Source organism: Myodes glareolus, chromosome 14, assembly GCF_982192425.1.
Source record: "Myodes glareolus chromosome 14, mMyoGla1.1, whole genome shotgun sequence".
Lineage (NCBI taxonomy): Eukaryota > Metazoa > Chordata > Mammalia > Rodentia > Cricetidae > Myodes > Myodes glareolus.
Genome location: NC_142039.1, coordinates 72122345 through 72193455, shown reverse-complemented (window position 1 = coordinate 72193455; position 71111 = coordinate 72122345). Strand labels below are relative to the sequence as shown.

At 49.6% G+C, this 71111-nt stretch overlaps 1 protein-coding gene and 1 long non-coding RNA gene across 2 annotated transcripts; both read right to left on the bottom strand.

The window, feature by feature from the left end:
- Positions 1-24517: 24517 nt before the first annotated feature.
- Positions 24518-55162, bottom strand: Tgfbi (transforming growth factor beta induced). The gene is made up of 17 exons (XM_087896631.1): positions 54964-55162; positions 50268-50366; positions 41435-41499; positions 39571-39731; positions 39135-39299; positions 38753-38899; positions 36892-37033; positions 33977-34189; positions 33135-33272; positions 32479-32624; positions 31711-31847; positions 30896-31026; positions 28366-28490; positions 27355-27457; positions 26805-26884; positions 25829-25853; positions 24518-25146 (listed from the first exon to the last, which is right to left on the bottom strand). Exons 1-17 carry the CDS (start codon positions 55095-55097, stop codon positions 25106-25108), a joined length of 2052 nt encoding a protein of 683 aa, XP_087752757.1. The 5' UTR covers positions 55098-55162; the 3' UTR covers positions 24518-25105.
- A 2098-nt stretch (positions 55163-57260) lies between these two features.
- On the bottom strand, positions 57261-70720 carry LOC146892104 (uncharacterized). Its single transcript, XR_015005225.2, has 3 exons — positions 70385-70720; positions 70057-70255; positions 57261-57463 (listed from the first exon to the last, which is right to left on the bottom strand). It is a non-coding gene; the product is annotated as an uncharacterized LOC146892104 (long non-coding RNA).
- Between the last annotated feature and the right edge of the window lie 391 nt (positions 70721-71111).

The window sequence follows — 71111 nt, the reverse complement described above, 5'->3', positions numbered from 1 at the left end:
CAAGGGAGGTCAGTGCTGGGAACTGAAATGGGGTCCTCTGGAAGAGCGGTGAGTGCTTTTAGTCTCTAAGGCGGCTCTCTAGCCCCTCTGCTCCTAGTCTTAAAGCTCAGCTTTTCCCAACTGAAGTCCCAAGTTCATCCCTACTCCTTGTGCAACCCAAGGCTACCCAAGCAACCCTGTGGATGGTAAGTCTTTGCAAGAATATTGCATTGAGTTGGCAGACAATGAACTGCACCTAGCAGATTTTTGGCATTCCTCGAGACAGTGATTTTTAACCTGTGCCCCTTTAATACAGTTCCTCATGCTGTGGTGACCCCCAACCATCAAATCATTCCATTGTTACTTCGTAACTATAATTTTGTTGCTGTTATGAATCATAATGTAGACATTTAATATGCAGGATATCTGATATGTGAACCCCCCAAGGGGTTGCACCCCAGGTGTTAAGAAGAGCTCATCTAGACCCTTGGAAAGATGGCAACCCAGATGGCGAACATTTCTAACACCCTCCTTACCACCCTTTGTAAAACTGTTCTCCTACTTCCAACTCTGCCCTCCCACTCCCAGGCAGCTGTTCTACTCTCTCAAGACAGAGCAGTTTCAGAGTATTTTATGTCAGTGGAACCAGAGAGTAGCACTGTCCTCACTGGGCCTCTTCCTCTCCGCATAATTGTTTTCAGATTCCTTGGTGCGGATGCAAGCCTCTGTTGCTAAAATTTACCGAAGGCCATATGACCCTGGGCATGCTCTTTCTTATCTGTTGCTAAAATTCCTCCCCTGGGAGAGACAATGTTTACAAATCCACATACGATTTCACCAGAGCTCACCCTGGGGAACCCGCGAATTTATTAAGTTTACTTACAGAACAGTGGGTGGGCAGCCCCACAGCAGGATGTAGGTGGCCTTAAAGCAGCCACATGGGAAGGCTTTCACTCAGCAGGGATGATAACTCTCAATTGGTCCCATGCATGTAGCCCCTCCTTAGCTCTCCCAGCAGAGGTACTTCTAACCTCCCACTCTGAGGCCATGCACAATTATGGCAGAATTGGATACAATTGGTTAGGCGAAGAGGCTGGGTACTTCCTGAGGATCCCATGACCCTCCCACGCCTCCTTCTACAAGGAAAAGTCACCGTCAATCAGCCCAGCTGCAATCATCTTCAGCAAGCAGGCCCGGTTGACCTCAAAGATGGCAGCCGTCTGGTTCTGAGGACAGCTCTGCAGAACAGTCTCCATCTGTCATTCCCTTACCCACAGATTGTTTATCAACCTGTTTGTGAACATTCAGCTGTCTTTGGCTCAGGGATTATAATGAATGAAGGTGTGCTTTAGAGTCTTCTCTGTTGGCGTGGAGACACCATGACCAAGGCAACTTATGAAAGGAAGCGTTTAGTAGGGGCTTGCTTACCGTTTCAGACTGTGAGTCTTGGTCATTGTGGCAAGGAGCGTGGCAGCAGGCAGGCTAGAGCAGGAGGTACGAGGTGAGGAGAGGAGGGGAGGTTACACTCTGATCCACAAAGTGGAGGACACACACACACGCACACACACACACACACACACACATACACGCACGCCTGTTGCCAGTGACACACCTCCTCCAAAAGGCCACGCCTCCCAACCAAAGATTTCCCCAACTAGGAGTCAAACATTTGAACACATGAGCCTTTGGGGCCACTCTCATTCAAACCTCCACAGGGCGCTAAGAACATTCCTGTAGGGGATTTTATGTACACTTCTATTTTTTAATGATTTTTTATGAGTGTTTTGGCTTCATATATGTGTACCATGTGCATGTCTGATACCCTCAGAAGAGGGTGCTGGATCCCTTAGAACTGGAGCCACGGATACTTGTGAGCTTAGAACCCAAGCAGGGTCCTCTGCAGGAGCTGCTCTGAACAGCTGAGCACCTCTAAATGCTCTTGAGTTCAGAGCGTTGCTCCAGCCCCACACCCCACCCCTGCCCACCCTGTGCCTTCTTTTCTTTTGCATAAATAGCTTGTAGGGCGTGGCTGGATCACACAGTAGTGTATGTTCATCTTCTTAAGGAAACACCAAACGAAGTGGAGGCGTGTGTACACCCCTGCTGTGTGTGTGTGTGGGGGGGAACGGAAGAGGGGGAGCAGGGAGAGACAGGGTTCCTTATTACCCACAGCCGCCAGAAGCATTCCCATCTCCTGGGGACCTTAACTCAGGCCCAACAGGAATCTGTGGCTTTGGCGACATATTTTAGGACTTGCCAGTGTGAAGGAGAGTTTGGCATTTATTAAAGAGAGAGGAAGAAAGACACACCCCAGACACAGTCTGGGTTCTCAAGCAACAGGGTGTGTGTGCTCCAGAAGCTTCTCTACCATTGTCCCCTTCCCGCTACTCCAGACGCATGTGGGGCAGGGCAGGGAACTGAAACCCTGGAAGAAGTGTGGACCCACAGTGCGCCCTCCACTCCACCGCTGAATCTACGAGTTAAGGCTCTGCATTTGTTCCTTGTTTTCATACCTGTTAGGGCTGCTCACGCCAGGCACCGCGGCAGACCCTGGGGAGGTGTTCTCTGTCCTCGGGACACCTACACTGTACCTGTGATTGCAGCAGAGCATGGGCAGAGGAGAGGGGACCCTGGGACTGCGGGACAAGCAGGCGGGCACCAGCTCCTGCAGCCAGTGGTGTCTGGATTAGTTTGGGAGACTAACAGGAGGATTTCCGGTTCCCAAAGATGGGCGATTTTTCTTGTGGTCCGGGAATATTTGCCCACCAGGGGGAGCATCTGAGATACAGGGCTGGACTCTGTCTTCCTGCCAGCCAATTCTTATTCCTAAAATACCCAGGCTTTCCTTAACCTCGTCCATCCCCAAAGACAAGAACAGAAGAGAGAAGTCGGGGCAGGGGATTGGAGATGGGGGATAGGGAAATAACAATTCTTTCTGTAACTGCTGACAACGGCTACAGTGTGTCTGGCTGCTTGAACTGGGTGATTTAAGATGCCTCCATTAACAAATGCTGTTAATAGCGCCATCTTCCTGTATCCTTGGGAGAGCAATTATAAGGCCTCTTGAGTGCTAGAAATCCCTGGTCAGCTTCCATCTGTTCATCCCATCCTGGGTTTGAGACCTGCCGATATAGTCTGACTGTCTGGCTTCCCTGAGCTCTGTATTCTCATTTTGAAGACTGGCTATGCGATCTTTCTTTTCCTCCCTCCCTCCCTCCCTCCCTCCCTCCCTCCCTCCCTCCCTCCCTCCCTCCCTCCCTCCCTCCCTTCCTCTCTCTCTATTTTCCTCCTCCTTCTTCCTCCTCCTCCTTCTATTTCTCCTCCTCTTCCTCCTTCTTCCTCTTCTTTTCCAAGATGGAGTTTCTCTTTGGAGCCTATCCTGGAACTCACTCTATAGACCAGACTGGCCTTGAACTCACAGAGATCCACCTGTCTCTGCCTTCAGAGTACTGGGATTAAAGGCATGCACCACCACCACTTAGCACAATTTGTTTTTCCTTAATTTGCCTAATCCAATGGTTGCTAATATAATTTTGATGACTTGGAGACCTGCTAAGGTCACTGGTCACTTCTCTGCATGCAATCTCTCTAAAACCTATAGTGAACAGTCATTGGTGCCAGTTCCGTATGCCTGGGGACGCTGTGAAGACAGAGATACTGGGAAAATCACAGCAGTGGCTTCAAGCTTCAGTGTTTGTTTACCTCAGTCAGTGTTCTATTGCTGGGAAGAGACGCCATGACCATGACAAACTGGGGCTTCCTTACATTCAGGGGTTTAGTTCCTTATCATCATGGCGGGAAGCATGGCAGCACACAGCACACATGATGCTGGGGAGGTAGCTGAGGGTTCTGCATTCAGATCTGCAGGCCGCAGGAAGAAAGAGACACTGTACCTTGAGTATTTGAAAGCCCAAAACCCAACCCCAGTGACACACTTCCTCCACAAGGCTACACCTACTACAACAAGGCCACATCTCCTAATAGTGCCATTCCCTTGTGAGCAAGCATTCAAATATATGAGCCTGTGGGGCCATTCCTATACAAACCACACAGTGTTGGTATATCAAGATTTCACTCCAAGTACTCCAGGAAGGCCTTAGAACTTTAAAGCAGCCTCCACTCAACATTTTATTATTAAAAAATCGTGTGTGTGTGTGTGTGTGTGTGTGTGTGTGTGTGTGTGTGTGGTGTATTGCTGGTGGCCATGTCAGAGGAGCAGCAGGTGGCTCTTGACTTTAGGAGTTCAGCCCACCAGAATGCAAGGCACTGATGGGTGAATCTAGGCTAGGCAAGGCTAGATTCTGGGCTTTGGCTCCAGAATGTCTCTTGCTACTGTTGCCTTTACATGTTTGCCACTATTTTCTTTCTCTCGTATCCATCCGGCATGGCGTGAATGGGGGTGGGGGTATCCCCACTGCCTTTATGTAGTATGATTATCTCATGCAAATATCTAGTTCTACTGGGCATTTTTACCTGTGGATAATTATGAAGATGAATTCCTCTTAAGCTGCACTGCTTAGCTGAAGCAATGATTTATACAATAATAGTATTAATCTAAATAGAATTTTGATGGTTAAGGAATTCTAACAAATGTAGTAAGGGATTGTGGTGATATTTCATTTATGCTGTGACAAATGCAGCTTGCCTGAAAATCAGAGATGCAGAGCAGACAGCCACTGGTTCTTACTTTTGTGAAATCCTGAAAGCAAGTGGGGGTATCCTGTCTTATACACTCAGGATCTGAATACACTGAGCCCCTGTCTCCTCCCACCTTATATTCCTCTCTCCGCCCAGCCATATCTGCTCCTGTCTTCACCTCCCTAATGCTGGGATTATAGGCATGAGATCCTGAGTGCTGGGATCAAAAGTGTAATCTCTGTTTCTCTTATAGATTGATTCAATCTTGTGTAGCCCAGGGTGGCCTTGAACTCACAGAGATCCTCTGTCTCCCAAGGACTGGGATTAAAGGTGTGGGTCACCACTGCCTGACTTCTATGGCTAACTAGTGTGACTAACTCTGCACTCTGATCTTCAGGTAAGCTTTATTATATCACAAACAAAATATCACCCCAAAGGATTATGATAAAGATTAGTTTATTGGGAAAATTAATACAGGTAAAGGTAGGCTATAGTGTTGCCCACACCCCTGGTAGCGCAGGGACTGCAGAGGATAGAAAATAAGAACAAGAAAAGTGTCACACAGCTAGGACTTAGTTTCTCTTGAGGAGCCACTGTATAGACTGTGGCTTAGGTTAATGATTAAGGAAAACAACTGAGTCCCAAAATCCAGGCTAGCTCAAGTTCTTTTAATCTTAATGTTGAGAGATGGGTTCACAGGTTTCAGTGTGCATTGTAGCTGAAACAAAGTTTTAAATAATGACTTAAAGTTAGATTAAGATGTTTCTGTTAATGACTTTGAGGTAGAAATTCTTGAGGAACAGTTTAAAGTTTAGAAAGGCACACTTTTAATAATTGAATGAGGGACATACACATCCTGACTGTCGTACCTTTCTTGCTAAGATGGGTCGGTGATCAAAGGCAATGATTAATTCCTTGTACCCATTTCTGCCCCCAGCTTCATGATAAACAGAACTGTTGATTAATAGGTATGCACTCTGAGCATTTAAAGCAGAGCTGACTGTTTCTATATATAAAAATTTAGATTTGTGATTCTTTTAAGATTTTTTATTATAAGATTACTTTTCGAGACCAATAGCAAAGTGATTGATTCTTTCTTTGTAACTGCAAAATGCAGCCTGCCAGTAAAAGGACTGGCTGAGAAAAATACCTTGCTTGCTTGCAATCTGTTAACCTATAACAAGTTGCTAGAACATGAATGTATGTGGGTTCTTGGGGATAATTTGTTTTCCACCTGTAACATATGAAATATTTAATTGTGTAAGGGATATAGAAGACATGCTTTTTACATGTATTCAGCATAATCATTCACTTGAAAAATAGAATGAAATCACATTGTAATTTTTATATTACTTGAAAGATTTTGCTGGGGTATATAAGGTGTAAGGAAAAATTATGAATGTACAGAAGAGATACATCTGGATAGAGGTAAGAAAAGCAATAAAGAGATGAGAGGGACAATAGACCCTGAAGGTGTGTGTGTGTGTGTGTGTGTGTGTGTATGGAAATGCATGTGTCAGTCATGGCTCTTGTGTGCAGGTCTAACGACAACCTCAGATGCAGGCCTTGCTTTTTGTCTTGTTTGGGACAAGTTGTCTTCTGTTGTTTGTTGCTGTGTTGTGCACCAGACTAGCTGACCCCGTGTTTGGGGGCATCCATCTCCTTGTGAAGATGTGCTACAGGATCATGCCACCTGATGTAGTTCTGGAGATTCAAACTCAGGCCCTTGTGCTTGGAAGGTAAGTGCTTCACCCACTGAACTCTTACCCCAACCTTTTATCGTTTTATTTACACGAAGGACCAGTGTGACAATCCCTGGCAGTGTGCCCTTCTTCCAATGCAGCTACCCAGAATTTTTCTATCGGTCTTTAAAAGAACCAAATTCCTTCCTCCCTGCCCTGTGTCTGGGATCCTTGCTTGTTTAAACTTCTCCCTCCCTGTCCAGTGCTGGTCATGTGTGGGACACCAAGTATTCACCCCCACACCTTGCTTTTCTCCTGTCTCTAGTGTTCTGCATACTCTCCAGATACTCCATGAGATTTGTCTTCACTTGTGTAGGATGGATCTGTCACTCAAGGGCAGGGACTTTCTACTTTTTTGGTAGCTTTATCATCTAGGACTTAATAGGCCAGATAAGTGTTGCTAAGATAAATGGTTTAATGCATGTAGACACATCCATGTGTTTTCTCTATTAAATTCTTGTCCCGTACCTGTCTAGCGGAACTTGCCTGTCCCCAGGATCTTAGGTCTGTGTGAGAAAGGCCAAGTTGATATGGAGAGAAGGGTCTTCCTCAGTCCGGCATGCCCCAGTGAGGCAGTACAGAGTGGGGCATGAGGGTGCAGTGCAGGGCTAGGGAGGACCTCTTAAGGCAGTGCCAATTTTTTTCCACCCTTATATTCCAATTACTGGGAAGCTGTTCAACCTTGCTGACAAGCCTTGATCAGGCTGGCCAATGGTTTACCACTTGCCTGTGCATGCCACCTTGTCTCCAGTGTCATAGCAAGTCACATATGGTGGCCCTGTCTGTGCTCTGCTGTGCCACACCTAGATGACTCCATGGTGGACGAGAGATGACTCTCTGCCCTGAGCAGACACTACACCTCAAATGGAACGGGGAGGGAGGAACGGGAGGAACATGAGTTTCAGCTGGAGAAAACAACCCAACACAGAGAGAAGAGCGCCCCCAGCCCAGACCTTGGTCTTTGTAAAGGAAAGAGACTAAGCCACAAGAGACCCTTGGACTGCCTATGGCAGTTTGGGAGAAAAGGGCCTCCAAGTTGAGAGGCCCTACTAGAGGAAGTATGCCACTGTGGGGGCAGGCTTTGAGGTTCCTTATGCTCAGTCGGCTTCCTGTTGTCTACAAGATGTAGGACTCTCAACCATTCCTCCAGCATCACTTCTGCCTGCTCACCGCCGTAATGATAATGGGCTGAACCTCTGACCCTGCTGCTGCTGCTGCTGGAGTGGGTGGGTAGGAGATGCCAGCTTGATATTTTACTCAAATCTTATTTTCCAGTTATTCTTGATGAACACACAGTATCAAACACAGAACAAAATAGACAAGAGTCCTGACTGTCTTGTGGAGGAGAACTCCTACACCCGAGGGCCTCTTAGAGCCAAGCTATGAATCAACATCAATCGTTACAGCTCCCCCTTCGCACAAAAAGAAGGCGCAATCACCCCATTGTCTCCTAATCTGTCTCTTCCTGGCAACAGTCCAATTCTTGGGTCCCCCTTATGGCTCGGCATTGCTTTCCATTCTTATCTCAATCCACTTTCTTTTCTCTTTAGGACTGATTTATTTTATGTATATTGTGCTCTGTCTGCATAGACACCTGCAGGTCAGAAGACAGCATCAGATTCCATTATAGATGGTTGAGAGCCACCATGTGGTTGCTGGGAACTGAACTCAGGACCTCTGGAAAAGCAACCAGAGTTCTTAACCATTAAGCCATCTCTCCAGCCCTGCAACCCACTTTCTTAAAGCACTTTTTTTTTCTCCTCAAATCAATAGTCCATGTCAAAGTGACCTCGAGCCAAATCCAAATTTTCCTTACCTTTCACATAACAACTTCAGCTATGCTTTCTAGTCTAAACTTCCCCCAAAGCATTTTCAAACATAAATCTCTAGCCCAGAGCAAGTTCAGGGATTAAGAACATGCACGGCTCTTGCAGGGGACCTGCGTTCCATTCCCAGCAGTCTCCAGAGGAGGCTCAGAGTCACCTCTACCTGTAGCTCACAGGGATCCAAGACCCTCTTGGGGCCTCCACGGACACCTTCACTCAAGTGTATATTCTCTCTATAGACATACACATACATGCCACTAAAAAAAAAAAAAGCCCTCTATCCCAGGTTTTTCTGGCATTTAGATTCTAGCATCCAATGCTCTACTTGAAGTGTTCCAGTTATGTTTCAAATTGGGGGAACCAGAACCCTTAAGTCCATCCTGCCCACCTTTCCTGGTCTTCCTTGGTTTCCCGACTCAGGAAGTGACAAGACGGCCCACTTGGTTGCTTATGCCAGACCTTTAGACCCTATCTGTGATTCTCCTCTTCCATTGTCCCACCCCCAGTCAATAAGCCCCGCTGGCTCCATTTTTATAACGTGTCCTGAATGAGGTCACTGTTTGTTGCCACTGAACTCTGAGCCACGTGAACCCAGACTCCATCCCCTTTCAGTGGGACCCTGCCAGCCATGTGGCTGACTCCCTGCTTTCCCTTAGCACGAGCCAGCTCATTATGCACCAGAATTGGTCTCTTCTGGTTTTCTGTTACAGAAGAGGCAAGAAATGGTTCAAAGCTCCTGGGGTTATACTAGGATACAGACACTAACTGGCTTGGAGGGATACAGGGATGAATTGACCTAACTTGAACCCTTATATGAGACCTCCCCTGCACACACCCCCAGGATGACTGCAAATGCATTGCATCTCAATGCACAGGCCTTAGGTGTGTATCTGGTGGGAAGTGGCATAGAGGTGGCTCTCCTACTCTGGCACAGCTCTGACTGACTACCTTCTGTGCATAACTCTTTGTGTCCCCTCCATCTCAGACTTGAAACAGAAGCATAGAGTCATTACTGTTGCAAGGAGAGCCAATTGTTCATCCAGGCCACCTGGCTAGCTTAGCCCTGAAATAACCACACAGAAACTATATTAATTGAATCACTGCTTGGCCTAATAGTTCTAATTTCTTATTGGCTAATTCTTACATCTTAATTTAACCCATTTCTATTAATCTGTGTATCACCACATGGCAGTGGCTTACCAGGTAAAATTCAACATGTCTTACTCTGGCGTTGGCTTCATGGTGGCTCTCCCTGACTCTGCCCTTCTTCCTCCCAGCCTTCAGTTCTGTCTTCCCTGCCTACCTAAGTTCTGCCCTATCAAGAGGCCAAGGCAGTTTCTTTATTCATTAGCCAAGACAGAAGGGCCTCCCACATCCCATTACTCCACTGTCTGTGAAGAAGTCACTCTTCCCTTAGGGACCTGTGAGCAGGACAGTGCCCTGCTTCGCAGAGGCTTCCACCGTCACTAGCAGAGCAGTGGGACTTTAAAACTCTTAGACCTAGATCTTAGATCTCTTAGATCTCCTGTGACCTCTTAGATCACAGGAGGGAGGAAGCTGGAGGGCAGGGCTTGCACTCCAGGAAAACCCAAGAGGCCAAGACTTGCAGCCTCCACCCCTGTGGCCCAGGGCCCTTGTTTCCTCTTCAGCACTTTCCACTATAAGGAGAGCCCTGAATTCAGGGCAGAGCTTCAGCTCAGAGAGGCATGGATTTTCTGACGTTTGCATTTTAAAGATCTTTTGGAGGCAGGGTAGAAAACTGGCTCAGTAGTTAAGAGCACTTGTTGCTTTGGCAGAGGATCTGAGTTCTAGTCCCAGCATCACATAGTGGCTCATAGCTATCTGTAACTCCAGTTCCAGGGACCCCAATGCCTTCTGATGCCTGTGGGCACTAGGCATGCATGTGGTGCACATACATACATACATACATACATACATACATACATACTGGCAAAACACTTACATCCATAGACTAAAATGAAATATTTTTTAAAAGGAGATCATTTGAGAACTGTAAATCATCCCCCTCCCAGGTCACAAATGATGACTTTGGACAGGTTGGAATTCTGACCTATGACCTCTGGGGTGGGATTGGTTGGTGGGATGAGGTCTCTTGGGAACCCACTAATCTTGATATCTAGGCCGGAAGTCAAAGTCACCTTCTCCATCCTCCTGTTTGTCTCACCTGCGCTGTGTGCCCAGCGACAAGAACCGTGCCTGTGGTAGCAGGGTCAGTGAAAAGACCACAGCCACTAAATAAATGAAGTACAGATGCTGTACCAAGTTCTCCTAGGTATATGGCAGGATGGAAAGATGGAAAATGAAAGAGACGTGGGGAGGGGAGGAGCCTCTCCCTATGGAATCTGATGGAAGACTCTTTGCTAGCTTGAAGTCAAGAATTTCAGCATAATTAATACTAATTGCTGTAAAGCCCATCAGCACAGAGACATATCATTTTTACAGAGCTATTTCAAATAAGAATGTTAAAATAGCAAGGAACCCTGCTGAGGGCCCAAGGATGTGTGACCTTCGAGTTTAACCTCATTCCTTTTCCAGCTGTCAGTTTGCAAATGCCTTCCGAGAATCTCACAAACAAGATTATGAACTTTGCTCAGAGTCAAACCACATCTTCACTCCCCTTCAGGCGGCGACAGTCAGCCTCCCTTCAGCCTTGTGACCCCTGGCTTTCACCTTCTCAGCAAAATATGAACTAGCAGTGACTGGTCTGCAGAGGAAGCTGACGCAGACTGCCGCTTCAGAGAGGAGGTTTGTGACGATGCTCGGCCATTACAGTCTCATCGTTGTGATTGTTGTGATGAGAAGGCCGTGATTGGACCTTGAGGAGAAAGAGAGAACGGGAGAAAGAAGCAAAAACAACACACAGATCTCAAAACACGATGGGGGTCTCAAAGGAAAGAGAGACTTAATTTTAAGATTGAAGGGGGGCTTAATTAATGAGGAAGGATGTGTGTGTGTGTGTGTGTGTGTAAGAGAGTGAGAGAGAGAGAGAGAGAGAGAGAGTGAGAGAGAGAGAGAGAGGAGAGAGAAATTAGAGGAAGGGAGATAAAAGGAAGGGGTGTGTGTGTGTGTGTGTGTGTGTGTGTGTGTGGTGTGATGTGGGGGGACTGTGGGGGGTGTTATGGGGGTGCCTGATAGAGGTCAGAGGAACCTCTTCAGAGAGCAGCCTTCATTTTTGGAACCAAATCTCTGAGGAGTCTCCAAGGATTTGCTGATCATTCCCCTAAACAGAAGCAAGGTCTAACTCACAATCTTTTCCAGACAGGAGGATGTTTCATGGCATCTGATTTAGTGCAGCCTTGGAGCGTGGAGGAGCCAGGTGCTGTGGAAGACTGGGGGATGTGGTTAGGCCATGATTCTGCAGATGAAATCAGACAGAGCTTCGTGGAGATGTGGTCTGATTCAGGCTATGGGATCAGGCTTAAAGGTATAGGCCCATATTCTAATACCTGTCCAATGCACCTCAGAGATCAACCCATGACTTCATTTACAGAAAAATAAAAACTAAGGTTTTTAGATACCGTTTAAACTATGTAAATTCCAAAGTCACCAAAACCATGTATGGCTATTACCAGGACACTTAAGCTCTCTCCTGGGACACCCATGTTCACACTTCTGTCTGTAATACTCATTCCCTTTGTACCTACAACAGCCATGCTTAAATCTTTTCAAAGCTTTTCTTAAGATAAACAAAAGATTTATTTTATTAATGTATGTGTGTAGGTGTGTGTTTATGTATCTGTGTGTGCATTTGTATGTATGCATGATGCTGATAGAGGCCAGAAGCGGACAATGGATTTCTTGGAGTGGAGTTACAGGCATTTGTGAGCTGGGCGCTGGGATCTAAATTCTGATCCTCTGACAAAATTGTATGTACTCTAAACTGTTAAACCATCTCTCCAGACCCTAAAAATATTTTTTAAATAAATTCCTGCTCCAGTTGGACAGTGGTGGCACAGAACTTTAATCCTAGCACTGGGGAGGCAGAGGTAAGTTGATCTCTGAGTTCAAGGCTAGTCTAGTCTTTACAGAGTGGGTTCCAGGACACCAGGGCTACGAAGAGAAACCCTGTCTCTAACACACACACACACACACACACACACCCCACAAAAATTCCTACTTTGCTTCAGTTTCATACCGACTTGTCTTAAAATTCTTTCCTGTGGTGAAGGTAAGTACACAAATACAGTAATAAAAACTGAATTGGCATAAAGGCAGATAGGTGGATCAATGCAGCTGAAATGGAGACCTAGATATAAGTCCACACACCAATGGATACCAGATTGTTGACAAAGAAGCCAAAATTATACAATGGAGGAAAAAGCATCTTCAACAAATGGTGCTGCTCTAACTAGATGTCAGCATGTAGAAGAATGCAAATAGATCTGCACCTATCACCCTGCACGAAACTCAAGTCTAAGTGGATCAAACACCTTAACATAAAACCAGAAGCACTGAACCTGATAGAAGAGATAGTGACGAACAGCCTTGAATGCATTGGTACAGGAGAAAAAGTCCCGGATAGAACCCAGCACAGATACTAAGATCAACAATTAATAAATGAAACGTCATGAAAGTGAAAAGCTGCTATAAGGCAAAGGACACCATCAATTGGACAGAACAGCAGCCTGCAGAATCAGATCTTCACCAACCCCACATCTAACAGAGGGTTAATTTCCAAAATATATAAAGCACTCAAGAAACCAGACAATAGAAAGAAAAAACTCAAATAAATAATGCAATTAAAAATTGAGGTACAGGTCAAAACAGATAGTTCTCAATAGAGAAATCTTAAATGGAAGAAAAATGCAAAGAAATGTTCAACTTTTGTTGTAGAATATTTAACTATGTCAAGGTGTGTGACTAAGGGAAAGCCTGGTATATTTGGTGCCTAATATGAGGTACAAATGTCTACACAGGTCCTGAGTATTTTCTTTAATTTTGCCAGATACAAATGAACTATATATTGTAAACGAAATTGTTACTTGATAACTGTTCTTATTGTATCTAGTTTTACTATGTTAAAGTTAAAACCTTTCTTTTTATTTAGACAAAAAGGGGGAAATAGGGAATATTTAACTATGTAAAGAAGTGTGACATTTGTTGATGCTGTGGAATATTACTTTAACTGTGTAAAAGTGTGTTACATTTGTTTCCTTGCCTACCTAAGGCACCTGATTGATCTAATAAAAAGCCGAATGGCCAGTAGCTAGGCAGGAGATGGGTAGGCATGACTGGTGGGCAGAGAGAATAAGGAGGAAAAAGCTAGACTCAAGAGAGAAAAGAAGGAGGAAAGAACAAGGGAGAAAGAGAAAGACATGCCTGGGGCCAGAAGCCAAGCAGCTGCTAGCCAGCCAAACATGGAGACAGCAGGAAAATGAGATATACAAAAGTGAAGAAAGGTAAAAAGTCCTGAGGCAAAATGTAAATGAAGAGAAACAGGTTATTAGAACTAGCAAGAAATGAGCATACGTCCAAGCATTCATAACTAATATTAGGTCTTTGTGTCATGATTTGGGAGCTGGTTGGAGGGTAAAAGCAATCTTGGTCAAGGTGTGGTCCCTTCCATCACTGACCCCCACATAGTTCCAGTACCTTCTGCAAGGTGGTGTGATGGAATGTGTGATGCATCTCTTTCTGGAAAACAAGCTTCTCTCCTCTGGTTGCCACCAGGCTTCAGTCTCTCTGTTTTTTCTCTCTCTGCCAACATGAACTCCCTGGGGGCTGGAAAGTTTCTTGGGGTTCATCAATTTAAACTGAGGAACACCAGTGTCTCTTTAGAGTATTTTTCCTTCCTGCCAGGCAAGCTGGTTACAACGGGACAATAATTGTAAAGACATCACTTACTATCAGGAGAAACAGCTCCGTCTCTGATTCTTAGCACAAAGGCTGCCATTTGGCAGGCATTGCGCACATTACGGGAAGACCGTGTGCCTGCGAGTTTGGAATGACAAACCTGTCCCTTCCTTTCAGAGAGATGCTTTCCTGTTTCCTTGTAGGGAAATCCCACAGCTTTCCAGAAATGGGTGTTTAGACTCTAGAAACTGATACATTACATTGAGAAAAACCAAACAAATCAGATGTGTTTTTATCTCTCGGGCAGCTGTTAGTGGAATAGGCTTCTGGCTTGGCCTGAGCCTCAGCTCATTAAAGCCACAGAGTGAAGGACTCCCCCAACCCCTAAGAATGTTGCTTTTTGCATATTTACATAATGATGCCCACGCAGCTGCCCTTGACCTTATCAGGAAGCAGAAACCCAGCTGCGCTGGCAGATCTTAGTCTGCTTCCTGCCCCAGGGACTCGTTCCCTGAGAATGAAGCTGGAAAGGGCCAGGCATCCCCACCAACACAGGCCTTGCTGCTGTTTCCCCAACCCTGGCAGTGCTTTCCAGGCTTCCTGCAACTCTTAGTGGGTTTCCTGAAACTATGGGGAATGTCTGATCCAATAGAGCTGAGCAGGGACCCTAGGGCAGTGGTTCTCAACTTTCCTGATGCTGTAACCTTTTAATACAGTTCCTCAAGTTGTAGTGACCCTTCAACCATAAAATTACTTTGTTACTATGTCATAATTGCAATTTTGCTACTTTTATGAATTGTAATGTAACTATCTGACAAGCAGGATATCTGATATGAGACCCCCAACGGGGTCACGACCCACACGTTGAGGGGATGCTCTCAGTGCCATGACTAGACTTGAGAATGCCCAGTTGTTCTAGGGCAGACCTTCTGAACCTGCTGAGACTTTGGCCTTGACCGTGGCTCCTGGAATCAAAGGCATCAATGTCACCTTGTGTGAGATGCGACAGTCTCTGGCTCCATCCCAAAGTGATGGCATCAGAATCCTCATCTTCATGACTTTTAAGAGACATTGAGCCGGAGAGTTTTAAACATACTGAGGTGGGTGTCATGTCATGAGAAAGTAGAAACTGGTGAGGTAGCTTTAGGGGCAGGGACCGCTTAAGTGATTTAAATAATATAATTTCTGTGTGATTATTTCAGGAGTCTGGGTGGCCGGGAAATGAACAAGCAGCCTCCGTCTGCAGGGACCTCCATTCTTATCCTTGGTCAGAAGCCAGGAAAGTATTGGGGGCTCTGGTTCCTTGTTATACCTTGTTATACTTCTTCTACACAGGTGACTGGAAGCCGAGCATGAAGATTTGACTGAAACTTCTGTCCGTGGACCCGGAATGGAGAGATACACAGACTCCCAGATGTAGTCGGACTTTCTTTGGACCACCAGCTTCCAAATAATAACACAAAGAGTTCTTATTAAATATGAAAGCATGACCTTAGCTTAGGCTTGTTCCTAACTAACTCTTATAACTTAAATTAACCCATTTCTATTAATCTACATTCTACCATGTGGCTTGTTACCTTCTCCTCCATACTGTGCTTCCCACTTCCTCCACATCTCGCTGCCATATTCCTGTCTCTCTGATTTCTTTCCAGAGTTCCTGTCTCTGCCCAGAAGTTTTATCCTCTCCTGCCTAGCTATTGACCATTCAGCTCTTCATTAACCCAATCAGAAGGTGCTTGGCAGAGACACATTTTCACAGTATAAAAAAAAGATTATTCCACAACACCCAGAGGTTGGGCCAACTGGATGACTGGGTCCCCCTGTTGGGTAAAAGGGCATACCCTCACCCTGAAACCAGAGTCAGTGAAAAAAAAAATACATACCCTGGCCCTGAAACCATAGGCAAAAAACACAATCTACCCCTGACCAACTCAGTACAAAAAAACAACCAATCCCTGAGCAGGAAAACCAAGCAATCTATGAGAACGAAATCCAGCCCATCTCTGAGCTTGTCCAAGTTCAGGGACTGAAATTTGACCAATTCCCACCCTGAAAATCTTCACTCTGGAAAAATTCTGCTCTAAAAAGCCCTATGTAAGTCCTGTGCCTGTTCAGTTGGGAGCTCCCTTTTCCACCCTGGTAGAGGCAGCCACTCTCCTGGATTCCTCCCTCCCAGTAAATCTCTTGAATGAGTTTTGGGTGAAGACCTTCTTATGCAGAAGCAGAGCAGGCCAGAGAAGTAACAACTTTTGCCCGAGCAGGAGCGGACTGCTACGTTTCTGTGGGGTTTCTCCCTTAGCAGAGTCAAACAGAGAAGAAACAACACTTTCCCCAGAGCAGAGAAGCAAAGGACATCTCTGCTGGAAATCCCCTCACCTCTGACTACAATACACTTTCTGCAAAGCTCACTGCTCTCAGGTGCCTTTCTGTTACTATGAAAAACATCATGACCAAAAACAACTTGGAGAGGAAAGGGGTTATTTCAGCCTACACTTCTAGGTTATGGTCAGTCACTGAGGGAAATCGGGTCAGAAACCCAAGGCAATAACCTAGAGACAGTGACTGAATCAGAGCAAATGGAGGAACCCTGTTATGGCTTGCTCTCCTGTGACTCACGCTCATTCTTATACTGCCCAGGTACCTGTAACTAGGGATGGTACCACCCACTGTGGGCTGGGCCCTCTCCTGTCAATTGATAGCTAAGACAATGGCATTGAGGTAACTCTTCAATCAAGAGTTCCTCTTCCAAGGCGACTCTAGGTTGTGTCAACTCGACAGTAAAAACTGAGGAGCACATTGATCCTCTGTGAAATTCATTCTTCAACTTAATGAGATAAACGACCCTGACGTAGCTATGGTTTGATGACCATTGACTCTCTAGGACTCCAGCGCCTGAGTTACTGCCCAGCTGAGGCAGGAAAGCTTTAGTTTCTTCTTAGCATCTCCTCATCCTTCCCCCACTTCTCTCCCTGTATCAGTGGTACATGCCTATAATTCCAGAACTTAGGCAATGGAGGCAGGAGGATCAAGAGGAGCTCAAGGCCAGCTTGGCCTAGCTACAGGAAACAGACTCCGGTTCTGTTGTTGTTTGTTTTCGTTTTTTCCCTTTTTTTTCCTTTTTTTTGCTTGTTTGTTTTAATTTCTAGGTTTCTTCATACAAATGAGACAGAAGCATAATCTGACAGAATGAAGTCTAGAAATCTGCACTTGTAAGGAGGCCCCTAAGGTTTCAGGATAGAAAGTCATTGTTCTTCATGGTAAAGCCACCAGGGGGAGGTTGTACCAGGGAAGGGTTATACTGCGGGGGGGGGGGGGGGGGGGGGGAGGGGGTATGTACTACTAGCCTCACAAAAGGCCTGCTCCTCATCTCATGCTCTGTAAAGTGGAAATTCTCCAGGAGAGGGCTGGTTGGAGTCTCTACTTAAGATTTGTCTCTCAGACAGCGGCCGTGGTATCAACAGAGCTCTTACTGGATGCTCAGAGAATGAAAACTTCCTGCCAAGGGTCATTGGCCTTGGTGGTAGAATCTAGTTCCTGGTGGCTTTAGATCAGAGGGGTCAGTGTCCTCAATGGCTGTCAGCTGGGTACTGCTCACTCCCACTCCAGGCTGCCTGTGTCCCTTCTTTCTTGGTCCCCCTTCTATCTGTATTCCAACCAGCAACTTTTCTTGGAGTTCTTTGCAGACTTCATTCTGATGTCCCATTCTGCCACCAACTGGTGCAAACATCTATCTTGAGTGGGCTGTGATATCCATCCAGCCAGATGATCCCCCTGATGCCATCAGGGGAACATCACTAACATCCAAAAATCACCAAAATTGCCTTTGAGTTCTTACTACTTTGATGGGTGTTATTTTTATTTTGAAGTGTAATTGAGCACAGTAACGGAAGATGACGGCTGGGGACACAGCCTGGTGGTAGAGTGTTAGTTTGCTGTGCACAGGTCTGTGTTTTATTTCTACCATGGGGGTGCAATATGTTTTGGATGGACACATTTTCCTCAGAACACAAATTGAGATGGAGAGCTACATGACCACCACTGGTAGAATGAAAAATATTTTCACTTTTTCTTTCTGCGTCCTACATTTTCTAGCATTTTTTTTACAAGAAGAAAGTATAAATTTGGGGGAGAAAAGAGAAAAAAACCAACTTATCTTCAAAAAGAAAGAGCTCTAATGAGATCTAAGTCTATAAGATGTTAAAAAAAAGGTATGAAATTAACACCAATTTAAGTGGTGTGCTATAGATGTGCACACAGCTATGCAGATCAAAGGGACAAAGAGACAGGCTGTTGAGAGGTAAGATGGCAGAGGACAAGAAGTCGGAGATGACTTTGTGGTACAAGGAAAACAGTTTTCATAGATGAAATCAGCTGGGACTGTGTCTCCCCTGGCAAAAGAATCAAATTCAGAGAACAGACGAGTTTTAATTTTTTAGCGCAAACAGTGGGCAATTATTTTATGTATTTCCATAACAGAAATCTCCCCCTTCGTATGATATATATGCACGTGTGTGCACACATTTGTATTTGAATCTGGCACATGAGCATGTGCTGAAGTTGGAGAACAGATTCATGGGTTGGTTCTCGCCTTCCGTCTTGTCAGAGACAGGGCTTCTGTGGTTTTCTTTGTTTGTTTGTTTCCTGCTGTGTATGCCAGGTTAACTAGCACACAAGCTTTTTCTGTCTTCATTCTCCGTGTGCACATAGGAGAACAGGTGTTATAGACATCTGTGTCTCAGCTTTAGTGTGGGGTCTGGGGGTTCAAACGCAGGCCCTCGTGATGGTATAGCAAATGCTTTAACCACTGAGTTATTGTAAAAAAAAATGGTCCATTTCCATATGAGGGGCATTTAGAGCTCAGTAATGAATGACAGATGAGCAGGAGGCACTGGGTTCCTGTCTTCCTTGGCTAGCGGATCATCTCATGCTTGCTTTCCAGGACACTTTTTAGTTATCTTAGGGCTGAAAAGTTATAGACCATCAGTTCCATGACTCAGCTCTTGTTTCAGACAAGGGGATGGGAGCTAGAACTAGGAGGATGGATAATTTGGGGTGGGGAGGAGGAGTGGGGACTGTAGACAGAAGTTTCTGCCCCACCTGATCCCACAGCCATACAGTCCCAAAGAAACACACAGATGCTTATATTAATTATAAACTGGTTGGCCTACTGCTCAGGCTTATTACTAACTAGCTCTTATGACTTAAATTAACCCATAATTCTTGTGGCTTGGTACCGTTTCTCAGTAAGGCATTCCCATTTTGTTTCCTCTGCACCTGGCTGGTGACTGCATCTCTGCCTTTCCTCTTCCTAGAATTCTCCTAGTCTGGTCACCCCACCTATACTTCCTGTCTAGCTATTGGCCAATCAGCATTTCATAAAACCAAAATGAGTGACAAATCTTTACAGTGTACAAAAGCATTATCCCACAGCAAGGAACTGTGCTAGACCAGAAGGAAGGACCACACCTTTCTGAAGAGCTCAGTCAGTGAGGAGTTTGAGGGGCACAGGAAAATGCAATTAGGAATATATAAAAACCTCACTTTTGCATCAAGTCATGGCAATGATCATTTTTGTCTCTTGTCCAGGCTGATGTCTGGCTTCTGTAGAAATGAAGGCACTCTGTCTCACTCCCACTACACTGAGTCCCCAGCACTCTTATTATGAAGTGAGGATCATTGTCTTTCAAGCCACTTTCCCAGCCCCCAAAGTATTTTTCTGAAGTTAAACATTTAGTTTAGGAAGGCCACAAATGGGATTTTACTTTAAGTCATTCACTGGTATAAACTCTGCGATCTCCACGAAAGGCAGTTGGCTATTGATAAATGTACTCTCTGATGGAAGAATTTTCTTGAGTGTTTAATAGATAAGCCACTTATAGCATAACCTCACATCCCTTAATTGCCCAGAATGCTCCATTGGTGTATGTTCTCCATAGGTAAAATAGTCCTGGATTTTCAGTCAAGGTCTTCCATGTCAGCACCTGCAGGGTCCTTCAAGTTCCCTTACTACGATGGATGCACCATGAACTCTGAGAATAAGGGCACTTTCTCTTTCCTGCTGCAGGCAAAGAAGCTGGCTTGCAACTATGTTCATGCACGCCTGCTGTGCACAGCCGCCAAGTAGAAGGTGCTCTCCACTTGACAAGCACATGATCTGCAGAAATCAGGCCAATATAAACTGCATTTACAGAAGGAGGAAGAAAATGACGAAGGACTGCGAGGGATACTATCACCCACTGATACAAGGGGTCGGATCTAATGAGAGTGTACCAAGGCCAGATGGACCGTGACTGAACGAGCATGTGATCCAACCAGATTCTCTGAATGTGGCCGGATTTTCTGAATGTGGCTGGCCTGCAGTCTTTCTGAGAAGCCATTGACAATGACACTGGGACTGGTTTCCTCTGCATATACTGGATTTTTGGGATCCAGTCTGTTTGGATGCTCACCTTCCTGGACCTGGAGTGAGGGGGGAGGAACTTGGACTTCCCACAGGGCAGGAGACCCTGACTTCCCTTGGGGACAAAGAGGGAGGAGGAGAGGGAGGGGGGGGAGTGGGAGGGCGTTGGGAGGAGGGGCGTAAATGGAAACTTTTTATAATTTAATAAAATTACTTTCAAAAATAAATAAATAAATAAATAAATAAAAACTGCATTTAAACCGAGAATGGTGGCTCACTGCTGTAATTTCAGCACCAAGGGGTGTCTATCCGGCATTCTGTATCCAGTCTTCCCCACCAGGGCAGTAGCTGTGCTCTGCTCATCTGGCTGGAAACAGCAGGGTTTGTCCTCATCCTGTGTCCCAAGGATCCCCGGAAACTCAAGGGTACTATTTCCTTGAACTTCAATTATTGACACATGGCTCTCAAGGAGCTGTCGGGACCGCAGGCGCCATAGACTGAGAGGAAGAGGAGTTTTCCCATCTGTTCATACAAAAAACAAACAAAAAAACCCCACCTCATTTCTGCCCAAATGAGGGCATTTAATCAGAAGTCCTCCTTCTCTGCTACTTCCAAATCTCAGAACTTCCTGGAAATAAAAACGGGGCGGGGGAGGGGGGTTGGCGAGGATGGCGGGCAGGGAGGATTCTGGGAATGTGTAAGAGTCACCTCCTCAAAGGGTTAGAAAGTCAAATGACCCCCAGGCCCCAGCAGTGTGGGTGTTAAGAGTGTACAAGAGCGGGCAGACTAACAAACGGTGGTTTCTCTGAGAAGGGCATCATGGAGTCCCATCTTCAGTTAACCTTCCACCTCTTATACAGGACAGTACTTCTCCAGAGCATGCGCAGCTGGAGGTGGGGGGGGGTGGTGGCTAATCCCGGGCGAGGCCTGTGAATTCTCCCAACCCTCTACTAAGGAGTGTTAATTGGCTCATTATCATAGACCCAGGGTCGGTTTTGTTTTGCTTATTTCTACTCCGTGGCGGTCTTGGGATGCATTTCCTCCACGGAAGAGGAGTGAAGTTGTTCATCTCAAACCTTTTAGGCGCTAGTGTGCTGTGGGTGTGAGAGCAGAGTGTGGGTGTGGGGAGGATTTGGTTTGTGTGGGTGTTGGTGTAGGGGATTCCAGGGCCCTGTCCCCTCCCAATTTGGTCTTTGTATTGGCTCTCTTGGAGTGAGTGACTTTCCATCCTTGCCAGGCATGAACGATCTGAATGGCCCCGTTTGACTTCTGTGGGTGGGAAACTGGGCCCGCCCTTCATTCCAGGGCCGTCTTTCCTGGCTTGGAAACAGATCTGAGCACAGTGTTCCATGCAGCTCTTCAAAAGCCCAGAGTTGAATTGCGGTTCCATCGCAGAGGTGTAGCCCTCTGTCTTTCGCCGCATTGGTGCGCTGCTGGGGCCCCGCGACTGGGGCTGCTCCCCCACCCCAGTCCCTCAGCGGTGTGGTAGCAAATTACAGTCAAGGAGGTGCAGCAGAGATTCAGCCTGCTGGGGAAGGGTGATCTCAAGATGGTTGGGTCCCCTTTGCCTGTGCCTCTGTGCCTCGTTTGCTCAGGACTGACTGGGCCATGCTTCACTTGGCTCCCTAAAGACAGCAGCAAGAGGTAGAACCCCTTCTCCTTCAATCTCTATCTCCTCCCGGGACCGAAAGGCTTGGGAGCCTGGACTCAGGTGAAGCCTGGGCAACTTCTCTCCTATTGGGGCTGCTCTTGGCCTTGAATGCACAATCCCAGGAAACAGCTAGAGGCAGATTCCTCAGCCTTAGGAGGCCAGCCTCCAGGTGGCAGCACACGTTTAAAGCTGAGCCTGAGCTTTAGAGGAACCAGAATGTGGATGGAGGGCAGAAAGATCCCTCTCAAGATCCCTAGAGAGGGCTAAGAGCACCTATAGCTGTAGCCACAGGAAGACTCAGAGAGAGAGAGACGAGAGAGAGAGAGAGAGAGAGAGAGAGAGAGAGAGAGAGAGAGAGAGAGAGAGAGAGAGAGAAAGAGAGAGAGAGATTAGGGAAGAGTGAAATCCTTATTGGAAGGGTTGAGGCAAGGATGTGGAAAGGCAAGGGGAGAAAAGGAAGGGGAAGGATTTAAACCCTAGTTGGCATTTGGCATTTTTAAAGAATCCTGTGGGAAGTTTTATTTTAAATACCTCTTAAAGATTTCTTTAATATTTTATGTGTATAAGTGTTTTTGCCTGCATATATAGATATGCACCATATGTGTTCCTGGTGCCCATGGAGGTCAGAAGACAGCAGAGGAGCCCCATGGAATGAGAGTAACAGATGGTTGAGAGCCACTGTGTAAGCGCTGGAAACCTCCTAGGTCTTCTCTAAGGGCAGCCAGTGCTCTAAACTGCTGAGCCATCTCTCCAACATAGAGTTGTTTTTAAAATGTAATGGGTTTTAAGACTTAGGATAGCCATCCCTTTGGGTTCTGCTGGAGTCTTGGGTACTGTGTGTACTCAAAGTCCACAGCTGCAGCAAGAGCAAGGCCATCACAGTCCCAGACCGGGGGACTACCCAGGAGGCCAGATGAGCAGGCCAGAGCTACGGTGAAGCAATGGGACTGGCAAGGCCCAGGGCTATGTCTCACCTCTCAGCACACTGTCTCCTCGAGCCCCGAGCCCTAAATTTTACAGTCAGTCACCCCAGCCCCTCTCAGTACTTCTTCAGTACCCCCCCCCACTTCTGGATACAGTGGTTGTTCCAGGCCATCCATTCCTCCCGCCCCCACTTCCTCAGGTTCCTTCGTCATCTGTCACAGAGCTAAGAGGTTGTGTTTCCGAATTTCCTCATGCCACCATCAGGGCATTGGCTGTAATTGTTCTCTTCTCCACCTCCAGGGAAGCTTCACGACAACAAAGCTGTACCTGTTACCCAGGACCTAAGGTGGATGCTTGTGACTCTCAAAAGCTATCTGTGCACAGAGGAATGAGTGACTTTTTTTTTAAAGGATTTATTTTCAATTGTGTGCATGTGTGTGGGGTTATGTACAGGTAGGCACAGGTGCCCACAGAGGACAGAAGAGGGTACTGGACTCTCTGGAGCTGGAGTTATGGGTGTTTGTGAGGCGTAGGACATGGGTGCTGGGGACCCAACTCGGGCTCTACAAGAACAGCATGTACTCCCACCACTGAGCCTTCTGCCCATCCCCCTAGACAGTCAATTTTAATAGACTGGTACAACATCTTTCTTTAGATTAAAAAGTATGTAAGAGAAAGGTCTTCCTGCCTCATCTATCAGTCTAGTCCCAGAACTGACTGGTTTTATGCTTTAGCTATGTGTGCGTGCACACACAAAGTATGAACAGGGCTGTCCCATTCTCCAGGGGAGTAGGCTGCCTTCAGGAAAGACCCACACAATGGATGCAAGGATCTTGAGCTTCCCAGAAGGTATAACAATACGTACACGACGCTGTGTGGTACTCTATAAACTGTGTCTTACCTTACCCTCACACCCACAAACATCTAACCCAGGAAGCAGGCCACCACCCTGATACACAGAAGGCCCAGGAAGTTAAATCTCCCAATCACACAGTGCTGACCCCAGAGTACTGAGCACATCTGGATGGCACAGGCTGAGGGAGCAGGAAAGAGATCTGAACATGGGTTGCTCAGAAGGCGGAGCCTGGGAAATGTGGACTGGCTATCTTGTCAGATACTGGTCTCTGAGCCAGGAGATGGACTTCAGCATCAGTCTGGCTATTGTTGTTGTTACCAACATTCTCCCTGTCCCGAGTACCCGTCTGATCCCTTGAATGATAGGTCTGTGTTGGCAAGACCAAGTCATCAAAAGTCCAACACAAAGAGGACATCTCATCCCCGAAAGGAGGAGGTTTCAGAGAAATACAGGGCACAGTGCTGGGTGATATGAAAACTGAGGACTTAGGAGTAGGCAGAAACAAGAGCAGCCCAGGCTTAGGCTCACACCGCCCAAGCTGCCTGGGCATCCAAGGTGCTGGAACTGTACCAATTAACCACCCTCAGGAGTCCTTGCTGAACTGCTCTTGGGAAGACTCAGGCATGAAGTAGTTTGCATGTTCCGAGGAGCAGAATCCATCCCCAATATCCAACCAGCATACGGATATATATCTCTTTGGTTTTATTATCACAAACACACCATGGCTCCATTGTACCCAGGAAATTTGCATTCTACATGTTCTATACATTCTTTCTCTTCTACCTGGGCAGGGTCATATAGAAGTGTCCGAGTCATGTGTGGATACGAGACATGTCTGACAGGAACAGTTCAACTCATAGCTTATAGTGATACCATTTCTCCAGCTGTACAAGAGCGTTACAGAAACATGCCAGGGCTTCCCAGAATGCGGAACCACTTGATTCACATTTGTGAGCTCTGCAATGCTGCGGCTCCCTTTGTTCAGGCCCTCTGCACAGTCAGAAAAGTCCATGCTTTGGAGAGGTCCTTTCTGGACGTCAGAGCCAGGTAATCTGTGTATTCAGTGGGCCAACAACCACGTTTAGAGGGACTGAAAACTAAAAAGAGCCCGTTTCTCCTCCACCCCCCTCTACCCATCCAAGGCTCAGATCTCAATACGGTGTTGCCCTTGTAGGTTGAAGTGAGATATTTGGTTTCAAAAACATCCAACAGTCTCTTCGACAAACTGGGAGAAACAGACAGGGAGCTGCTGCAGCACACACCTCGCTGGTCCTGCTAGTGCTTCATCCTCTCCAGTAGCCGCTGATAGACAGGAGCTGCAAAGAAGAAGCAGGAAAAGCCGGTAAGATGCAGGGGTTCCACCGTTGTCTGTTGTGCCACCATCTGTCTGGGCGCTTAGTCTTTCTGTCTTGGGAGTACCAGGGGATGAACCTGGAGCCAATGCATGCTGGCAAATGCTCTCACAGTGTGTGGCATCCAGGCCCTCTTTTCTCTTATTCTTGAGACAAGGTCTCGCCAGATTGATCAGACAGCTTTGAACTCACTCCGTAGCCTATCTAGGCCCTTATGTTTGCAATCCTCCTGCCTCAGACTACCAAGTAGTTGGGATCTCCTGAGGCTGTGAGGCCTCCCTCTGCCATGTTCTCCTGTTCAGGTACACAGCTGGGGCTTTGGGGTTTGTGGAACTTCATGTCTTACTCAATAGTTGATCTTTTGGGTTTTTCTTCATCTGTATCTTGGGATGTTTCCCTCAGTGTGGGGGCCTGCCAAGCCCTGTGCAATCTTCCCAGGCTCCCTGAGCCCAAAGCCACATCCACCCCATACCACTATCTTCATGTTACAGAGAAGGAAACTAGATTGCCTGTCTGACCCCAGTTGACCCTGCTGCCCTGACCCTGAGGGTCAGGCATCTCTTACTGCAATAACAGATGGCAGGTTGGCTCTGCTAAGGACTGAGGGCTCATTAGTCCAGAGCGGACAGCAGACCCAGACACTTACCGAGTCGCACGGACCTCTGGGCAGCCTGAAAGGACAAACACACGCAGGTCAGACTTTCTTTTCATTATTTTTTCTTTCCGGTCCTGTCTTTCCCTCTGTACCCACTCCCATCCATCCATCCATCCTTCCTTCCTTCCTTCCTTCCTTCCTTCCTTCCTTCCTTCCTTCCTTCCTTCCTTCTGTCTTTCTTTTTTTTTTTAAACCAGGGTCTCTCTATGTAACCCTGGCTAGTCTGGAACTTGGAGCTGCCCTCCAGGGAGGGACTGCAGCCATGCGTCATGCCTAGGGTGTGAGGTTTCCAGTACATATCATTAAATCTGCATATGGGGGGTCTTTGCACCTTGTCATCTCCATACCCAGCAATTGCTGAAGCAGGGTAGAGAAAGGGGAAAGTGGAACCCATGGTCCCCAAAGAGCCCCCTCAGTGAGCTCAGTGGCCCTTGGCAGTACCAGGCCCCTTTCAAGCCGGGTCTTATGTAGAGGACGAACATTCCTGGAGGACTGCAAGTTAGGCTTTTCCACTGAAACCAAAGCTTAGAGTTGGGAGAAGGGGGTCAGCTGGGGCATCTCCCGGAAGGAAGAGTTCAGAGCCCTTGTGGAGGAGATCGCTCTTCAAAAGTGGAGGGCCATGTTGGAACTCCAGCCTCCAGGGTCAGGACTCCAGCCTGAAGTTTCTTCTCTTGAAACCGAAGCTTTAGTAACATACAGAGGATCCCTCACCACGCCCTAAGCTGGCAGGGGACCCAGCAAGGAAGCTCGGAAAGAGAGAGATGCGAGGCGAGGCAGGTAGGGCTGAGGCCAGGGAGGCCAGTTCCACACACACTGCAGAGGATAAGCAAGTCTCAGAAAATGAAGACGCATTCAGAGGTCTGGTAGCCAAGCTGCTATGGCATGAACTCAGGGTGCGCTGCCCCCATTGGCAAGGTGGGTCCCAGGACTGCTTTCCTCAGCCATGTTTACTGGTACCCTTACATACCCTGGAATATGCTGATGCCTGTTTGAAGATTTCAAGGGCAGAGTCCGCCAGCTCATCTCCCCGTTCCTGTGGTCGGTTGGCTAGGGAGAAAGAAAAGCCCACTGTCTGCTACCACCATTTCAATGGACACACAGATGGGCCCTGCCTGCCACCGGTGTCCCCATGTAAACACACAACCACGTCCTGCCTGCCACGAGTGCCCTCATATACACACAGCCAGGTCCTGTCTGCCACCAGTGTCCTCACGCACACACAACCTGGCCCTTTCTGGAACCAGTGTCCATCCCCATGCACACACACACACACACACACACACACACACACACACACATATATATCTGGGCCTTGTCTATGACCAGCATCCATGTAAATATACACGATGCGAAACGTCAGAGTTGGGGTAACACAGCAGGCAGCTCACTAAGAAATACGTCCTCGAGTTCTGTAGTATGTCATCTGGGAACCATAGCTTCTGATGCACGTTTCCCTCGGCTCCAGGGAGGCCGTGCTCGTGGCCACCATTCGTGAGGACCACAAACTAGGATCTCACCTGGCAGCTGCAGAACACTGTTGATGGCATGGACCACACCATTTGTGGCCATGATGTCAGTTTCAGCAACAGGTTCCTTATTGACGCTCACTACATTGTTTTTCTAAGAGAAGAGACAGCAGTTGTTAGATGTGGAGCCTACTGGCTTTGCTCGTTCAGCAGGCACCTGCTGACCACACACCCACTCTGTGCCTGGGTGGCAGGGCTTCTCCAGGGAGCAGCGGCCCTTGCTCTCTGCAGGCTTCCACTGCCGTATGGAGGCTCAGCACAATTAGGATTCTTGCCCTCATCCAATGCAGGGCAAGGACAGAGTTTGTCTCTTAATGGAAGTAGGAGTTGAGATGCAAGGAAGGCCACACAGCCCCTTGAAGCTACATAGGTGGGGAGGTCCCCTCAGAGTGAATGCTTTCTTGAACAACCCATGTGCCTATGACAGACAGGATCCTAACACATGGAACTCAGTCCCAAGAGACCCTGAGTGACCTCAAGTTAAACAGATCTCTTCCAGCCTTCCTCCCATGGTCTCCAAGGAACTCCAGAGAAGGGAGCAGAGAGCCACCAGCTCCTATCCACACAGATAGCCTCTGCTGAGTCAGGCTGGCTACGTTCTCATTCTGAGGTAGAGACACCCTGAACCCAGCTCCAAAGCTGAGCTGCACCATCACCCCAGGGCGAGAGATGGCGCCCAGAGCAGATCAGAATGGGAGTCCTCTTAAGATGCCAGCCACGGAACAGCTCAGTGAGTGCCTAGCTTTGGAGACCACTTCCCACTTTCTAAGGGTCTTCTTTACAATACATGTCAGATGCCCGGTTGCCCTGAACATCTGGAAGCTCCTATGCACATCTATGGATAATCTTTCTTAGCATCCCTTGGGCTCTTCTCTTTTCTCTGTTTCTTTGGACAAACAACACTCGAAGGTTCAGCTAGCATCTTAAAAATTGTGTGCATGGAAAGGCGTGTCCTAGAGGCTTCACGGCAGCACACAGCCAACCTTCCCTTGGCTCACTCACCGAGCTGACTTCCAGCTTGTCCCCTTGGAGAGACTTCAGCCGCACCAGGGCCCCGATTCCTCCACTAACCAGGATCTCGTCGCCAATGTGGTATTTCAGGATGTTGGTAAGTTCCTTGGCATTTGCTGTAAGATGGCAGAAGAAGGAGACACTATTATGCACAAGGGTAATGACTGGAGAGGTTAAGGGACAAGAGAAGATAGCAATGGTTTCTTCTGAGCAGGACAACTCATTGAACAAGCAGAAGTGCGTACCGAGTGCCCACTGGGTGCACAGCCCACAACCCACTATCGGTCTAACGGTCAGCAGACAGCCCTGTCTGTGAGCTGGCCCTGGAGCCAGCAGGAGTCTGGGTTAAGCAGGATTCCATGGCAGCTGAGGAGTTAATCCATACTCCTCTGTGCATATGACTCATGCTTCCATGAGCTAAATATTTGCCTGGAAAGCCAGGGACTTTTCCAGCATCGGCATCTGGGATGCCTCACCATTGACGTGGCTCCTGCCGACTATAACACAGTAGTGAAATATTTACACATTATGCCCTCAAGTGCATTTTCGGCTGGAGTTAGCTATTTCCTGGAGGGAGGACTTGAAAGAATCAACAGCTGTGCTTTGGAGGAGCCACGGAGCCGATGAGGTCAGGGCCGCGGCAGTTTTCTCTCTGCAGCATCCTTCCTCCTCGGCACATCCCTTCCAAGCCGCATCAGTTTCTCTGCCAACTGGGCCAGGCACCCGATACCTTTCCCAAGTTACATGAGAGGCAGCACCGACATCTGCCAGCTACCCTCTGGTCCTGATCCTCCCATAGACAGCCAGTGGTTTATTTCCCCAGGGCTTATGAATGGCTGTTCCCAGGGTCAGAAAACCCAGAGGAAAGCTGAAAACAATTCAGAGAGTTTATCTGGTTATCGACACATCTATGTTGTGCTGGGGGATGGAGCCACCTGATGTGGGATCCCCTCTGTATGTTGTGAATATGTTTTATTACCATTGGTTAATAAAGAATCTGGTTTGGCCTATGGCAGGGCAGAATATAGCAAGGTGGGAAATCTAAGCAGAGATAGCGGAGGAAAGAAGGCAGAGTCAGGCAGACGCCATGTAGCTGTCCAAGAAGTAAGAGGTAACAAACCACGAGCCTCGTGGTAAAATACAAAATAATAGAAATGAATTCATCTAAGATATAAGAGCTAGCTAGAAATATGCCCGAGCTGTTGGCCAAACAGTGTTGTAATTAATATAGTTTCTATGTGATTATTGGGATCTGGGCAGCTGGCAGGAAACTAAGGCACCATCTCTGTTTACAGCCACCTGTAAGGGCCTCCTGAACATCCACATTGAAGCTGATAAGAGATCCCCTCCCACAAAAATATGGCCTGGAGGTGCAAAGTCAAGCCAGTCCCCTGGAGTCACCAGGGCCACTCTTCCTCCCTTGGGTGTCATTTATCCTACCCATAGGACTTGAGGGCTGTTTAGGAAACTTTCCCCACACCCCCTCCCCGACCTCACATACAAGGGAACACGAGGGAACTTGAGCAGGCACAAGCCACCAGGGAATAATCCCTTCTTAGAAGGATGAGAGAGGATGGGACGGTTATGTGAGGACTGAACTTCTCCCCTCTTCTCAGGAACCTGCGTCAGCAGCGTGGACACAGGCATGTGCTTGGCAATCGGGGAAAATTAAACAGGACACAAACTTAGTTCCTTGCTGACTGTAACCTGAGCCTTCTGTTCTCCTACAGGAAGGGAGGCATAAACTATGTTTGTTCTGAGGTTGGCCAAGCTGCTTTCTCCCGCTCCTTTCTTCCTCCCCTGACTCACCTTCCTGGGAGGGTGGGTATACATCAGAGGTAACACCCATCACTCCACCCCATCTCCCTGTCCCCACCACTATTAATGGAACATGTGTGCCTTGTCCCGTGCGCCACATCTAATCCGTATCATTGTGAGTCGGGGATTGTTGCCAACCTCATTTGTCTAAAGGGGAAACTGAGGCTCGGAGAGGTTCAGCAGCTCACCAGAGCTCACTCACATGCTAGCCACCACCCTCAGCTGAAGTTGCCCAAGACGGACTTTCCATCTCTGAGTATGTTTAATGCAGGCCCGTGGTTCTGTCATCACGGCTCCTCAGCAGAGATCACACCTCAGTGGCTAATTTCTTGCTTGCTTGGCACCGTGTCTAAGGAAACTGAGTGGCATTACCTCTGCTCTCCTACAACCGGCTGAAAAATCAACTGGCCCAAGAGAGGAAAGAAAGGAAGGGACACTCAGGACCCCTCTTCGCCATGGCCCCGTCACGACCGTAAATGGCTCTGGGGTTTTCTGTGTCCTTTGTCCCAAGTCTTCCTGGCCCCTGCCCTCACCCCACGCTTTTCCACTGTTGTCGTCATTTGCTGTCTCCTTGATGCTGCCCACATGTCCACAACATGGCCTCATCACTAAGTCCCTTTGCCCTGCGTCCCTCGTTTTCTGACATGGCCGGGATGGACTGCAATTTCAGAAAAATGGGAGTAGCTGCTTAAACTATCTTTACCCAAGAGTTTGTTCAGTTCTTCTGGAGGCATGGCCTGGAAAGCTTCATTTGTGGGAGCGAAAACAGTGTAGACCCCTTCCCGGTTGAGGGTCTCCATCAGCCCTGCAGACTGAATGGCGGCTACCAGCATGCTGTGGACAAACAGAGAAGATGAGTTTGCTTTCCGTGGCCTCTCCAGATGCAGGAGGGAGACCGTGTACTTTACACCTTTCCCACGAGAATGAATGTCATACACAGGAAATATGGACAGAGGGAACAGAGGGAGGAGAAAGATGAGACTTGGTGTGACTGTCCCACAGCCTGGCAGAGTCAGTGTCTGCTGAGCGTGACCCCGCGGAGCCAGTGGCCCAGTCTCCCAGCCCTTGGGCAGGTGGCTGAAGCCAGTGCCCAGAAAGCCCTTGGCTTGACAGCACTCACTGGAGAACTAGCAAGTTGGAAACAGAGGGATCAAGGCTAGAAAGCAAAGAGACATGGTGGCTTCAGCCGCCTATAAATAAAATGCAGAAAGAAGAAAACGTGACAAGTTCTTAACACCTGTGCCCTCAGCTCACTGGGGACTTTCTGGTGTGAGTGACACCCTTGTGTAGTAAGAATGTCTCCCCCTTACAATGGGTATGAAGATTATACTGCTAGCAGGAGCCCTGCTTCCCAACCTAAGGTTTCAAGGAGACCCTCATTTTCGCCACACCCCAAACATGGAAGATCACACCAGTGCGTCACTAGCATTAGGTCACCCCCTGGGAAGTTGGACAAAATAGCTGAGGGCCCAGCATGACCACTTGAGGGAAGCCTGGCCCTGGGATGAGACTGGTTACCTAAAACGACTGTCCCCCTTCAAGACATCCATAACGGTCCCCATTGGGGGAGTGAGCATCCGGTCCATGGTGAACAGGGTGCCATACCGTCCCCTCTTGTCATGGGCAGCAATGCAGCTATTTTCAATGCATAGGCTCTGCACAGAAGAGGGGGAGAGAAAGGGAAACGGTTATCCTCTCAGGCAGGGGCCTCCAGGCTTGTTCTGAGCCAGGGGCAATGGCATCACCCACAGAAGTGTTCCACAAGGAAGAGTGGCCATAGGGGTTCTTAAAATTGCATAAGGACTCCATGACAACATCAGTCTCACACGAGGTCCATCGACAAAGATCAAACAGGCAGACTAGAGGTAGATGACTGATTGATTTCACCAGTCATTGGCCATCTTTGATCAAATGGTCCTGTTTGATCCCAGGCCAGGAGCAATCCTTCCTGTTTGATATTGGAGGGTCTTGGATCAAAGAGGTCTGAGCTTCATGGGGTTTCTCTTGGCATAAGCCTGGGAAGACTCAAAGTCTCCATGACCCTCCACCCTTGTCCATCCTGCTGAGCCCCAGGTAGCCCCAGTGCTCAGCAATTCAGTTAGGTCTGAGTCTTATTCTCCAAGTCTGCTGGAAAGGAAGCATCAGCTAGTGTCCTGTGCTCTCCAGAAACTACTTCCCCTGTAGTAGAAGCCAGTTCTTACATAAGTTCCTGGCTATGGAGGACTTTAAAAAACAATTGTAGAGTTGAAGCCAAAGAAGGGGTGTGAGTTAGGTCCTAGAACTTACATTTCGATAAACAAAAACTCGCAGCTTTTTGCCACCCAGTGTATCCAGTGTCTGTCCGTGGTACAAATACTTGGAAGCCAGCTGTTCTTTGACCATGTGGTTCAGAAGCAAAGTCTTCATTTGGGCATCAATGTGAGGAGCACCATCTACAAGCGAAGGGAGCACAGAGATGAAGTGGACGATGAGGCACATAGAGTACAAAGCCCATCCCCCCTTGGTTTGGAAATGGAGACAGAAAATAAAGGTGGCTGCCAAAATTCCTTAACATTTGGCCTCTATTATAGAAAATAAAATAGGCATTGAGAGTGTTTGTACTTTTGCCCTCAGTGGGGGGAGAGGGTCTTTCCTGCCATCCCCAAGGCGGCAGCTCAGCTGGCCTCTGCCCAGATACCCTGGTGTTGACCCTGCACACAAAAAGCAGAAGCATGCTCCACTCGGCAGAAGCAAAATACTGGGTTCCGAGGGGAAAAGTCCCCAGTACATTCTTGGCTGTTTCAGATAAACAATGGGTAGTCCAAAGTTTCTGAGAGAGTCACATCTGCTTTGGACTATGGTGGGTGGAAGGTTCCAAGGCTGTCGTAAATCAGGGCAGTGCTGTAGGGATGGGGCAACTGTCCCAGAGACAACAGGGCAATAGAAGGTATTCTCCACGCTACCTTTGAAGACAGAATTCAGAGGGGCCAGGAAGGTCAAGCTTTCTTTTCCAGAGAGATGTGTGCTGAGGCCAGCTTGCCTGAGGAGGTCGATGGCTGTAGAGACGTCAGATTCTGCAGCCAGCTCAAGCAGTGTCTTGGCTGCAAGAAGGAGAAACAGAGTTTGAAAGATAACATGGCCATGCATATGTGCCATGGTCCGCCCCAGATGGGACAGGTATTAGCAGAAACCTCATTTTGTGAGTCACCAGCCCTCTGAATGTAGTGGGGCTCAGCACATTTGTGTCATCAGAAAACCCAACTTGCAGGGAGGTAAGAGTCATTTGGCAGCAGGCAGAACTGTCCCTGACCCCAGGGTGGCTTGGCCAGGGCCTGTTTGAGGGTGGGGAGGAGGCAGCATGGCCTGTGTGGCTGCTTCTGAAGATCCTCCCACAGGAAGAGACTGGTTTCCTTTCTGAATGGAAACCAAAGCCCATCCAGTCACCTTCCCTGGGCCAGCGGCCTTGGGTTCTCTAATCAAAGAAAATGCTATGATGCCAGCAAATGGCCTTTTGGGCCTAACCACAAGATGCAGGCCAGAAAGGGCTCTACAATAGTGTCTCATTCCTTCCATAGGTGCTCTAACATATTCCTGATTGCCTCAGGACAGTGTCTGGACCTCTGTACCTGAAGCTCAAAGCTTCACACTTCCCATAGGCCTTAGGTTCACAGTAGGTACAGGGCTGTGTGCTGAACCAAGGGCAGGAAATGGCCCAAAGGATTGCTACATAGCCCTGGCCCTGTCACCAGGGCTGTCAGAAGAGGGAGGAAGCGGGGCAGGACAGAGGCCCTTGAGGCGCACCTACCCGAATCTGGGATGAGTAGCTCATCAATGAAATGGATGACACCGTTGGTGGCCAGAAGATCTTTGTTGGAGATGACAGCCTTCCCGTTGATTGTGAGCATGTCCCCACTGCAGCCCACCTCCAGTGTGGTGCCCTCCAGGGTCTCCAGGGACACTCCGGCGACAATGGCTTCGGCACACAAGGCCGACTTCAGGATGTGGTTGTTCAGCAGGTCTATGGCAGAACAGGACACAGGTCTAGAGCCTGCCGTGGCTTCTGCAAGGACCAGTTCCCTGCCTGCCCATGGCTGAGGACTTTGCTGGAGTATTACAGGGCCCACAAAACAAGACAAGAAATGGTAATCTCTTGCCTACCACTATCTAAAACCATTGGGACTCTGTGGCCACTTGAGTTTGAATCCCCTGGCTGCTGATCAACTGTGGGATCCTGGGCCAGCCACTTAGCCTCTTCAAATCTCTTCTTTCTTATAAGTAAACAGATAAGATTAGCATTGTCTCCTAGACCTGAAATGCAAGCCTCTCCACAACACAGAAACACCAGCCATTAGCTCATGAACACTGGGCTTCAGGGTAAATTCTCCTAACGGGCCAGGGAGAAGGGGAAACCTCCAATAGGTATACTATGGTCTTTATGTCTTAGGCCTTTATAAGACATAGACTGAGGCAAGAAATGATGAGAACTGCCCCAAGGATGGGTATGAATTATTGGTATGTCTTGTTTTCTGGATGATGTTCATCTTACCCTAAGGCCTCTTAGTGGCCAGGATCTGTCTTAGAGGCTGGTTGTGCCCATTCCTCACTCATAAGTCTAGGCTCGACTTTGGAGGCATGTGTTGGGCAGTCAGAAGCTGAAGCCTCTGCACCCACACCTCTAACAGGGTCTCGAGGTCATTCATGACCTCTGTGCAGAGAAAGCAGCAGCACGGACCAGTCAAGGACATGCCCCGCCCCTCCTCAAGCCCACAGGTTCCCAGCCGCTACCCCCCAGTGCCACCAAGGTCCTTTGTCTCAGCTTCACCACAGAGGCAAGCTTCAGTTTATCCTTGAGTGTGGGAACCAAAACTGCCCTGTCACAGTTTGGAGGAAGCTGTGGGGCTGACAGAGGCACCAGGGTGCTGAAAACAGGTCCTGAGAGCCAGTACTGACCCAGCTCAGTCAGTAGAGAAGAGACAAAAAGACCATATCGGGCCAAGCATGGTGGTATGCTTGTAATCCCATCACTCAGAAGCAAGACTGCCTTGAATTTGAGGCTAGTCTAGGCTACATAGTAAGTCCTGTCTGAAAATGACAAGAAGACCCCATAGGAATGAGGCCTTTGCAGGATTATACTTTCTAGAGAAGTGAACTGAACTCCTGGGGAGAAGCAGGGGTCATGTAGGGGAGAGAAGGACAGGACCAGATGTCAGGCTTCAAACAAGATATGCCAGCCCAGGGCTGCTTTTTGACTATCTACCCACCATCTAGAGACAAAACAGGGCACTGTGAATGTAGACCCCAGCCCTCTGCCTGCAAGTCTATAGCTATAGCAGCAGAGGGCGGGCCCTGACTGGAGTAAACTGGTTATTGCATAGAAGAAGCAGATAAGCGAAAGGCCTCTATCTGGGGTCTATAATGAGTTCCAATATCAACGAATATAGAAATGTGCTCTGTACAAAAGATATTTTAACGCATGCTACAGTGCAGATGCCGAATGTCCTCCTTCCCCAAAGGCCTGCGTGTTAAAGGTTTGGCCCCAGGTTGGTATTAGTGGGGGTGGCGACAACTTTAAAAGGCAGGGCTACTGAGAGGCCTTTAGGTCACTTAGTGCCCAACCCACAAAGCCACAGGTTTGAAAACCATGGGGTCAAGTGATCAGGAAATAACACATCGAAGACTGTGAGCCAGAGGAAATCTTTGCTCTTTGTAGTCTGGTCATTTCAGGCATGTGTGCAGAGATGCAGCCACATCCCCCTTGGGGAGCTTCCTAGCCCTTGAGGCCATGGACCCCAGTCCTGCCCTCCACAGGGCACTCACCGGATCACACCTCAGCAGCTTCTTTGGAAGCTGGGTGCTTACCAGACTTCAACTTCCCTGAAGACACACTTTTGACTGTGCTCACTACAGAACCCCAGATCTCAGCCTGGGACAGGTATCTTAAAGGACAACACTCACCTAGGCACAGTCCCCACCTGTGCTTTCTGAAGTGTCCCTGTCCTCCGTGCCTGGCCTGGCCTCCCGTGCCTGGCCTGGCCTCCCGTGCCTGGCCTGGCCTCCCGTGCCTGGCCTGAAGAGTTTAAATTTACAGGGTGTCTGTAAAGCACAAGGCTCCTTTCATGGCATGCTGCCAAGGCAGGCTTAAATGAAGTCATGCCTAGTGACGTTTGGGAGGAAGAATGTGCACTTTACAGGATCTAGCGGGTCACCAGGCAGCTTGGTGCTAGTGATCCTTCAGAAGTTCTAGAACTAAAGGGGGTCAGGTGAGGAGAGAGTGAACCACTCCTAATCTACCTTCCATGCCTAATTTAGGAACTGAAAGACGGAACCAGCAGTAGAAATCACTGACCATTACTGATTCCTAACTATGATTTTTGGTTACCCATGAAGCCTCTGGTCAGATATAGGAAGATATAAAAGGTCACCAAGATGATTCTAGTTGAAGGATGCCCTACCAGCCACCCACACCCGATTCTTCCAAGCTCTCTAAGCATCATACGTCCACCTGACAGTTTTGGCCACTCCAGTTACATTCCCTTTATTTAGCCAGGGTCAGCTAGGGGCTCTCAGAATGGATTCTGTTAGGCTTCCACAGAGACATGGCCACTGGGAACAACATAAACCAGGGTTGCAGTGGATTTCCTGACACTTGTGGCATCAGCATAGGCCAGGGTTTGGGTGGGCTGCGCCCAGGAAGCAGCAACACGAACCGAAGGTGCTCACCTCTCAGGGCCTCTGGGTCACCCAGAATCCGGTTCAAAGTCTCAGCGGGAATCTTCTCAAAGGCCTCATTGGTTGGAGCCAAGAGTGTGAACTGGCCGTCACCCTCCAGTAGGGTATTGAGTCCTGATGCAGCCACAGCGGCCTGCGCGGGCAAGGAGGAGAAGTGTTTCCTAGGCTTACTTGGTAAGATACACACACCCTGGCTATGCCTCCCCTGGGGACTAGAGACGCCTAGAGAAGTCCCAAGTGAGAGAGAATCCTGGCCGAGGTTCTGTCTTAGCACAAACTCCACAGGCCTGGGCCCGTGCTCCAGCCACACTGCTGCTTTTCAGGTGTTGACAGACGTCACTCCACGCCACCTCTCTTTATACCACGCCTTTATCCCAGTAGTTCCCCCCACCTCCCTTTCTGAGCTTCTTGGACTCCTATTCCTTCAGATCTTGACCAAAGCATCATTCCTCTTGGCGTAGGTCCCCAGATGAATATGATCCTCACTGTCACGTCTCCCTGCTCCAACTCCACAATTAGTAGTGGTCCCTTCTGAGCGATTATGGCGTGCAAAAATCACGTGACTCGGGTTTATACAACATCTAGAATAATGTCCTAAGGAGCTGCTTCTTACTGCTCCCCAGTAGGGAGTCTCCGCCGGAAGGCATGGAGACTTCCTCCGGGCTTCCCTACCTCGGCGGTGCTTCTGCAGTGGGGTTGTGAAACGGGGCTGGTCTCACCTTTCAGAGCCTTCTGCTAAGAGTATTTCTTCCAAAGAAGCCTTCCCTGGCCACCATTCCTAGGCTACACTGCCCGCCATTCACTAGCTGACCCTCCCCATCATCCTGCCCTGTCTTGTTCACATCTCATCTAGCCCCTCAGAAAGACTGGCAGCCATTTGGCTCACTCTGTTTCCTGTTGCCTATGCCTGGGGAGCGACAGGGTTTTGCAACCTCATGCTAGAAGGAAAAAAAACGTGTATCAGGGAGGGCTGAAGGGAAATAAGAAAGAGAAAAAAAAATTTTTTTTTCTGTGAACCCCACAGTAAGGGGGAGCTACTCATGGGACTCTGTGCTGATAATGAAGGTTTGCGCTGTCGACTTTGGACTAACATTCCCTTGAAGACCCAGAAGAAAGGCAAGGAGAAGCCCTTGGAGAGCTAGACTCCCTGGGGCCCCCCAGCCAGCCACGAGCTCTCCCCAGACGCCGAGGCCCCTCTGTGCCCATGCTGCTGTGTGTTTGTCTCTGTGTTGGAGATCTCCAGGGAGGGGTTGCCCACTCCCTCTTGTGTGCTCTGTGGTTAGGAAGTTCTCCTTGAATCAGGCAAAACCCCTGACATGGCAGCCTGTGTTCACTTCCTCCTGTGTGGCCAGCGCCAACAGGAAACCGCTTGCCTTTCCAGTTATTAGACACACGCCTTCGGCCAGAGCAGTCAGGAGCCAGCTTGGGAGTCTGGACTACACTCCTGAGTCACACCACAGCCTCTCTGCAAGGTCTGTGCTCCAGGAGACATGTGTGAGGCCCCAGGCTGGTGACATACGGTCTAAAATCACCATGCCAGATGACAATACATTTGTAATAGTGCCCTGTGTGGGAAGGAAAATCAGGAAGGTGGGCTCTCGCACTCTGGACTGCACAGCTCAGCCCTAAGGCTCAAAGGATTCCAGCCGTTACTGTGACAGATCGCTGGTTTATCCAGAAGAACCAAAGAAAGGGAAGCTTTACAACAGGGCCATTTCTCGGAGTGGGTCAAGCCCAGTGCTCATAGTATCTTCTCCATTTAACCACACTTGGGACATCCTCAGGTCCTCCTGCAGAAGTCACCCTGCCAGGTCCCTCTGGGGAGGTCAACTGTCCCCTGCATGGGCCTTACCCGAAGGGTCTCGAAGGTGTCTTCAATCTCAATGATCTGCTGGATGTTGTTGGTCACGGTGGAGATGACCTTATCAATGAGGTGCACCACGCCGTTGGTCGCGTGGTGGTCAGCTTTCAGCAGCCGGGCACAGTTCACTGTCACAATCTGCCCAGAGAAGAAGCAAGGATGAGTAAAGAGAGGTCTGCGGGAAGGGCAAACAGTGGGCCCACAGCTAGGAGCAGTGTGAAGTGGGAGGGTCTGTAGAGAAGACCCAGAGGCAAGGGCGTGTCTACGGTTTATTCAATCACAGGACAGAACCCTAGAAGGAAACCGCCCTGTGGACCAGAGGTGGGTTGGCTATGGACAGAGAACAGCGCTGAGTAGCTGGGGATGCCCCTACCCCGTTGGGATAGTGATGGATCTGGATTTTGGAGTTCTGGTACATGGAGGTGAGGGCCATGCCATGCTTCAGCTCATCCGTCAGGACCCGCCTGTCCACCATGTGGTAACGGAGGGCATTCAGCAGTTCGATGTTGACGTTGCTTACCAGGGAGTCTAACACTTCCTAGAAAGAAAGGGAACAGCAGTTGAGAGGCAGCAACCCCTGCTCCAAGGGGACCTAGACCCTTCTTCCAACAAGGGCCCCTGCTTTAGTGAGCATCACTGGGAGGCTGGGGCCACTGGAAGGCACCTGGGAACCCCGCTTTAACTTTCCCTCAGGGGTTAAGGGAAAGGATGTTGACCCAGCAGAAGAATCCCACTACACAGTGGGATTCTGCCAAGGTCTCAGGAGAAGGCGATTCCCAGGAGTGCCCTGGGCAGAAGGCTCCTCTCACCGCAGGCAAGGAAGCCCAGGCCTCGTTGCTAGGGGCGAAGATGGTGAAGCTGCCGGGTCCCTCCATCTCAGGCCTCAGCTTTTCCGTGCGGTCTGTGTATAGCTGCGTGGTGGTCGATCCTACAACTCCCATGGTCTCGTAAAGGTTAGAGAGTGGAAGAGCTGCAGAGGCAGAGGACAGAGGGACGGGTGTGAGTCCATCTGAGACACACACCTGCCCGTACTGCTTTGTCAGAAAGAAGGGTGGACACAACTGCAGAGGAAAGGGGCGGAATGGGGGTGGGAAAGCTTAGGTGTCTATGGATGGAGACGCCTAAAATCACATGCTTCACAGAACCACCCAGCAGGTTAAATGCCTCCCTGGGTGGACCAGCCTGAGGGGTAAGCTCCTAAGTGTTTTAAGCACAGTCGAGCAGAGCTTCTGCTTCTCTGCGTTCGGATAAAGTGGGTAGAAACAGGCGGGAAACTCCACTCCGGCCTTACAGATCTCCCCAGCTATTGCCTGTGTCCCCTAACAGCATTGCTAGAGCAAAAGAACTGTAAATCTATCTGCCAAGACAGATTTGTGTTTTTCGGGAACTGTCTGCAGTTGAGAAGGGTCCCCTGAGATGGCAACTGGAATGTCTATTTATTTGCTTTCTACGACAGATACACTATGTGGCCTTCAGCTCATGGTGATCCTCCTGCCTCAGTTTCCTGACAGCTGGGATAACAGATGTGTGCACATACACAGACAGACTAAAGTCCATATTTAAATCATCAGAAATGATCACCCCAAAGTTAAGTCCCCCCCAAAGGTCAACATCCTTATCCCTTTTTATTTCTTCAACTGCCCTTCTCCTTCAGGTAGCAAGGCCATGGCCCTGACCATACTAACTATTGCATCATGAACTTGCCACTAAATCAAATCACTTTCTCTCTTAAGTTCCTGTTCCTATCTTAATCTTAAACTATCTTGGATTTCAAAGCTAAAACAAAACCCAGCCTTGCAGAGCTGCTGTGTGGCAGCGAAGGGTCTGATAAAATTCACCGGTATCTTGCCATCTTTGCCAGAGTCCATAACCACGGAGAACCACTGATGACAAGGCCAGAGCCTGTAACCACGGAGAGCCACTGACAAGGCCAGAGCCTGTAACCTTGGAGAACCACTGACAAGGCCAGAGTCTGTAACCTTGGAGAGCCACTGACAAGGCCAGAGCCTGAAACCTTGGAGAACCACTGACAAGATCAGAGCTTGTAACCATGGAGAGCCACTGACAAGGCCAGAGCCTGTAACCATGGAGAGCCACTGATGACAAGATCAGAACCTGTAACCTTGGAGAGCCACTGACAAGGCCAGAGCCTGTAACCTTGGAGAGCCACTGACCACAAGGCCAGAGCCTGTAACCACGGAGAGCCACTGATGACAAGATCAGAGCCTGTAACCTTGGAGAGCCATTGACAAGGCCAGAGCCTGTAACCTTGGAGAGCCACTGACCACAAGGCCAGAGCCTGTAACCATGGAGAGTCATTGACAAGGCCAGAGCCTGTAACCTTGGAGAGCCACTGACAAGGCCAGAACCTGTAACCTTGGAGAGCCACTGATGACAACGTCAGAGTCTGTAACCTTGGAGAGTCACTGACGACAAGGCCAGAGCCTGCAACCGCGGAGAAGAGGCTGGGCAGAGTGGATTGGGCTTTCCTCCACCTGCTTGGTGAGGGTCAGGAGTGGCGCAGGACAGGGCTGTTTCCACCTCCATCCTCCACACCTCATGACCCCGGGTGCACGTGGGAGAGACAACTCATCCGCATGCCCCCACCATGCTATGACAGCGCTGCCTTTCATCCCATCCCATCCACCCACAGGCAGGGCCTGGCTCACTTACCTGCTGGACAGCCTTTCTCTCCCGGGACCTTTTCATATCCTGGGCAGCACTCATAGCTGATGACTCTGAAATAGAGACAGGAGAGTGTCCCTCAGTGCGTCGCTCTTCCTCCCAGATACTCTCCCAAGGGCGACAAGCATAGCATCCTTCCTCCTGATCATGACTGTATTGATCAGCGACCAGGAGCATCAACAGCCTTGGAACCTGTTTCTGATGGTCGCCAACACCAGCCACCAACCAACCGGGAAACCAGCCAAAGGCGGCATACTCAATAGCCCTGATAGAACCATCACTTACCCCGTAATGACCTCCAACAACCATGCACAGGACTCTGGATAGATGGTGTTCTGGGGAGGAGCTGGGAGGACTCCTGTGTTGTTCTAGGTCTGAGTTTACCCCCACAATACACCCCATGGTCCCACCTCTTCTCTGAATCTCAGCACATATGTAAAACACACGTGTGGGAGGTGGAGGGGCTCTGGTCTCTGTCTCTCTCCTGCTCTTCCAGTACTTGATTTAATAGCTTGAAAGGCAGGGCAAGAGTAATCACTGTATCCGCTCAGCTTTTACAAACCAGATTTCAAATGCAAACAGAGTGCCTCTGTGTGAAGACACCTGCCTTGCTATTATTCATTTGCATTTTTAAAGAAACTTATTTAAAAAACATGTTTATGATTTCAAATTTAAAATACTTTCATGACTATTTACAAATTACTACCCACCTGCCCTCATCGTCAACCTTCCCACTGCCTTTCCCGGCGGCAGCCAATAGCAGCAGCTGGCTGCAGTCAGATGAACACGAGACTTGCAGGGCACTTAAAACTCAATCGTTCAGAAGACTAAAGATTGTCTGCTCTCCTTCTTCCAAGGGCCCATTGTGGGGCGCCGGCTGCTGTCTGGACTTCACAAAGCACGCTTCAGCCACCCTGATACTCTGTGGGAGCCCTGAAGCTGAGAGAGTCTCAAATAACATTGCGGCCAAGGAGCCTGAAGAACAGAGCTGAAGGCTGCCCACAGGTGTGCAGCCCCACTCCCATCCCTCCCCCCAAGGCCTGGGGGCAAATGCAAACAATCCAGTTTCCCCTTCCTTTCTTCTACAAAAGATTTGCCAGGCTTTTTCTTTCAGGGATGACATCATCAGAAAAGAGGCAGACAGGCGGGAAGAAAATGTGGCGCTGGGGGGAGGGGTGTGTGCTGAGGAGGCTGCTGGCTCCTGAGACTTCATTTGGAATCGGTTCAGGAAAGACTCAGTTAAGTGAGGGTGAAGTGTGGTCCTCAGTTACCCAGGGGATATGTCAGGCTCTCAGGCAGCCAGGGAGCTACAGGTGCCACTTGGCTAGACTTGTCCCTTGCCCCCCGCCCCCACTTTACCCCTTAAGTGAGGAGAGACAAGCTATACATTCCTCTGTGCCCTGCTCCCTCTCCCTCCTGCACCCTCTTCTGCTGCACACCTCTCATTGGTTCCTTAAACAGGCGGTGAGATCACAGCCTGGCCAACGATGATCAACCCACAATGCTATCCTCTGAACGTGCGCCATCTCCGCTGCTAAAGAACTTGCCAAGGCAGAGAGGTGTAGAAGAAGCCATCCTGGATGAGGCGACTCACCCTAGGATCCCCCAGTGACTAGTGGGGTAACCTTGGGAGCCCACTTCTCTCTGTGGTCTCTATTTTCTGATCCACAGAGTGGGGCACAGTTCAAGCAGCTGCTCTATGATGCCCCTTCAGCCTCAGGGTGATCATCCCAGACAGCGGAGGGACAAAGACTCTTGAAGCAAAACAGTATTTGCCAGCTTCTCCCAGCTAATTCAGGGAGCTCCCCAATCCCCAAGCCTTGAGCCTATAGCACCAGGACCCATCTACCCATACACACACACACACACACACACACACACACACACAAATAAATAAATAAAATAAACACAAAAGCAATACCAGGGTTCTGTGCCTGGAGTTGGGGAGGTGGAATCAGATAAAGCCATAACCCCAACTTAGTCGCTTTCCCAAAGCGTCAATGTGGAAACCTACAGCATCGGAGAAGCATTGAGGGAAACCTGTCCCATCCACAGTTTTCTCTGGGCCCCTTTGTTCCTCAAACGTTAGCTTCTGAGTTCCAGTTCCCTCCAAACCAAAGGACAACTGAACAGCTTGGGTGGCTTCCCCAGGGTTTCAGTGAAGTTAAAATATCCCCCCCCCCAAAGTGTATGCGTACATGTGTGTACATGCGTGTAGAAGAGGATTAGAGAACGATATGAGGAGAAGTGGAAAGTTGGGGGCTGGTGAGGACGGGACAGACCTAAGGAGAGACGTCTCAGAAGGACAGGACTACTTAGGATAGAGTCAGAAAGCGAGATGAGGGGTTGGATGGGCTAAGGGGTCCTTGAGAGCCTAGACACATGGGGATTTTCTCCCGTTTTATCGAGGCTAACTCCTTGACCAATGGTCTCGACCATGCAAACATTCGGAGGAAGCAGACGAATGGCAGTCTTTCTGCTGGGCTCACTGCACCTAACTCTCACAGGGTGGTTTCTGTGGAGGACTGTGGCGTGCTCACAACAGAACTTCTGTCTTCAAGGCTGTTAGCCCTCCTCCAGGCATAGGCTGTAACCAAGCACAGCTCTTTGAGAAGACTCTTCCAATCCTCTCGCTCTGGAGAGCCCTCCTTCCTGGGCTCGCTGGCAGCCATTCCAGGTATCTCTCTGGGAGTATAGTTACACACCAGGCTCTCGTTTGAGGACATCAGACTGACGGGCTGAGAGGGCTCTGCAGTTGGCAGGTTCTGTGCTCCTAGCTGTCTAAACCATATAAGCCCTTCTCAGACCAGCCGGCTCAGGCCAGGGTAGCAGAGGACAGCTGGAGACTACACACAGAGAAACAGCTTACTGGAACAATCTTAACCAGGACTTTGTGAGCTGGCGGCCTCACAGTGAGCTATCCACCCTCCCTGTGCCATGCTCCATTCTACATAGGCTCCCCTGGAGAAGATACAGGCTTTGTAAGCACAGAACTTCAGCCTGCTACCACCTCCAGACCCAGCAGAGAAGAACGGAAACTATGGGCGCCTCTCCTTGAATGTCCTCAGTTCAGGAAGGACCAGGCTACTGGTTTCTGTATCTTGTCTCATCAGTTAGATTCTGATTAAAGACTTCCAGTTTTGGCTTGGCCACACACAGCGTGGTACATAAAAACCTCAGACCGGATTAGGCACACACGCTAGGGCAATGGTCACCTTGTTCTAACTTTTTAGGGCAAAAGGAAAACGAGAGACAGTACCTGATTTGAAGAAAGAATGTAAGAAGATAATGTCAACACAAGGTCAAGGTGTGGGGTGCTTTGTCCCCTGTCTGTCTCTTAGATTGAATGGGGGAGAAGTCTCACTGCGTTTTCCCCAAACATTTGCTCTCCCAAATGCACAGCATGGGTCTCGCTGCTCTTCTAGCTGGAAGTGGCAGGAGACTAGCTACACTCAGGGAGAAGGTGGAGTAAGGAGTGGAGACCGAGTGTAGTCTCCTGAGATAGGGGACACTCTCTGTGTCACCCTGCCTCAGATGAACCACAGAGCAAGCATACAGTTACAGCATCTAGATATTGGCATGCCCCACGGACTGCCAGCCTGAAGCCGTCCCTTGGACAGAGGCTAAGCTGATTCTTGAAGTTCCTAGTGAAAAATCGGGGCTTTTTCTAACCGACTGTGGCCCAGTGAAGGCCTCTGCCACAGAGGTTTTCAGAGCCTAGGGAGATGTGAAGTGATTTCAGATCACAGGCTTATGGAATTTTCCATAGGGACAGCAGTACATTTTGGTGGCTGTTGGATGCTGACTGTCCCCCAGATCTCACACCCATTGTCTGGGGGAGAAGTCCTGGTTCTCAGCCTCCATCAATCATCACAATGACCACCAGACTTGACCTCCCAGTCGCCTGGGAGGCGACTAGTGACTCTGGCTGGAGGCCTCTGACTTCAAGAGGATTTGTTTCTGGGAGCCTGGCTACAGATCTGGGGCTGTGAAAAAGAGACTCAGCACAGTGTACCTAGAGCCTAGCCTGCTCCCCGTGGCATTGCTGACCCTAGCGGCCAGGCTGGATTCTCCCTGGGGATGGTACAAAGGGGCCAGACCTCCCCATTTCTCAATGTAAGGCTGTCAGTAGGATGTGTAGGCTTCTGAAGCCTCAGTGTTCCCATCTGCAAATAGGTGCTCTTGCTCTCTCTCTTTCTCCCTCTCTCTCTCCCACCCGCCCTCACTAGTTGGCCAGAGAATGACTACGGGGACTGAACTGGCAAACATACATGACGTACCGCCACATGGGGTGCATTCTAAGTACTCAGCATGGAGTTTCTAAAGCAAACTGATGGAGATAAAGCACCCTCACAGAAATGACAAAACGGAAGCCCAGTTATACTCTAACAAACATAACTTCATCAAAAGTAAAGGCCTACACGAGACAGCTGATCAAATTCCACCGTGATAGCTATCAGCACAGCAGCGAGAGATGTTAATTAGTTTCCGATAGCTTGCTATGACAAATGACCCCCAAACTCGGTGGCCTAAAATACTACAAATCTATTGCGTTACAACTCTGAAGGTTAGGGTCAGAAATTGACCTCATGAGCCTAAAACCAAAGACTATATTCCTTTTAGAAGCTGCCAGGATAATCCCCTCTCTGCCCTTCAGCCTCTGGAGGTGGCTGGATTCCTCAAGCCTTTGGCGGGGCATCACGCTAGCTGTGGATTTTAGCGCACCCCTTTCTCTGACTCCAACTTTTCTGCCCCGCTTTTACAAGGACCTATGATTCCAGACTCACCCCAGGTTGACACTCAAGTTATATCTGTGAAGTCCCTTTTTCCACGGAAAGAAAAGTATCTACAGCTTTCAGATTAGGATACGGGCATCTTTGGGGGACCATTGCCGCACACAGTACATGGGCTCGTAAAAGTTCTCACCAGAACAAAATCGTGCACCAGCTAAGCAGACTCCTAGTTCACAGAACGGTCTAGACCTAGAGTTTTTAGAAAGCATCGTGTCATGGGGTATTTGGGGTATGCTCAGTCTCTGTTATCTTAGAGCAAGTTATGGATGGGGACCGGAAATGTGCACAGGCGTGGTCTGGGGACAGTGCTGACTGCTTCTGACTGCTTCTTTTCCTCTTGGGGCCAAGGTGAAGGGACACATGGGAGGGAGGAGGGGGGGTGGTCTCTGTCAGATGTCTTTGTGCCAGAATGACATCTACTAGAAGTGGACCTTCTAGCTGACAGGAAAGCGCCACCACGTCCCGGATGGCTTCCAGAAATGTCCGGTTTCTGCGAACGCTGAGGAACTGTGCCACGTGGCTGAACGGCACAGCAGCACAAGCTGCTGGAGATACAGGGGGTCCTGTCAGTTCTTCTGGCCTCCAGACAATGGCTTCTCACCTCTGAACCATGCTGCCGGGGGAGCAATTTGAAGGCTTTGGGTGGATTGCTTCCCCACCCCCGCCGCCCGCTAGCTTGCACACTGATCCTTGGTACCACCTTTAGGACTCTGTAGCTCCAGCCATGGCTGTGACACCCCAGCTAGGTCAGCCTCAACCTGTCTGTTAAGCAGATAGATTTCCATCTCCTGGCCTCGCACAAGAGGCCTGCAGGGAAGCAGCCAGGCTTCTCTCTATGGTCTAGAGCCACACAGAAAACTTGTATAGCTCTCGATCAAACCAGGGCCTGAAATCACACAGTGGGCTACTGTCAGCCATGATCTCTTTGTCTGATTGACTCTTGTGTCACTCTGGGGGCTACAGCTCGGAGGCAAAGGCTGAGATGAACTGCTGAGCCCTAGAATCCGCTTAGGCCACCACACAGAAGCCACCACGTAGAAGCCACCACACAGAAGCCACCACACAGAAGCCAGCACACAGAAGCCACCACACAGAAGCCACCACACAGAAGTCCCCTGCGAGCCGCATCACGCAGTAGTTCAGCATGACAGAGTCTTTGACACAGCACCGAAGTCTCAGATTCTTCCCTCCTTGGAAATACAGACCGCTACTGTTGAAGACTCAGAGGCTTCACCGATGTGGCAGGGACCATGCCGAGTGTGGCAGGGCTCCCCCTATTCCCTGGAAGACAGCACCCAGAGCCTCACAGGCACAGACAAGGGGTTCTAGGCTCCATATTTGCTAGGCCTGTATCTGTGTCTCTGGTGACCTCACAAGGCAAGACCTTTACCTCCGTGCTCATCATCTGTTTTCAGGACCAAAAATTTCCTTCTGTCTCAGGCCCCCTGAGGTTCTGCTTCCTCTCATCCCACACACGCTTCTGCTGCAGCCTCCCCACTGACATCTCACTGTGACAATGCCCATGCTGGCAAGACAGTCCTCTGCTCCGACAGCCACTTCTAGCCCCACTCATGATCAACTGAGCACGTCTGGGAACCCAGTCTCCGGGTGACATCAACTCCAGCCAGCACATACACCCCCCACCTAGCACTTAATTGGGGTCCTCTGATGGTCAGCTCCCTTGGAGACCACTCTCCTATGTCCACAGGTGTCCTCTGAAGCTCTCAGTCCTCGAGGACAACAGAAATGAGTCCCATCTCTCCCTCTTCCCCTCTTTGTCCCCTGGGGCTCTTCCACGTCAGCTCCACCTCCTGAGGCCAAGGCCACATGTGATGTTCCACCGGGGACCATAACGTTTTTAAGCGGCCCATGTTTTCCTCTGCTCACTTCCTCTTTCCTGAGGTTTCCCAAAGCAGCAGCCACATTCAGGAGTTGAATGCAAATAATTTTTTTCCTCTCAGTTTTGTGGCCAGGTCAAAGCCTGGATGGCCTTGGGCTCTGACTGACCTCACTACAAAGACCATTCTTCCACCCACAACCCCATACATCTTCCCCTTCCCAGAGCTGGTGCCCCCGCCCTCCACCATTACCACCACCACCACCACCACCACCACCACCACCACTTCCTGCAGCCACTGGGGTGAGAGGGCTGTCCCACTACCTCACTGTGCTATCAAAACCAAATCAGGTTAGAGGAGAGGACTCTCTCAGGGGCCATCTGTCAGCACCCTCCTGTGGCGTGTGCCTCATCCTGGTCCATAGAGACACGGGGAAGAGTCAGTAAGTTAGTACAGCTCACTGTCAGCATCATGTGTCTGGGAACTCTCAAGGAATGCCATCAAGCTCCCATGAATCCTTCAGTCAAGTTCCACAGCACAGGCCAATCGGACGCAGCGTGGTAAATGCCACCCTGTGGCCAGCTTACTCCAGGTGCTCTGTAGAGACCTGAGGCTCTGACATGAAGATCTGCCACTTGGTGCCAGCACATTGGCCGTGTTCTGAGAAGTAATGACATGGGGTCTGATTTCACATTTGATTAAACAATTAAAGTTTAAATAGATCAGCTACATATCTATCAGTACTGAAAGGGTTGGTTTTTAAAACTTGGGTGCCCTGCAAGGATGCTCCACACAGAATTTACATAATCTTTTCGTTACAAGCAGCACAAAGTTGGGCTGAGCGTCTGTCTACTCACTGGACCAGGGAGGGGTCCCAGCTCACACAGTGCTCAGAAGCCGGGCTGTCCACGGGTGGGAGCTGCTGCCATGGACAGTACAAAGGGTCCCAGGGAGCTGCTAGCCTTGCTTCTGCTCTGGTCTTCGAGACCAGGACCAACCTAACATAATCCAAGCCCACAGTGTGGTGTTCATTTCCATGCACATGTTATGGGGACAGCATTTTCCTTCTCTCATCTGGCAATCGATCGCTGCTTGACAGCCGTAGCATAAGAAACACATCTTAAAATCTCTCACACTGGGGCAAGTACAGAGAAATCTTCCTATCTTGCCTGAAAGAGGAAGGTCAGGCCCCCACACGTTTCTTAGGAGATTTGGTATGGCACATCTTCCCTTTTGCAAGAGAGAGCCAGCTCTGAGATCGGTTGACTGTCAGCGCCAAAGCCGATTAGGTTTCCCAGAGTTCTGTTGGAACATGCATTCAACTGCTTTCACCAGGCAGCCAGGCAGCGAGGCAAAGGCCACCTCCCTCCAGGAAGAGAGGCACCCACAAGGCCGACTGTGACCACCACATGCCTTCTACATGTGTGGTCTACATCTGTATATTCTGGGACTTGTAGTTATGATGTGCCAGGTGCCATATTCCTCCTCTTATGTATATTGCTCAACTCAACTCTCCGTACAACAGCAGGTCCTTCTGCTGTGTCCATTTTACCCACAAGGCAACTGAGGGTGCAAAAGATGAACCCTCCCCAAGTATGTGGTACAGCCAGGATCGGAGCTGGGGGTCAGAGCTTGAGGCTTAATGTGCTATGCTGCTTCCAGTGGGCTATGCTGCTTCCTGTGTGACTCCTAGACACTGGGAGGCTTTCGGAAGTGTTTACCTTGGCTGACCTCTGGGGTAAGTTCACTGACGACTTTTCATTCCCAGAGTCACAGAGCTTCTCCTCTGAATAGTCGAATCATTTAGTGAGAGAAACACACACCACACACAAGCACACACACACACACACACACACACACATACACACACAGCATGGCCTCCTTGATGGCTGACTGTCACACACACAAACACATACCCACACATCGAGTGTGGTCTCCTTGGCAATTACCCCCTCTACATGCACACACATACACACACACATACACACACACACACACACACACACACACACACACAGTGTGGCCTTCTTGGTAGCTGGTTCACATACACACAAACACATATACATACACACACATAGACTGTGGTCTCCTTGGCAGCTGGCTCACCACACACACACACACACACACACACACACACACACACTGTGGTCTCCTTGGCGAGCGGTGGTTTGGGCGGCTACAGATACTCACGTCGACTTGCCGCAGATCTTCCTCTGGTACCACTGCTTGCAGTTGGTGAAGTATTTCTTGTTGGTGCCCATGACCTTCTGCACAGCACATACGTTGGGGCTGGAAACAAGAGTAACAGTGTGAGCGAGATGGTCAGCAAGTCAGCTTACACTGAGGTCCCTGTGGGGTCTGCCCCATCGTGTGAACCTCCTATGGTTAGCAGAGCTGTCTGGAGAGAGGAGACAAGGCCATTTGGTGGTTTGGGGTAAACTTTGGCATGGTCTATATACATCTTTCCTTTCCATAAAATCTTTTCCTCAAATAAAATGCTTTAAGTCTGTCTTACACACTAAGCATCCTTCCCTGCTCAGGCAACTATTAAATGAAGGTGGAAGCACCTTAAAAAGTGAGATTACGTGTTACAGACTGAGAAAATGAGCAAAACCCAAGCGATATTGCTGGGACATTCCAGACTCCCTCTTTCTGTACCTGCCCTGGGCACAGACTTGGCATCCCTGTGTGTGTCACAGGTCCCGTTGTCAAGAGCAGATGGCTTCCAGCACTTCTCAGCCAGCTCCATAAACAGACACACTCTGCATGTCTAGACCAGCTGCCTGGCTCCTGGGACGACACACTGGGTATCCACCCTGTAAAGCAGGGTGCGTGGCCAGCGGCCGTCAGGACTGACAGCGAGTTCTCTCACACTTAACTCTCCATTGCCCAGTACTCAGAGCCACTCCCCACTTCCCACAGGAAGCCCCTGGGCAACATCCTCCTTTCAGACGCCAACCTGAGGGGCTGCCTTTATTTTGTGCTAGGTACCAAACAGACCCCGTGACTGATATGTCATGATGTTCCCTCTCTCCAACCACCCTCAAAAGAACCGCAAAGACAAGAGTTCTCGGCCTGGTTAGAGTCAGTGGAGAACAGGCCTGTGGAAACATTTTATAACAATTTAGTTTTAAAAAGATCTTCAGTAACTGTGGAAAAGCAGAAGCAACCCCACCCCCCCCCCCCCCGATCCTGGGTTTCTGCTGAGAATGCTTCTCTGGAGCCTTCTAGAGCCTTCAGCATTCCGGAGAATGCTATTTGAGTGTATTTTTTTCTCCTGAACAACCAGAGTGGTACTCAGGTCCGGTGATGGTGGCACCTTCTTTGGAGCTCCTGGGGCAAGGGAGCTGCCATCTGCGGTCACTAAGGTGAGCCTCTTTCTGAGCAGGCAGCAGCCTTCTGACGGAATTGTAAGTCAGAAAAGCAGAGAAAACAGACTGAGGGTGTCCACAAGATTTTCATGTTCCCACAGCATCAGGTGCATTCAAATGTGGGCAGTTTCTTCAATAGCAACTCTCAACACCTTAAAATGCATTGTGGAGGCAGAAGGATTGCTCTGAGTTCAAGGCGAACCTGGGTTGCACAGTGAGTTTGAGAACAATCTGGACTCTGCTTCAACTAACTAACTAACTAACTAACTAACTAGCTAACTACTAACTGTGATCCATAGACGCCTTTGATGAGCGTAGGAGTTGGGGGATTTGTGGCTACCCCCTCACCATTTAGACAGTGCCCACAGTTGGGTGATTAGGTGGCCGTTGGTTCTGACCCTTCTTTTCTCCTCCCCATTTCTTCTCCATATGAAGACTACATTTTTGTTGCTGTTGCTCAGGGGACAGCAGTAAGTTGAGTACAGCGGGCTTGACATTAGGGAAGTGATGACGGTGAGAAGTTAAGCTCGATAGGGGACGCAGGTAAAGGCTGGGTCAGCCCAGCTTCCTGGGTTTCCCCAGGTGCTTAGAGACTCTCCACCCAGTGATCCACATGTTTCACAGTCCTCAAATAACCCCCGAAGAGCGTCCACCAGCCACGCTCCAACCCAAATCATCCTTACTGCTTAACAGTCCCAGCTCTCCTGTCCAGCTAAGCAGGAAATAATTACTGTGGATGAATTCCCACAGCTCTCCATGGGCGGCCGGCAGCTCTTCAGCGAGTCTCTGTGGACTTGGCTCCAGCATTCCTCTCCTCGGCAGAGAGAGAGTTTGCACTGCCCCTGCCACAGGAGCAGAAGCTGGGGGTGGGGGTAAGCTGTGTCCACAGGAAATCTATACTGAAATGTAATCAAAACGAGCAGGCCATTTCTGGGCTTCTGCCCTAAGACCAGCAGCCCTGCTGTTCGACTTGAGTCTGAAAACCAAGGACTTCCAGAATTTCCATCCAGTTTCTGTTGGTGACTTTCAAACCTGTGGCTACACTTTCACTTTTACACTAGTGTGCCAGCTCCAAAGGTAACACAGATACAACCGGGGCGGGGGGGGGGGGAAGCCAAGAGACCACCCAGCAACCCCTACCCTCCTACCAGCATTCTGTATTTGCATCCTAAGGCTGTATTTGCATGCACAGGCTGTTTTCACTCTGTAAGATAAGAACTTAGCAGTGGCTCTCACCGTGCTGGGGGCAGGGGCATGGGGAGGTGAACGCATCAGGGTGATAGGTGACTGCGCATTGTTGTCCAGAGTTAGGTACAGGGTCCTGTCCCTCCCTCGTGGGACACCCTGCGCATCCTTAAACTCCCCCTGCCCCGCCTTTTCCAGCTCTCACTTTGAGTAAAGGGCTGGAACTGGAACAAGGTTGTCCATCTGCACAGGGAACCACACCCATGCGTGCAAGGCCAGGCAGTCCCGTGGTTTTTCAGGGACAGTTAGATCAGAGTAAATGCAACAGTGCCTGCCCATTTGCCAAAGCTTGTGTGCCTGGGCATCCAGATTTTCCTCGGGAAGGGGTGCTGATGCGGTCTTCCTTACATTTATGCTGAGAAAGGGTCTCCCTAAATTGCCCACCTCTTGCCCCAGTCGCAGGAATAGCTGGCTTTAAAGGAATGCATCGCCCTGCTCAGCACATGTCATCTCCCCACCACTCAGCCTACCACAGGTTACTGCAGGGCTTCCAACACAGCGCAAGAAGCGCTCAGAGATGTTGGTCTAACTCATTTACTCATTTAGTGTTTGGGTGGGTGGCACATGCCACAGTGAGTGTGTGAAGGGCAGAAGACAGCTCCTGAGAGGCCGGTTCTCTCATTCCAGGTGGGTCATCAGGCTCGGCAGCAAGTGCCTTAGCGGAATCACTTCCCTGGTCCACATTGGTTTTTAAAAGTTCAAGTTTCCCTATCAGTGTCCTGGTCTCTGAAGGGAAGGAGGCTGGCCTCAGCGATAGATCTAGGTGGTATCTTTAGAGACTTCACGTTGCTATAACGTTGCTACTCTGGATGACAATGCTGTAGCGTGCGCACATGTGTGCTGTTCTTAGTGGTTAAGAGGAAGGAGGAACAGAGCCCTTGAACCCAAATACAGCATGCAAGAAAGGCGGCGGGACCAAAGGTGACCCAGGCAGGGATGATCGTTCCAGTTGTCATCGTTTGGCTTTGAGACTTCAAATCTGCACTTTTAGGATCTGCCCTCCCAACATTCCAAGCACACAGCCTAAGTAGTAAATGAACCCAGAACCTCTGCCTTTCTGGAGGGTGTGAGACTGGGGCATGACCTGACTGGGCTCTGTTCTGCAGAAGTCCTGCACCTAGCAGCTTGTTTTCCCCAAGTTGAAACCTGGAAGTCTATAAGAGACCCAAAATCCACATGCAGAAGGGTGACTGCTCCCTAAAATTGGCAGCCTTTGCCCAAGTTCAGAGCATACCCAGTGTGGGGCCTGCAATTTTGTCTGAGCCTACAAAGCCAACCCTCACTAGCCACATGGATTTTTTTAAAAGTCTGAGTACAGATCTGTCTAATCTCTTGGAGAGCTGGGGTATGGAGCATCCGGGCCTCTCCTGAAGTCGTTACTCCACTCTTCCCACATAGTTTTCCCTAGTATAAACCATGTTGGTGCAGCCAGGTAGACTGGACGTGCAGCAAAGCTGGGCTATGTTTGAAGCAGCCGTGGTCTGGTTGTGTGTAGAAGTACTGCACAGCCTGGGCCTGGGCCAGGCTCCTCATCAGGGCATACCCTCAGCCAGAGCTCCCATACATCTGCAGTGCCCCAGAGGAATATCTGAAGCACGAATGGCTCACACTCACAAAACTGGCCATGGCTTCAAGACAGATTCCGATGCTGGCTCCAGGGCACCCTGCATGACAGGCTGGGGCCCTCCAGGACCCGATGTGTCTAGCATGTAGAAAGTGAACTTTCCTGCTCTTCCTTTACGAGGTGTCACACTGATCTGGTGGTCAGAAAGCACTATCTGGGCATGAGTGTTTGGATGCAGAGCAATGCCAGGTGCACAGGAGCTGTGGGCACCTAGGGGCCTGCTACCTGGTGTGACCAGTCTCACACCTGAATTTACTGGACAGTGGGGTCTGGTTGGGCTTCCCCTCTGCAGTAAACACCTTCTCAGGGTGATGGGAACTCTGTGCTGCCAACGCCCCCTTCTACCTAGAGTTAGGAGAGGAGACTGAAAGTCCCCTAGGCTGTTTCATGCACTTTGGTCTGAGTCTGTGGGCGCTGGCCAGCGTCCCCAAATCTTTCACCACAAAGCGTTCCGCTGGGTCTCCGCATCTCATCATCCCCAAGTCCCTCCCTCCACGCAGGACTAGTCTCTAGGTGTGCTGGCTGCTTTTCCGTCAGGCTTAGTCCCCTGCTACTCTGGTCGGCTACGATGATGTCCCCTGCGGAGTGCACTGGCAGTTCAGCGACCTGTCCCTGCACCGCCCACCAAGGAACCGCTGGGGCTTACCCGTGTTGGCGACCCCGGAGTCGGCTGTGCTGCAGCACCATCTGGTAAGGCGACTTGGCGGGGCCCGCCAGGGTCGCGGTGGGGCCCAGAGCCAGTGCCAGAACCAGGGTCAGCAGCCGCACGAGGAGCGCCATGGAGCAGGAACACGCGCGGACCCACGACGAAAGCAGGCGCGGGAGGCGCTGGCGAAGTGAGAGCGGCCAGGCAGCGCGCCTTGGGTTTAGTAGCGAGAGGGAGGGAGCGGCCGAGGGGCGGGGAGGGGCGGCCGGCGCCTCCCAGGCCAAGCCACTTCTAAGCACCGGCAGCCCTCCTGCGCCGCCCAGCCGGCTCACACACCCTCCTCCCACTGCGCACAAAGTGCGGGTCCAAAGGAAGGCGCCCTCAAGTTTCACTCTTTCTTCAGGTGTTCATGCCTGGAGCCTAGGCAACAGGAAGCCAGAGGGTGTGAGCGGGCAACCACAAGCTTTGGCCTGTCAGACTGGCCTCTGCGATCCTGATGCACCAGGCATGCTGATATGCTGTAGATGAGGAGCAAATCTTCCTGTTGACAGAAAACAGAAAAGTGGGGAAGGGCGGGGCTCACACCTTGGCAATCAGGAATCCTTCACCTGGCTTCAGTAAAAGTCTGTGAATGCCAGATAGATGCTAGGAGTGTGCCCTGGAGGAACTCAAAGCAAGCAAGGAGGTGAGCAGGCACCCTGGCACCTATCAATCATCCTCCCCTTACCTGGTTCTACTAGCCCCAGGGGTGAGTTCCCAGATGTCGAGAGCACGAGCCTGGCCAAGAAGATACCGTGGAGAGGCAGCTGGAGCCTTAGGAGTTTGGAGTAGGCCCGTCAATCAGGCAGAATCGATAGCATCTGCTTTTAGATCTGAAGGCTAAACACGATTTAGCCAGGCAAAATGAGGATGCCAAGCTATTCAGTTGACTGAAGCATGCTGGGTGGAGACAAGAGTTGGGCAGAAGACAGGCGAATAGCAGGGGCCAGATCTAAACTAAGAATCCTGCCAGTGTTAGGGACTCAAGCAAAGGACAGAGTCAATGTCATGAGCAGGTTTCGAGAAGAGCAGGTAAAATAAGGCAAGATGGGAGGCAGGAGAGTTGGGTGAGCAGGAGGGGACCACATAGGAGTTTGCGCTACTGTGGTAGAGTTGGAGCTGAAGGGAGAAGTAATGGAGGTATGGCTAGGAGATATGCAGTCTCAGGGGAACATACGAGCTACATGTGATTAGCTAACTGTGCTTACCAACTGACTTGGACTGACAAACGCCCAGGGCATCAGTGACACTCAGCTCTGAGTGTATCTGCAATGGTGTTTCCAAAGACTAGCAGAAAGGGAAAAACCCACACTGAATAGGGGTGGTGCATGCCACGGGCTGCAGTCCTGGGTTGGAAAAAGAGGGGAAAAGAGACGGCAACGTGAACATGAACACTCCCCATGATCTGCCTTGTGATCTGCAGCAATGCGTGCATGCAGCCTCCACTGCCTGCCTTCCCAGCCACAACGGACAGATGGACAACGGCATCGTCTGAACCATGAGCCAAAACGACCTTCCTCTCTGAAACTGTCTTGTCAGATCGCAGCAGTGAGGAAAGCAACTGACACACTATGCACTGGGAGGCAAAGAAGCATCGAGGGTGAGTGAGGTGTTTGAGATTCGGGCATCATGATGGCGGCTACTGTGGCTGTTTTTCGTGTGAAGGCCGTGGAGATGGGTGGACTCTGCCAGGGAAAGATGAGTCGCTCGGGACCTGATGAGTTTGAGGTGCACGTGATTCATCTCCGTGGAATGTTCACAGACAGCCTGATCCAGCGACTCAGACCTGGAAACCATTCTCCAGTGAGGGGACACAGGGCAAGAGCTGTTCAGTGATCTGATGGAGGGAGGAACAAGCAGAGTGGAGGCTGATAACCCCGTGGGTGGAGACGCAGTGGGACGAGGAAGGCCTTGATGGAGAAACTCGTAACAGAGAGAAAGGCTGCACACAAAGCCGAGTCAAACAACCTCTGCTCTGCTAGAAAGCATCTCTGAATGCGATGACTGTCTGGTCCAGGATGTTGGAAGACACCCATAGAGAATCAAGTGCAGACCTGATCCCAGAAAGCGTCCCTCAGGCCAGGAAACCCTGCTAACTTGGGAGAGGAGTCCGGGAAGCACTTGCTTTCCACCCTCCAGTCCCGCACCCCGTTCTCTGTGATCTCACCGTCCTCACTCCCCTCTCCATAAAACTAACATTGGAAGGCTCGAGCTTTCCATGAGCTCACCGAGGAGATCACAGTAACGCTTCAGTTACTGTTTAGATATTTTTAAAAATTCCACCACAAGTTCCACACCGCCCACCCGTCCCCATAAAAGGGAGAAATGTAAACATACCCCCCATGGTAGTAGCTGCTGCTTCAAAGAGGGTGATGTCGCTGTGTGGGGAGGTCCTGGAGCTGCCAGGGCAAAACAGTCCTTTCATTTGGGAGCTTTTTTTTTTCTTTCCATGTTAGAAAATCTAAACACAAGAAAATGAGGCTTGTTTGGAACAATAATTACTAGACTTCTTTCAGGTACTTTAGAAAAACGGTGGCTTTCATGTTTTGTGGCACAAACAAGATCACCAGAAGCTGTGGGTAAACAGCTTGGGAGCACTCGACAATGGGCCTTCAGTAGCAGAAGACAAACCAGTGTTTCCAACGAGCTTTCTGCACGGGATCCCGTGACCGTGGGCGAGAGGCAGACAGGCGACGGGCCAGCTCAGGCCTGGCGCTACTGTTTCCATCCCCCAAGTGCTTGGGCATCAAGGGAAATTGTCAAACCTTTTCCAGAGGACTCTCAGCCTCTCCAGCCTGCTCCGCATACAACCTAGAAGGAAAAAAATATGCCTAGGAAGGCATATTTGCATGGGACTTCCAAGAACGAATGTGTCAGATCTGGGAACCCTGTTTCCCGTGTCACACGTCATGCAGTACTTCTATCCGTGTAAGGAACACAGGCGAGAAGCTGCCGCATTTGCTACAGGTAAGGTGTGACCATGGTGTCCTGTGGGATTTGTCTTTCCAGAGCTCTACCACTCCAGCCTTGCTACTCCAGACGTGGAGTCCAGAAAGCAGCATCCACACCACCGGAGAATGTGCTAGAAGTACAGACTCTAAAACTCTCTTCAGACTTACAGAATTGGGCTCCACACTTTTGACAGAGTCCCATCGGTATCGTTCCCTAGAAGCCTGGGCCTATGGGGTCATGTTAGACAGACAACCTTCAGGGGACGATACAGTACAAGTCAAATGATTGACCCAAGAGGAATATCCTGGAATATTTGCCCCCGCCAAACAAGCACAGAGGAAATCTCAGCTCCTGCTGATGCTAGCTCCCATTGTGGATGGCCATCGAGGTATGACAGTCAAGTGGCTTTTGCTCTGGGTCTTGCTGCTGATAGACAGTGTCCTCTACACACTGAACAGGGAGAGAAAATGGGGCTCCAAGTCATCTTCTCTTCTCCCTCCCCGCTTCCAGCACTCCAACGAGGCTAGGACAGACCATGGCTTGTGGTGGTAAGATCTTAGAAACCAAGCCCAGCTGATGGAGACAGCAGCTGTCACAGCCCTGAAACAGCACCAGGCTCCCTCCCGGGCTTGCTCTGCTCAATGGCTTTCTGTTTCCCTCTCTTCTCCGAACACTGGCTTTCTTCATGAGAGTTTGCCAAATGCTACTTGCTGGTTAGAACCCAAATTTGTTTTCCAGGGAAATTGATTTTTCATAAAGAGAACTTCATTGATTTGGCACAGCTGAAATCTCTGAGGAGAACCCGGAGGTGTCCTTAGGGTTGCTTTAATTGCCTAACCTCAAATACTTTTGCAGAGTGATGCCCAAGATGACGGTTCGCTGGCTTGCGGGACCAAGCTCACCCATGCCATTCTGCTTGTGTTTTCTTTCTCTCCAAGGCAGGCGATGGCCCCAGCGAGCTAGATAGTACCAGGTGACCTTGCATTCCAAAGTCAGGCATCCACACAGCTCTCTGGGCCAACATATCTTTTTCATACTCTTGCTGATGGCACCATTCAAGGCAGGAAACCCTGCATGTGGATTTGACCCTCCTCCCTTTCTGATTCCCATATGTCTTCTGTTACCAAGACCAACGTTCTTTCCAAGTCTCTCCTCAAAGCTTCTGCTTGCTCTCTAACCCTTGAACACCCAGATTCCTGCCGCTCCCTTACCGACCCACAGCCAACTCCTTAACATCATCTCCTACCCTACTCTCTCACCCGCTTTCCCAGCCTCCCCTGCCTACTCCAACCTCCAAACTCTGCTCACCTAGACACTCCTGATGGCTACTATTTATGGAAGAAGATCCAGACTGCTCTGTTGATTTTTTCTTTTGACGTACAGGAAAAGGAACACAGCTCTACTACAAAAAGCTTGAAAAATGTAGGGGAAAGACTAGATCAATGGAAAATCCATCCATATCACCTAGAGCAAAAGATCTCATGATTTATTTGCCTCCTTCTGTGCACCTGACACTCACTCCGCTTGGAAATTACCCCCCTTGATTCCCCTCATCAGCTTGCGCATGTGCACCTGGTCAGCTCCTGCTGGACCCACCTCCTCTCCTCCCACACACAGATCACACCAGCTTCCCGTGCTCTTCTTTGTCTCGGGCACACATATTAGCACTTGCATAACCAACTTTACCATTAAAAGGTCTTGCTCAGGCAAATTACTTAATTTTTCTGGGCTGGAGCATTTTCAGATGGCTTTCCCTCCCGGGTTTTCCCACTTGACGAGGCTTCTCTTTTTGAGGGTGAAAGTCTGTCTTGATAGATAGCCTGTGTGTTTGCCCCATGGTCCTTTTATGTACCCCAAAATAAGACAGCATGGAATCAACTTGATATTTATGGCCCATCAGTGGGCTTGTTTAGGAGACTTGTCACAGAGACTTCAGTGGGATTGTTTAGGGGGCCACTCACCAGCATGTCTAGGACTACACAGCCATGCGTGGCTTCTGGTTCCAGCTACAGCTCTGAAGGGCTCTGAGGAATGTTATTCCTGGCTTCCTCCCCTGGCTGCCCACTGAAAACATCCCATACAAGCATGAAGGGGCGAGAGTCCCCAAGAAGGTGCTCCCAAAGTCACACGCTGGCTCTCTGGCAGATCCTCAAAACCAAGAGGAAGTAAGTCTCTATTTCCTCAGTTGCAGTGTTGGCAGAGGGAAAGACAAAGGCAAAGGCAGACTGGAGCAGCTGTGACGGCAGCAGCCAATCTTCTAACTGAGGCCCAAGCCTACGAATGCTCCTCTCCAGGGTTCATCCGACTCTGCCCAGAACATCCCAGACATTCAAAGCCATGCTACAGAAGGCGATGTGTGAAGGGCAGGATGGTGAGAGTCTGTCATTGTGTTTCAACATTCTGAAACTTGATATTGCCCAGCCCTGAAAGGATAGAATTAAATCCCATACAGAGAGCCATATTAAACCCAGTTTGTACTGCTCCCAACCCTCCATTAACCACACCCAGTAAAACACTAGGCCCAGCCAGGAAGACAGGATCCAAGAGAAAATCTGTTGGTATTCTATCTGCTAACTGCATGCTACCCCTCAATCTTACAAATCTCCCTGGCACCTTCCTCTTCCCTGCTCCACTCATGGGACTCCAGATGAGTCCCCAGGCCATGGTGGACACTGAGATGCTCACAAGCCACACAATGTCTCATAGTGAAGGGCACAGCATTTGTAGTGATAAAAGAGGACACAGATAACAGACCTGGATAAATGGCTCTGAACACAACAAAAGCAAGGACCAGTCTCCGTGGTCCCTCCAGACTGTGTGGAGAAAAGGCATCCTGAGAAAGATGGCAGGAAGAACCAGAAGAGGAGTGTCAGAAATGGGCATGTGTGTACACAGGATGCCGAGCCGTCAGCGGATTACCAAAGGCATGTATTAAGCCCTCCCATCCTTGAGAGAATCCTATAGCTTGGGTACTGCCATCTTCTCTACTCCACACACAAAGAAGTCAAGGCTGAGAGAATCAAAGAAACCCACCAGAGTGGCCACAAAGTCAGCAAAGCAAAGTCAACATATGAAGAAACCACACCCAGCCCCATGCTATACCCCAAACCACCATGCAAGTTGTGCCCTGTAGGGAGTAGAAGAAATCCTGAGTGGATGTGTGTTGTGTTCTGATGTGAAATCCTGCACGGATATATGACAGGTGCCCATGTCAAGGATTGTAGCACCAGATTCATGGGAAAATGACAAAGCCCCTCCTTCCCCTCGAGGCTCAGAGGGATAGAAAGCCTTCCTGGGGATTCAAGTGTGAATGTTGACAGTGGGTGCAGAAAATATCCATCATTAACCTTCTCTCCCCAGTTGTTTATGCTTAAAGTCTGCTTCCCTCCAGAGATGGCTCCTAGAGACATTAGCTAATCCTGCCTCCAAGTTCAGCTGTAAGCGATAACCTCACCTACCTGTTCAACTGTATGTCATAAACACACTGCAGCTTCTTCACCAGAGAGTCCCAGCCACCCAATCCGAGCTTTCTTGAGTGTCTATCTTTTCTTCATTCCCTCAATGCCCCAATCAGGTCTCTCCCTGGAGGAGGTGTTCGAAGATGTGCCCCTCACCATGTAAGGAAGCCATGTAGCTTTTGAAACCCTATCACTTTCTCTGCACAGAGGTCCACTGAGCAAACCCTCCCAGCTTCCCCCAAGTCACTCTGATGAAGGCAGCAGCTTTACTGAGGAGAGTGGTAGCCAAGTGTTCTCTCCTCCAGAGTGAAATAAGCCCAGAGCTACTGGGCCAAACTTCCGATTCACCTCAGAGTTAAGGCTGTTTGAATTAGTGTCACTTACCCAGGCAGACCACTCACACAGCAAGTTCCAGGCCAGCCTGGGCCTCACAGTGAGACACCATATCAAGCACACAGCAGCCCTCACCTCCCAGCATACAAGAACACTCTTTTTGCTTTGTTTTGTTTTTGAGACTAGTTTTGAAGCCTGTCCTGGAATTCATTCTCTCTAGAGACCAGGCTGGCCTTGAACTCACAGAGATCTGCTTGCCTCTGCCTCCTGAGTGCTGGGAATAAATGTGTGAGCCATCACCTCCTGGCTACTAGAACACTTCTTATCAACAGCTTGGTGAGTCTCTGAGGACTGGAGCTTCCCAGGCTCCTCAGGAGGATTCTAATCGGCCAGCTACACTGCTGGTCCCTAGCGGTGTGACTTTCGACTCCCTCCAGACGTCCCTACTGCAGGTGCTAACTCTGAAGAAGCATCTAGAATTTTGACATAAAATAAAAATGTGACTGAACAACTTGGAGACACAGCCTGATGATGGAGGGCTTGCCTATCCCTGGGCTCGATCCCTAGACGTACAACAAGGAAGCAGCTGCTCACCTTGCAGGGTGAAGAGGGACTTTATTTTGAGGTTTGTACAACATCCCTGGCATCTGCATGGACACCTAGGTAACTTAGGACTAATATCTCACTCTCTGTATCCTGGAGCCTCTTGAAGGGGCTTCCCCAGTCCTCACACCAGGGGTTGTCTAGACCCCAGACAATAATTTACTGTCTCAGTGTGTGTAAGGGATTCTTTTAGTTGGTTTGTTTTTACAATTATTTATTTACTTATTTACTTCCTGTGTGTTTACGCCTGATACAGGATACATGTCCAAGTTCTCTCTTTCAACCATCTTGGTCGCAAGGATAGATGAGAGATGGGACTTGGGCCTCAGGCTTGGTGGTGAGTGTCTTTACCCACTGGGCAATCTCATCAGCTCTCAGGTTTTCTAAGTCCATGTTGGCAGGTGATAGCCAGCCTCCATCGTCCTCCTTAGCCTGTCTAGACCCCTCTTTAGCCTTCTCCACTAAAGCATTGAGTTCTGTCTGACTCGGGCAGGGCAGAACTATTTTTCCCAGTGCAGCTTACTCTGGAGAAGAACTCACACCTGTGAAGCAGACAGCACGTCTTCAAAATCCCAGGCAATCACATGAACTAAGAATTAAAGGTCCCAGGTAGAGGGGGTGGCTCACACAGTCCATGGACGTGTGACAACACTATGCCAGGCACACTGAAAGAAAAACTTTGAATACTTTGCTTCAATACCGATCAAATATAAGTTGCGTAGATGAGAACTGGTTAAACTAATGGCATTGTCTAACATTTAGGACATCAAAGTCTTCAGACAACAAAAGAGTTACCTCATTTCTAACTCAGCAGCCACGTTAGCGGTTGAGCTGATCCTATTAGTCAGCGCTTTGAAAAATGTCCTGACAGTTTTCAGAAGCCAGCACACTCCAGAAAGTGGGTCTTGAGGGGGTCTTTGCATCTGCCTGAGCTAGCTTGTAGTGGACTGCTTCCAGACGGGAGTGAGTCATGCCTGGGGGGAGGCGCTCGGCCCATAGAGAGCCAGACGCGCATACGGTGAAATCAGCGCCTAATACAAGACTCTACGCAAAAGCAGCTCCTAAGGGAAGTACCAACCACACGCCACACCATACAGCTGGTGTGGGCAGGGAGGGGAGCAGGGAGGGGGAAGGGGTCCCAGAGTCTTCCCAGAAGAGGTGATTCATCATCTGGGCGAAAGGAAGCCGTGTCAGCGAGGTAGACGGCAGCTCCTCGGGCAGAAACTGGAGCCAAGACTGCTGGGCTGGCTTTCTGGTTCTTGTTAGTACTTGATAATTCAGGAGACTCAGGAGAGTCCAGAGAAGTCACATTTATATGTACTGAGTCTGACTGGCCAAAAAAGAAAAAAGAAAATGCAACCTTGACTTTTTACAATAAGCCACCCTTTCCCCTCTTCTCTGTTGTATAGCATACACTCAGTACCCTTAGGCCTGAGTCTTTCAGTCTTCTCAAAATTAGACCTGATTTTTCTTTGGACCACTTCTTCAAAAGCAAAAAGCCCTAAAGTAGGCCCCGAGGACTTGTGGACCCTGATGTCATCTGCAGGACCACCAACCAGCATCACATGTTGGTACTGTTGGTACTGCTGAACACTGCTTGCAGTTTCCAGGAGGCCAGGGAGGGAGCAAGCGTGTGTCTTTGCGGCCTGACTCTCTCTGTGTGACCAAACCCAACAAGTGCAAATTCTATCGAGCCGTTGGGACTATGCGGCAGAGTCGGCCAAGTTCGGGAAGGACACGGACCTCAAGGCTGGGCTCACCAAGGCTTGGCATGTGACTAAAGAACAGCATGGCGTGCAGCTTCAAACAAGTGTTTGTTTAGACACGGAGCCCCCCGAAGCCCCTCTGAAGCAATCCGCTGCTGTGCCATTGTGAGTTCTTTCTCCCTTTACTCTCTGTGCTTAGCTGGAGGCCCACTTACCGCTTCTAACCAGTGAGTTACACAGAGCTACGGCGAGGAAGACGGCAGGGTCATGAGACCCTGGCTCTCCTGCTCTTCTTTCTTCCTAACCGATTCCAGATGTGCGGGTTGGCATGGTGTCAGCTCCGAGACAATAACAAATGGCAGTCCTTCCCCAGCTAACAGAAAGTGGCTACTGGTCCCAGCAGCAGGGTCTGTGTGTTTTGATTTCAGCGGCCTCACTTGGCTGGAGGCATTGGCCCATGTTGGATGTTTACCTGGCATGGGCCTTAGAGAGGATGACAGCAAGCCACAATGTCCACACCGGCCAGATGTCCCCTCCAGAAGAAGGCTGTGGAGTACAGCATGTCTCTAAGTGGTCCTAAACCAGGGTCGCAGCAGGAGCTGGATTTGGGGTGGAAACCTTTTATCATTGTGGAAATGACACCTTGGAAACCATTAGATCAGGAGCCTGTCTTTGCTGTAGACGAAACGCTTGTCTATTCTGTGGTCCAGGAGCGGGGAAGCAAGAGAGCGTTATTTCTGACTGTGGATGCTCACAAAAGCCAACCACATGCATGAGACAGGATCAAGTGACTGGGGCCACAAACAGGCACGTAAAAGAATTCAGTCAGGACAGGCCTGCTTTCATGAAAGAGTGCCCCTGGAAGCGATTGGATCTGGCTTGGTTTAAGTGACTGGTCTCCCTCGACAAGGCAAGGTAAGCCTTGAGCACCCTGGTCTATGAACCAGACACTTCACAAGTGGGTCAAAGTTTTGAGGCCAGTTCTCTGGCCCCGGCTTCCCACACTGAGCTTCCGTTCCCCTCCTGGATTTCAGTCTCCTCTGAAGTCTCACTCATTGAGCAACTTCTTTCATCGTAACCACAGGGAACGTCAGCACTGAAGGTGGGAAGCTGGAAAACTCGCAGATTGATTTGCCTGAAGTGCGGCCTTCTTCAGCTGTGGGATGGGGAGCTAGGCTGCCAGCACGGTACCACCAACTCCCTGGAGCCAACCAGGAGATTCGGATGGTTTGGCAGTGTGGGAATCAGGTTCATTCTCTGAGGAACACAAGAAGTTCTGGTTTGTGGCTTTCTAGGAACATCCCACAAATAGAAGATTCTGAAACATCACAGAAGGTCTTCATTTTGGGTCTTAAAAAGGAATCCCCAATCCCAGTTGGCTTTGCTTTGTTGCTGCATAGCATTTGTTTCCCTGAGTCTGTGAACTTTGTGGGCTTGAACAGAGTACCGTGAGATGTGTGAACTGGGCTGGGGTGGGGGTTTGGCAAAGGTCAACGGTCACTTTAGGGCAGCAAGTAAAGCTGAGTGCGTCAGCTGAGTGACTGGATCTGACTTGCTAAGAAGGAGCGAGTGTGAACGGGCCACCCTGCCTTCTTATCCCCGCTGATGACTCTGCTCTGGTCTGGGACAGCAGATGCAGGCTGAGACAAGTCTTGTCATTGCTGCTCACTGGCCCAGAGCCTCAGCCTGGAGATCCGTGGACATACACTCCTTCTGCAGGCCAAGTGCGCCCAGGTAAATCCTGATTTGGGAGCCACTTGTGAACACCAGAATGTTGCCTCCTAGGCATTCATGTCTTCGGAGCCAACAGGTGGGATGCTGGGAGCCCCTGTCTGGCTAGCCTGGGTTTCATGCAGCACTGCCCAGGCCCAGAGGTGACGCAGCACGAGGGTTTCCGAAAGGCCTCTTTTCCTATTAATAACGCTTACTGCCTGCTTGCTGTGCTGTTGCATAATTGGGCAACTAGCGGGTAAACACAAGACTTACAGGAGATTATGTTTGCCAGGTATATGTCATTGTCCAGGAGGCAAAGAAATGGGTGACATCAAGTTCAAGGCCAGTAAACATTTATCTCCACAGCTGCATCAGGGAAATCTCAGCTCTCAGAGCCCAGCATGCCTTCCACTGGTCCACATTTTAGTTTAGACAGCTCTTTCTCTAGGACACTCTTGGTGGTGGCCTTAACCTGGTAGGTACCTTTCTCTGGGCTTCTTCCCCTGGCCCTGTTGGTCTGCTGTCACCATGCCAACCGGTGACATTCCCGTTCACCTTTCTAGATCACCAGTTTGGTGAGGGTGAGAGAAACGCCTGCCTCATTTATTACCCCATGCCCAGAATTCATCATCAGCCCGTTATTATTGATGAAGTACCTGCCACAATGGGCACGGAAGGCCACCGTGGTCCTACGTCTCCCAGGGAGGCTTCTTGGAGAAGCCATGTCTGGAGATTTTCTTTGAGGAAGTTTGGAAAGGGAAGGCAATGGGAGACACGGAGCCTAGCTGCACCACGTTCCCACTGCGCATGAGATTTCCGTGGGAACAAATGTGGGAACCATTGTACTTAGCAAATAGGGGGAGCACAGAGCTCACTGAAGTGGACCCCCCATCCCATGCCAGCAAGGTTTCCAAGATGCCAACTGTGTTAATGATTCTTGCTATTCAGCAGAGTGGGCTGCAAGCCAGGCCTCCTCTTAGGATAGCTCATCTGATCTTTCCAACAACCTTGCTGAAAAGAGACACTTGTCTTCATTTTTACACATGAGGGCTGAGCCTCAGAGAGGGTGGGGCTTGGCCAGCACTGCTCAGGGACCGAGCCAAGAGTCTTAGCTGGGACTCTTTGGCTCAAAGCCAGTGATCTTCAAATACATTGCTTATGAACCTCCTCAAAGGACTGACCTTCTTGCACATTGAGAAAGCTTATATATAAAGATGTATATTATATATTTAAACAATTGCTTAAAGTGTTAGAACACTATACTGAATATGTACAAACTTTACTTTTTGTCAAAATATTAGAAGTGTAAATTTAGTTCATATTGTTTATGAAAAAATCTCTGCCCTATTTTTACTCCATCTATTCTCTGTCTTGGGCAAGTTATTAATCTAGTATACATAAATATTCTCTGTAATTGGAAATAATAATGGAATGAATAATGGGACAGGCTGTTGGAAGGAGCGGGTGAGCTACACGTAGCATAAGGACTGGATCACACAGCTGGATACGGGTAGGCCACTACCAAGTGCTCTCACTGTGACCCCACCCTTCTGTCACCCTGGCCCTGCTCTTTGGGTAAGAGCAGCATGGCTTCAATTTAATTCAAATGAGTATGTCACTGCCTGCCTTCCTGACAGACAACTGTCTCCCCTAAAGAGTCGAATTCTGGGGAGAAAGACAGTGTCTGGGTTTGCTAGGGACTGCCGAGAAGGAACCAGGCGCACACTGTGCCTTCTTCTCATGTGGCTCTCAGAGCCTGTGCCATCTCACTGCCTTTGCTGGTGGTTCTGGCACAGTGCCTACGGCGTGGTGGTTACGGGGAAGTCCTACTTCTGGTGGGAAGAAAAACGGGGAAAGAAGTACCACTGGAGAGAAGGGACATGCTTAGCGTGCACTCCAAGGATCTGGAAATTGCTTCTGGTAAGGTCTATGCACATCCTTTGAAAGGTTGTCCTGTAGCCCTCCAGAGGGTAGCATGCCATTTGTCCCTGAAGTACTGGAACCGCAGGTGACTGAAGCAGCCCTCTCTTGGCTGAGGCCAGCATCCCAAGACATGCCCAGCGAAAGAGGTCAAACGGTTTTTCGTTGTGTCCTTCCAGGAGCAGTGAGAATGCAGTCGGAAGCTGAGGGACCATAGACTCTGCTATCACAAAATGGTCTAAGGTCCAGAACACTAGCGTCCTCTCTACACTCTCCAGCAGGCCCTGCCCTCTGAATTGAACTCCTTCCTAAGCCTGCAGTGCCCAACCCTGGCTTCATTTTGGAGTCCCTGATCATGGAGGACTCTTAGATACCTGGGCCACACCCCAGATGGACTAACGTAGAATCCTTAAGAACCAAGCTGACAGCTGGGTGATGGTGGCACACATCTTTAATCCCAGCACTCAGGGGGCAGAGATAGGTGGATCTCTGTGAGTTTGAGGCCAGCCTGGTCTACAAGAGCTAGTCCCAGGACAGGCTCCAAAGCTACAGAGAAACTCTGTCTCAAAAAATGAAAAAAAAAAGCAAATAAACAAAAACAAACCAACAAAAAGAACCAAGCTGATACACTCACAGTTGTACACGTGCACACTCACTGGATGGAGTGTGATTTTTCAGGACCACACAGTGTGGTATTGCATGAGTATTGTATGGCCAGTTTAACTATAACATGGAATGTGAATCATTTCTTGGTGTTGGTGTGGGTTGAATATGAACCTCCTCCCCCAAAGGCTCACATGTGGAACAGCTGGTCCCCAGTTGGTGGTGGGAACTTTGGAAGTGGGGTCAAGCTGGAGGATGTAGGTCCCTAGAGACATGCTTTGAAAGTTATACCTGGTCTCCAGCTCCTTCCTCACTCTCTAATCTTGTCTACACTGAGGCAAGTGGCATCTGCCATGTGCTCCCAACACTGCCACGTGCTCTCTACACTGCCACGTGCTCCCAATACTGCCACGTGCTCCCAACACTGCCACATGCTTCCATCATTTCCACGTGCTCCCACCACCACCATGTGCTCCCATCACCGCCACGTGTTCCCATCACCACCACGTGCTCTCATCACTTCCATGTGCTCCCACCACCACCATGTGCTCTCATCACTTTCATGTGCTCCCATCACTGCCGTGTGCTCCCATCACCGCCACGTGTTCCCATCACCGCCATGTGCTCCCATCACCGCCATGTGCTCTCATCATTTTCATGTGCTCCCATCACTGACTTGTACTCCCATCTGACTGGTACAGGTGGTGACACAAAAGAAATGTCTGAAAGCCTGCTACTCTGCTGTGCCATTGAGTGTTAGGAGTCACCTCTCCTACCCACCTCCATTTCCAGGCCTCTCTATCCTTCTCCCCACTGTCCTCCCAGCTTCCGGTAGCTACAGTGTGGATCTCTATTCTACAAGACCCATATTATAGTTCTGATATATAACTGACAACAAGCAGTGTTTGCCCTTGTGTAGGAACTGTTTTGTTTCATTTCAAAGTTCTCCGGCGATGCTAATGTGCAGCCGCAGCCGAGCACAGTGTCCTCACCTAGGCAGCCACGCCCCCTGCATCCGTGGTATCTCGATGGTCCCTGAGCCCACAGCCCTTTCTCAGCCACAGCAAGACTCCCCCAGAATGGCTTCGCTCGCCTCCCTATACTTCCCTCTCAATGTTGAATGACTCACGCTTCTCCAAATATGCCTCCGTTTCCCACAACCCCACCCTCGATCTCCACCCTCCCCTCTGCTCACTTTTGACTGTCCTCCATGGGACTTCGTAGCACACCGTCTGACTGTTTCCTCCGCGGCCCTTATGCTTTTTCCCTTCTTTCCCTCCACACCATTTCCTGCTGCCATGAGGGCAGAGGGAAGGTCCCACACTTGGCTGTGCACCCAGCAGCTGCCATGGACAGCCCTTGCCTTGTAACTCATGCAGGTGGAAGATAGGCAGAGCATGATTGGGAAGCTGGGGAAAGGCGGAGAGGGTCCGACAGACCCCGCAACTCGTGGGGTAGGTCACAGCCATGCATGAGGGGCCAGCTCACTGGGCAGCAGGCTAACTTGTTCCATTAAAAGCTGTCAAAGTAGAGTGCTTGTCTACACACTCCAGGCCCTGGGTTCTAGTCACAACATTAATGGGGAGCAGCTCTTTAAAAGTCTCTGTTGTAAAGGGAATAGACAAACCTGACATTAAACAAATTGCTCTCGCTCCTGCAATATAAAAGTTTCTATTATATGTATCAGCTAACACAGAATCCTAAAATGAACCCCTCCCTTCTAAATAATAGCTTTCCCCTTTGGCGGGACAAGATGGGTTCATTACCACAGTGGCAGGAACTGACCACCAGACTTCAGATGCACATCCTCCAGGCCTCCCGTCAGCGCCTGCAGTTTGAGGCAGCCTGTTTCTGGCTTCAAGACAAACTCACGACAGAAGTTCTTTCAGTGCAGAGACTTGCATCCTGGTTTGGAGTCTGCCCCTGCTTTCCTTCACAGTATGGAAGAAGTACCCCACAGATTGCCTGGAAAAAAAAAACCAAGCAAGCAAACAAACAAACAAACAAAAAAATCAAAACAAAAAAACAAAACCCAAAACCCGGCAGCATGCAGATATTTAACATCAGAAGTAGCACACAGGGAGGGGACCTCACCTGACCGTCATTGGCATCCATGTTCCTAACAGTTCCCACTAACACTGCTGTGCCAGGGTGCATCGAAGACAGGCTCAGGATATGGATCTGCATGAATCACATTCAAGACGTAATTCTCCAAGATCAGACTTGGGACTTTGGGGTTGTAGGCAAATGATAGGATTCAATCATTAATTAGCTTCTCAGCCCCAAACCTTAGGCACAGGGGGAATGCTAGAAAGTTCTTTCCTCTGGAGCACAGTAGCCATTGAGAGTGGATTTCTAACTCATAGAAGTGGCCGGCCTCTCTGATCCCTCCTGGGAGCAGTGTACTGCCCGAACTCCACAGTCCCAGGTCAGAACAGGACCAGCTTATCTGAAGTGATTAGATACCCCTCCCCTCAAGTGTTAGGCTTGGCACAGGCTTCAAGAAGCTGCTGGAAGGCATCCCGAGAAGACCTTGAGGAACACATAGTCACGTGTCACACTTGGCTGATTGACTAGCACCCTGTGGGCTGCTCCTGGGATCTCTGTAACAAGAGCAACTGGGTCTCGGGTCGGAACCAGGTGGCCTTATAGACTGTGCCTGATTTTGTTTTGGCTTAAGTGTCTATATCGCAACAGAAGCTTCAATGGTCTGGGCAGTTCCCACTCCATTCAAACCTAAATCTCCCACAGGAACTTCAGTCCAAAGGAAAAAAGAAAATGGGACTTTCTGAGCCAAACAGGGAAACCTATCTGAGCATGC

Excerpts from the sequence above, each read along its gene's own strand:
- Tgfbi (XM_087896631.1), bottom strand. The coding sequence starts at position 55,097 with ATGGCGCTCCTCGTGCGGCTGCTGACCCTGGTTCTGGCACTGGCTCTG. Across the intron at positions 37,034-38,752 it reads ACACCTTCGAGACCCTTCGG|GCCGCTGTGGCTGCATCAGG; the intron begins GTAAGGCCCATG and ends TTGCCCGCGCAG. Across the intron at positions 32,625-33,134 it reads TCTGAATTCTGTCTTCAAAG|ATGGTGCTCCTCACATTGAT; the intron begins GTAGCGTGGAGA and ends CTTCGCTTGTAG.